Here is a 60,948-nt window from a genome sequence, read left to right on the forward strand (position 1 = left end):
AATAAAAATGGTGATCATGAATCACATTGTTATATCCCTTTAAAAGGATCGATATTATCAGTTGATGATGTAGTCATTATAGCCAGAAATTGGGTTAATTGAAACATCACTGAATCCACCCTTTCCATCTATAGAAAAAGCCACATATCCTCAAAATTACAAAGTGGGAGTGTTGATTTACATTGTTAGAAATCTTTTCCATATTTGCTTTAGTTACATAGTATTACTTAGATCATCTGCTTCAACCGACAATCGATGGATTCATTTTCCCCTAAAACGCCATCTGAAATTTGTTTATATAAATAAAATCTCCATTTGAACCTGAATATTAAAGATGGAATGACAAGCTTCAACATCCGACAAACCAAAATGCATCGAAGATTTATAGTTCTTTAAAAAAATAATCAAAATCCAACCTTTTCATGTAATTGCTTTCTCGGTGTTTTCAACTTTAAAAGTTGTAAAATTAATTATTCACGACTACTTATTGTTTTAATACGTAGGTGAAATAGAATGAAATTTTATTGTGGAAGAAACCATGTAAAGTGAAATGACATACAACACATTATAATCATAAGATTTAAAATTTAGCTTATAAATTTTTTATATCCTTATAGTTGTTTTGTTGGAGTATTGGAAACAACGAAAAGAATTCAAAAAATCTATTTTAATAGCATCCAACGTATATGCAATATCACAATTAGGCTTTTAAATATGACTATATACCCAAATTACTTTTATACCCCCATAACCATTTCAGCTCTTTTTTAATGGAAACATGAAAACAAAAGCAAAATCGGAAAAATATAAAGGCTAAACTAAATTACCTTTAGCTCCATAGTTATTTCTATACTGTTAGCTATTAGCCATAATATAAATTTACGAAAATATTTAAAAGGGCTATAAGAATATCACTAGAAGTAGTTCCTTTTTATAATGAAAATATCCAGCTTTATAAAAAGTAGTTCTCTTTGGTGACATGTTTCTTTAATAAAATGGATTAAAATATGCAATATATTAAATATAAATATTAAAAAATAAAGTGGTTTTGTCAGAGAGAAACCTCCAAATTAATTAGTTGTATCTCGTAACCAATACTAAATTGGAAAAACTAATTTTAATAGCATACAATGGTGAAAATATGAAGGGAGAGGTTAAATCGAAAAAATATTTTACGGCTAAACTAAATTACCTTTACATCCTATAACTATTTTTACACCCTTAGTTAATGGTCACGATATAAGAATATATGGAGAGTTAAAAATAAGAATAAAATATCCAGCTTCGTTAAAAGTAGTTCTCTTTGTATATTAGAATAAATGATATACATACTATTACAAAATTGTAAAAAACTCGAATATTAGAATAATGAACCTAGAGAAACAAAGATTAAGAGTGTGTTTGACACCGGTGGAGTGAAGTTAGTTGAGGTACGTATTTGGAGGAGGTGGTTCATATTACTCCTATTTGACATAAATTTTTAGTGTGGAATTGATTTTCTTGTCAACCTCATCCGAGCTAATTCCACCTTTGTTTTCCACCCACATATAAATAAAGTTTTCCACCTTTATTTTTTTCTCTTCTTCTCAAAGCTTTGCTATAGAAATGAAACTTTTGAATCTCATCCAGGTGCATCTCAGCATTCTTCTTATGTTTGCATCATGAATCATGATCAAATATTCTTTTTTCTTTCTCTAATGGGGTCGTATCCATTATCTTTTAATGGATTATCGAACCTAGATTTTTTAGAGCTAAACAATCGGTACCTTTTTGATTTCTAGAAACATGAATCTGATTTACTTGTTTTATGATATACAAACAATAGGGGTAACAAAGTTTTCATGATCAATTTGATGTTTCTTTTGTTGTTTTCTACAACATGAATCCGATTTACTTAATTTATGATTTATGTATGTTTAGTAGATCATAAAACATGAGTTTGTGATCAAAAATGCCCTTACCAATTTCACCACATCATTTATTTCTGGCTCTTCATCCAGATTATTTGAAGCACAGATTACTGCTATATGTATCGAGTTGTTTCGCTGCCTTTTACCGCTAACTTTCATGCTAAACACCGATATTGTGCAAGAGGTAGTCGAAACCACTTGAAATTCAAGTTTTAGGTACTTGGATCTACTTAAGAATTTAGTATCAGTGGTGCCAAAGGCGTCCGAAGAGAAAACCAAAATTATCTATTTCCTATTTCCTTTTTCTATGAAAAAGAAAAACCTTTTCAATCTTTGGCTCTCTCTTAATATAAGTGATTGAAATCTTTCCTGGGTTGTACATATTTTTTCGTTTTAGAACCTTTTTTTTCAAAAAAAAAAAAAATCTTTAGCTCGCTCTCTTCTTTCCTTTCTTCTTCTTTCTAGGAAAAAAAAATTCTAACCTCCATTACTATCTTGATTAGATTTGGTCCTTTTTGGACCAGATCTGAGCGAGAATTCCTTCTCTTTTTAAGTTTTAGCAGGCAATTTTTCAATAAAACTTATTTTTCTTTTGTTTTTTATGTTATTCGACATATTTCTTCGCTATTTGGGGCGATTTTCTCTTCGCTTTGAGAGCGATTTATTCAAACCTTGATCGCTGGTTTGTGGCTAGCTATTCTCGATTCAAGAACATCCTTGATTCAACACGATATTGCTTTGGATCCATATTCAAAGGGATTTAGGGCATCTGAGTACGTCTGGATCTACAAGATTATGGGAAAATTACTCTCTTCCTTTAGGAGCATCTTTTGTTGTAGAAGAAAAAAATCAGAGCAGATGGTCGGAACCGATTCAGGGTAATACCTGTTAGAGTATAGCTCGGTTGAACCCACCAAGAGTTGGTATGTCAAGTTTGGTTGTCATATTTTAGTGAATCGAAACTCATTTAAAGAGTCGCTTGATTATATAATAGAGTCAACTTCGTATAGGTTAGCTTGAAAGTGTTAGGATATGAGACTTACACGTATTACATAAAGACTTGAAGAATGAGAAGAAGTATGGAGCTACAACGACAACATCATCCTTCCTCTTGAGGTTAGTAATATTTGACTTGAACTGTTTCTTTCCCTAACGTATCTTTCAAGTCGTGCATATTGAAAACATAACTGCGAAGCTGTGTATGAAACTCTAGTTAGACATAGTATTAAGGAATACAATACGAGGTTTATTTCTTAACCATTAAACTTTGTATATAAGACATCGACATGATCATATGAATGCTATTGTGATTATGTATGGGTATGAGTGAAGATTTCATCCTAGGAAACAATGTTTTACATTCGTTTAAAGGAAGTAAGTTCATAAACTCGTTTTGTGAATCGAAAAGGAAATTGCTAGGCTTATTGATATTGCCATTCATTGCAAATCTATTTTGAATTACCAATATGTGTGTTTAGTATAACCACTCATAAACTTGTTTATGTATCTTGGTAAAACTATTCACAAGGCCTGACTTATGTATTGGTATGACTTTTATTAGTGAAACCGATCTTAAGTAATCACTCAAGATGGTATGATCGATGCCTTGTAAATAAATACTTTTATCTAGTCATTGGGGAACCTATCCTAGTAAGAGGTGCAAAAAATTTGCAAGAGGGAATCGATCCTTGTAAGAGGTGCAACACGTTTTTAGTAGATGGGGGAACCGATCCTATGAACATGTGCAACAAGTTTTTAGTTTTGGGGGAACTGATCCTATGGACATGTGCAACCGAATATAGGTAGTTACCATAAATTGTGGGGAACCGATCCTAGTACCTAGTCAACCGAATTTTACTAACTAGCGTGACTATGCACAGTACTCACATGGAGGTAGAACCGAACTTGTTTTGGTAGAACCGTGAAACCCATAATTGGTGATTTGATAGGATAATCAATCACATATTTCTTGGAATTCATACGAACCAATTCTAAACTTGTTTGGAAGTGTGGCAAATTGTTTCCAAGATTGTAAGCATGAAAAAGGACTTGCAAAGTAAAGATGTCGACATACTTTGAACATGTGCAGTAACTCTTATCATTAATTGTTCAAAGATATTCCTTAATAACTAAAGGAGAATCCCAGGATCGAAATAAAATTGAGAATCTTTTAATTAAGGTTTCTTAGTTTTTATATGCTATTTAATCTCCAGCAATTAAATGCATATCTTTAGATAATAATAATTAGTTATGTGCATTTACTGATTATAGATTTTTCTATTGAGATTTCGGTTAATTTTTGGACAGTGCATTTTCAGGAATTATGAAAACCGATTTTATGTTTATTGCATATCTTTGAGAATATTCGGTTTTTTGAAATTCCTTGGTGTCCAAACTTCCTTGTCAATAAATATTGAAGTTTGCATTTCTAGCAAACTAATCCTCAGAGCCATCAAAACTACCTAGTTGTGTTGTTACTAGTGGAACCGCCTATTCGGATAGGAAAGTAATCTAATTAGGCGAAATCTCTTACGGCCGCTCAGTTTAAAGACTTCTTTGGGATTGAGAAGCTCTATTAGTACCGTTGGTGGGAAACTAGATAATTGCAGTTTATTATTAGTTTTCGATTGATTTGATTGACTAACGGTTGTTGAACTTTGATTGCACCTAGTTTGTTTATGCTTGAGAATCTTCTCTTCTGATATAAGATTCACTCAAACTAGATCGAAGTTTCGATGGGTATCTTTAGACTGTTTGTAGTTCTAAAGATGTCTTGTGATAATCCAACGTTAACAGACTCCATTCTGTGTGTGATTGATCACGAGAGATTCAAGTTGATTGTGTGCAGATATTGATTGAATATTAAAGAAGATTTGAAGACAAGAAGACTTTTTGGATTCATAATCTTTGGTGTACACAATACTTGTTTCGTCTGGAAAGGGATCCAACTATAATCGATTTATCGTTGTGATAGATTGGATTGATTAGTTGAGTAGATCGGTATCAATACACTTCTTTGTGATTAATAGTATTGATTGCATAGTCTAACAATTACTTCGGTAGTTGTTGAGAGATTGATCTAAGGACCCAACAAAGGAGTTTATTGGTTAAACGGAAGAGTCTTTGTCAAACTCATATCACGTTGTTTGAAAAGAGTTGTTACCGAACATATTTGTTGTGCCTTTACTGTTTGGAATACGAACCAAAGGAATTGTTCCAAGTGCGTGACTTATTAACAAGTTGGAAGCGCATGGATACTGAGGAAACTAGGTGAACTATAGGTTCAGTTGCTTTGTCTCAACTATACGAAGTTGGTTTGATTTTGTATAGCGGCTTAATTCTGAGAGTATTCAATTCTGGACTAGGTCCCGGGGGTTTTATGCATTTGCGGTTTCCTCGTTAACAAAATCTTGCTGTGTCATTTACTTTTATTTTCCACAATTATGATTGTTGTTATTATAATTTAAAGTAAATTACACAAATGTTAATTCCTATTTTACTTGATAGACAATCCCTAGAGTTTAGTTGAGTCCGAACCTATTATCAAGTAAACATATTTCGTTGTTGTATTGTATCGATCTTGTATCCATAGTCAATCACACAAGTTATCTTGTTGTCGTATTGTCTCGATCTCGTATCCATAGACGATCACACGAAGTGTGAACCGATTAGTTGTATTGTCTCGACTCAGTCTATAGACAATCACTTTCGGAGAAAGGACTTATAGGTGGAAAAGTTTTAGATTGAGGTATATTTGGGTACCCTCGTCTTTTCAATACCATCATTCTTCTCTACTACATATACAGAAATTGGATATCGTTGTGGTTGATGGCTCAGTCTCTTCGCGATTTACTTGTAATTGATATCTATATTTGTAATAGGGTATTGATCATCTTGTATTTTGATGTTTTTGTTATTCTTGTAAGCGATCATATAATCACAATTTTGATATGAACATACCGAAATTATTGATTGACAAAAAAAACAAAAAAAAAAACAAAAACCTTTTCAATTTTTATTGTCGGGGATGAAATGTGCATTTTATTAAATAAACATTGCTAAGAATTAATTAGTCAATCAACTTAAATTAATATGAAAAAACATGTACGATTTGCCTTCTTTGTACTTGTCTTAGACTAAAGGCATCGATACTTACGAATAATGGAAATCTTAAAGGTACATGGGCATGGGCATATTGTTGGGTGCAATAATCAAAAACAAAGAAAAATCAAATAAGCAAAAGTTATTGATACTTAGCTTCTTTATAATGGAAGTGATTGCTTTGACGAAACGAACAAGCTCCCCGTATCTCCGCAACAGCAACAAGGCAAAACTTTGGAAAATAGAGTGAGTCACGTGTTCAACACGCTGTCCTTAAGACATTAGCGCCCGGCTACACTCAAGAGTGATGCTATAGCCCTCACAGGACGGATATCTCCAGGATAAAACACCCTAATACACCTACTACTAGCATATGTAGTAGATGCTCAACTTGAGCTTGGCAACTCCGAAAAAACCGTTAAGGAAAATCGCGAATGCTTAAAAACCGCTATAAAATATTTTCCCTTAGGGGTCCCTCTAAAATATAGAGCAACCCCTTTCCCATAGATTTTACAAAAGTAGTGAATTTCTTTATATAATTGACAAATACAACTTAAGAAGAAAAACTCCCCGATGTGGGACTAAAAGCTTTATATAGTTTCTTAAAACTACTAAAAATTGGAAACTCCACGATGTGGGACTAAAAAGTTTCATTCACAAAATAAAACAATAAATTATAATTTTTTATTAAAACTTTAAAAAATTATTTTTATTAATCGTTTTCCAACAATCCCCCACATGAATGAAAACTCAATAAAACATGAAAACACAGATAGATCTTGGTAAATAAACATCCCAACCTCACGATCCAAACAGACTGATCGTGCAAGTGTTGAAATCATACTAGTCATTTCTACGTCCTCTCCCTCACAAAAAGTGTGTTGACCCCAGGGTCATACTATGGATTGCATAAATCATAATAGTATTGAGAGCTTTCATCTTTAATTCTCACATGGTGAGACTATAGGTATCTTTCACCAAAGTGAAAAAGCATGAACTAGTGAACCCTTAGTGACCTTTAGGTCCTAAGTTCCAGTAATACCAAAACCATCAAAATGAAAATCACATAAAAAACGCAGGAAATACCATTTTAGGCAGAGGTGTCCATGAGGTCTTGAACCTTTGCTTAGTGAGATATTACCAGAATTACTTGCTAGAGACAGTGAACTATGTCTTGAACTGCTAGCATTTGATGTAATTCGTGATAACAACCACGGGTGATATCTCCAAGATTGCTGCCAAGCTCGTGCCGTTTTGTCCGTTTTGGCCCTGGACGTATCCTGTTTCTCAGAATGCTCTAGAGAATCAGCTCATATTCTCACAGGAAGCGACCCACTTCCTCATTCAGATAGGTGAGTTTCCATAAAGAGTGTTACTGCTACACCCCCTTCAATCTTAAATTGAAACTATAGAACTCATTAAGACTTATTAAAAAGTCATCCTCCACATGCAGTCACACTATCACGTCTACACCATAGGGAAGGGACAGAGAATGAAAATCTCTGATAGTGTTTACCTTTACCCACCACAAATTAGTTGTCTCATTCGAAACCTTGATCATGGGATCTCCAGTCAGCAAGGTTGAGTATCCTTCATGGCAAGTTTAATATATGAGCTTAAGCCCCAACCCCCTCGATGCATTTTTAACTATCTCTTTGTACAAACCTTTCGTCAAAGATTGCGCGATATTCTCCTTGGACTTTATCCAATCAATGGAAATAACGCCGATTGAGATTAGTTATTTCTTAGCTTTAACTATTATAGCTTGGCTAACACAATGTATAGATATAGCTGGCACAGGCCTATGCCAAAGAGGAATGTCTTCTAAAAATCATCTTAGGCACTCGGCCCCCTCTCATGCTTTATCTAACGCAATACTCTCAGATTCCATAATGAATTGAGCGATATGTTTGTTTGGAAATCTTCCAACAACAAACCCACATGTTAGAGTGAAACCATATCCACTCGTAGACTTAGACTCCTCTGAGTCAACTATCCAGTTTGCATCATAAAGTCCCAAGGACAACAAGATACCTTTCATAAATCAAAAGAGTATTTTAGGTACCATAATACTCTACTCAGTGCATCTGAATTCTCTTGCTCTGGACTACAATTATATCCACTTAACTTACTCATAATATAGGCAATGTCTGGACTCTTACAGTTCATTAAATTCATCAGACATCCTATAACTTTTGAGTATTCAAGTTAAGATACTCCACTACCCTTATTTTTCTTGAGACTACAAGAATACGTACGAAGTACAAGCAGGTTTACAATCAGACTGATTGTATCTCTTAAGCACAACTCAACATAATGAGAACGACTAAGACTTATAAATGTTTGATTATCTTCTAATCCTCATCCCTAAGATTACATCAAAAGGGCCCAAGTCTTTCAAGTCAATGTTCTCATTCAGTGCATGTTTTTAGTGGAATTGATCACATCTATGTTTGTATCAAGCATATCATCAACATACAAGCATACAATTACACAGACATCCTTAACAAGTTACTAGATATACTTGTCAGATTCATTAATTTAAATCCACTATCCATTATCACATGATTAAATTTTCCATGTCACTGTTTACGTGCTTATTTGAAAACCATACAAAGATTTTTCAAATTACAAACTTTGTATTCACAACCTTTCACTACAAAGTCTTCAGGTTGATCTATGTAAATTTCTTTACCTAATTCACGGTTTTAGAAAAAGCTGTCTTAACATCCATCTGATGTATCTCTACGTTCTTTATGGCAGCAATAACAATTAGTATCTCAACGGAAGTAATTTCCGTCACAATTGAATTAGAATCAAGGAAATCTACACCTTTTTTAGTTTATAGCCTTTAGCTACCAACTTAGCTTAATATTTTTCCACAGTTTCATCTACCTATCGTTTCCTCTTAAAGACTCATTTACATCCCATGGTCTTACAACCTGGAGGTAAACTAGAAGCTCCCAAGTCTGGTTCCAACGGACTGAGTCCATTTCACTAAATGAAGCTTCTTACCAGAATGGGGTTTCAGTAGATATTAAGGCTTCTTTACAAGTCTGTGGCTCAGACTAAGCTAGGCATGTTATGAAGTCGGTTTCATAAGAAGTCTCAAGTCTAATTATTTTACTTCTCTTAGGCTCAACATCAACTTCATCTTCCTTTAAAATAAGTTCTGACTATTTGAAGATAAATCTAGGGGATCAACAACACATCTCTAATGAGGTACAGGTTTAGAATAAACATGTTCAAAGAACTCAGCATCCCTAGATTCCGTAATAATATTCACACCAATGTCAGAAAAAATCAGAACACACAACCAAAAATCTATTTGTAGAAGTATACTCAATATACCCTATAGAAAACACAATCAACATTTTTGGTTTCAATCTAGTTCTTTTAGGAAGAGGAATTACAATCTTAGTCAAACGCCCCCACACTTTGACACATTCATAAGAAGGTCATCTACCGTTCCATAAACCATATGGAGTTTCATCTGATTCTTAAAAGGGTACTTTATTCAGGATATACTAGTTAAGAGGACTGCCTCCCCCCACAAGGCCGCAGGTAATCCTGAACTAATCAACATGGAAATTATCATCTCCTTAAGGATACGGTTGTTATGTTCAAGGCTTCTAATTGGTTTCCAACTTCAAGTTTATACATCTTAAGGCTTCTAAGGCGTCATCCTTATCCTAAGCAAGTATACAAGATAGTACCTCGTACAATCATCTACGGAAGTTATAACCATCTTTTACCACAGTGGTTTTGGGTTGAAATGTCAACTAGGCCTAACTGAATTAATTCTAAAGGCTTAGAATTACTCTGAACATTTGTGCTAAAAGATTTTATAGCATATTTTGATTCTTCACAGATTTCACTTTTGTGTTCAAAATCCAAACTAAATTTGGGTACGAAGCCTATGCTAGCCAGTTAAGCATTGACTTATAAGTTTACGGTTCCAAGTCTACCACGTAAAACAATCAATCACACAAAGATATCACAAGAATCAACTACGTTCACATCATCAGTTTTTCCGTTAAGCTTATATAGACCCAAAGTCCTATAACTCTTGCTTAAAAAATCACTGCCTAGTTACAACAAGTTTTCCAGATTCAATTAAGATCTTAAATATTTTTCCATCTACAACAGAACAAGATACAAGATTTTCGCATATGCTCGGAACATGAAAACTTCATTCAATGTGAGAATATTACAGATATGAGCTTCTGCTCGACCTTTTCCTTTTATGCAACCTCTATTGCATATGAGTTACTCAATAAGAGTTTCTCGACATCCCCTATCCTATGATAGGAGGTGAACAGGTCTCTGTTTCAACAAACATTCTTGGTGGCTCCAGAGTCCACCTACTGGTCTCTCACATTGGTTATTAAAATAACTTCCGACATCATGCCACCAAACTCGTTCTAGTTTGTTTCAACTAAATTAGCATTAACTTTCTACTTATTAAGGTTTTTATGTTGTCTACAATTTACTGCCGCGTGGCCAGAAATTTTACAAACATAACACTCACCCTTAACTAAAGTAATTCCGGATTCAGGTTTACGAAATATACCTTTATCATGAAGACCATGCTTAGAGTTGCGTTCGATGTTCTCACCTTTGCCATCTTTGGAAGATTTGTTTCCAACCACATGCGGCTATTAGCCATGTCCCTCGGAGATGACACCTTTATTCACAAATCACAATTCCAAATCAGAAAGTAAAATATGAGTTTTGAAGATAACATCTATATATACAAACTTCGTTTGAATCAGCGTTTCAAAAAACTCATGGTTACCCCACAAAAATTAATTTAGTTAACAACAATTTTCTGCTCGTCAGAATTTTTCAGAAACGTTTTTCTGTTTTGTAAAATATCAAAAAAATACTTTTACAACTCCAAAAATTCTGAAATTTTACGCGGGTAACTATCAGGATGTCTACTACGTTGTGTCAAAAGGGTTCATCGAAATTCCTTCTAGATTAAAAGATAAAATTGAAACTCTACAGCTGACCAGAAATTCGTTTTTGTTTTTCACTCCACAATTAACATCCATGATTCACAAACCAATCAATCGTTTTCGATTATTACAAATACTAATGTCTTAAGATTGTTGGGTGCAATAATCAAAAACAAAGAAAAATCAAATAAGCAAAAGTTATTGATACTTAGCTTCTTTATAATGGAAGTGATTGCTTTGACGAAACGAACAAGCTCCCCGTATCTCCGCAACAGCAACAAGGCAAAACTTTGGAAAATAGAGTGAGTCACGTGTTCAACACGCTGTCCTTAAGACATTAGCGCCCGGCTACACTCAAGAGTGATGCTATAGCCCTCACAGGACGGATATCTCCAGGATAAAACACCCTAATACACCTACTACTAGCATATGTAGTAGATGCTCAACTTGAGCTTGGCAACTCCGAAAAAACCGTTAAGGAAAATCGCGAATGCTTAAAAACCGCTATAAAATATTTTCCCTTAGGGATCCCTCTAAAATATAGAGCAACCCATTTCCCCTAGATTTTACAAAAGTAGTGAATTTCTTTATATAATTGACAAATACAACTTAAGAAGAAAAACTCCCCGATGTGGGACTAAAAGCTTTATATAGTTTCTTAAAACTACTAAAAATTGGAAACTCCACGATGTGGGACTAAAAAGTTTCATTCACAAATAAAACAATAAATTATAATTTTTTATTAAAACTTTAAAAAATTATTTTTTATTAATCGTTTTCCAACACATATTCCCTAAGCTATACTAGTTGTCGATGATAGCCATTTGTGAACCATAACAAAATATATTGTGGAATAACAATGCATAGTTTTGGCTAATAATAATCAAACAGCTCTGGATCCAATTGACAATTAATCAGCTTTATTATAGTCAAATCGTACGGACCTTTTCAAAGAGAACAATAAACCATGAACACCTTTTTAGGATTTCTAGGGTCGAGGAATTTGTTTCCTCTTGACAAAGGGACAGTTCATTAGTTGGTTCTTCCCCATGGCATATCGGGACATACATCTAAGACCAAGGTGAGACCTAAATGTAATTAAATCTCCCCAACTGCTTGTAATTGAAAGCACGGCTGCAAATTGAGGGTATCATTTTGATTGGAGTGTACCAATCCCTTACCCAAAATATGTTTTATCTTGTATGTAATTTGATACACTTCCAAACAAAGTGGTATCTCATTAGCAGCATTGAATAAAAGTAGAAGAATGGGCACATCCGAACACAAACATACTTCAGAGATAAACGATGGGGGCATCCGCTCCAAAATTAACCAACATCATATAACAGCAGACTCCAAATATTAAAAAAACCAAGCTACCACACACTACAACTCTACATATAATACTCCCTCCGTTACTTTTTAATATGCCATTTTTTATAAATAAATATTTTAAAAAAATAGGTCTGTTTCCTAATTGGGAAAGTCAAATGTTACTTTAATTTTCTGAGACCACTTTTCTTTTAACTTTTTTTGATGACAAGTGTTATGTGGACCATTTCACTTATTTCTTTGGCTGACAAGTATCATTGGGACCATTTCACTTCACTTCTTTTATTGACAAGTGTCTAGAGGACCACTTTCAATAATTAGTTCTCTTAATTTTTCTTAATTTTCTCAAAAAAAGAAAACTGACTTATTAAAAAATAACGGAGGAAATAACAAACAAGTGAAACAGACCCGGGATTTGGTCCGACTCAAAATTCGTAGTTGTTTGGTGAACTCAAACTACAGTGGGAGTTTGTGTAGCCATTTGCACGACCCATGGCCATGAAACTAGGCCAGGTTCATTGCAGGAATAGGAAGATCCAAGATGGTGAAAATACTCACGGTACTTAGAGCATTTTGTGAGAAAATGCACACATATCAGGTAGTATAGGGCAGGTAGAAAAGACAAAAAATCACAACCTCAACGTTAAATTGTGAAACCAACAAGTTATTACAAAATCATAATTAAAACCTTCCCAACTAAAAAATTATGCAAAACCACAATCCTTAATACAATGTAGGTGCAGCATAGATAAACAATGGGCTGAATATTTTTTCTTAAGAAAACGTGGACTGAGAAGGACTGCCGTATTTGTAACTGGCTTTGACGACATAATTACTTGCATGCGCTTCTGCAACCCATCAGATTTTGCGCCGAAGTTATCCGCATACACATCTCTACTGCAACCGGTTTTGTCTTTAAAAAACAGAAAATGATATGCTGATCGAGAAAAAATCCGATAGAGATAACACGTAGGGTCTTCTTCACCCCCTTTACAATCTATACGCTAAAAGGCCATCCCAAGCACCATCGGATTTCCCTTGGGAGAAATCTCAAAACATTTCTTGGCAAATGCAAAATTATTTCTAAATAATGTATGTTTAGTGTAAACTCGAGTACGTGACACTAGTCACTCAAGCAAAGGTACTATTGACACCAACCGGACTAAGTAAACCATGGGCTTGCATTAAGAAAAAGGTGGGACTCAAAACACCAATTACGTCACGTCTTTACGTTTTAAAACCAACAGCACAGTCGGTGCCTAGAAAAATCCAGTATGCGAAATATCAGTCGAAGCAATATGCGGCTGACCTGCGTAAGTTAGTCATAAAGTGACCCAAAATTACACCAACGCGCGCGTAACCGATCTCTAGATTTTATCGCAAGGTCAAAATCGTCATTTAGAAAGAAAACCTCCGTCTATAAAAACTAGCGTCTTCCCCTTCTTTATCACAGAAATTATAAGTCATTTTGCTTCTCAATTTTCAAGAATCCAAATCACAAAAACACCATCAACCCACACTTTCAAAACCCTTTGATTCACAGTAGAATCAGAGAAAAGGATTCATTGATTTGCACCGGAACAGAAAAGAAAGATGTGTTTTCTGTTTATATGCAGTGGAGAAGAGAAGATTTTAGGAAGACAACAAGCACCAGGTTTATGTCCGTATTGTGGTGGGAAAGTACAATCGATGGATGTTGAAGTCCAATGGAGGTTTTTCTGTTTACCCCTCTGTTTTAAAACTAAGAGAAGATTTTTCTGTACTAATTGTTCTAAACGATTAGAAATGTACCCATCTAGTTAAAAGAGAAAAAGATAATTTCAAGATTTATCCTCTGTCGTTTTAGTTTTCTTCTGAAGAGGTTTAGATTTGTTGTTGTAGCTTGATGATTTGAGGGAATGGTTGTTAATACAAGTGCCATTAATTTGTTTCTCAAATGGGTTTTTCTTCTTCTTCATCTTTTTCCTTTAATTGAAATTAGTACATTAATCTGGTCATTTCACATTCACAGAATGAGTGTCATAATGATCTCTGTTTCTCTCTATCATGTGTGTGTCTCTGTCTGAGGGTCTGATTTTTTTTGAGATGGTTCGGAGTGTGACGTGTGAAGTTGAGATCAGACCATGCGAGGTGAGCTGTAATCTAGTCTTTTGTGTGATAAATGCAAAAAATGGGAATTGAAACTGAAGCCATTATTGGTTGTGAGGCAGGCTCATCTTTAAACAGCAAGTGAAAACGGAAATGAGCTTTTTCATTAATTTTCTGTATTTTTTGACGATGCAGACCGCAGCGGATGTAAAACGCCAGACATAGATCTAAAATTGAATTTACCGTCAGTTCTATTTTCTAACGGACGAAAGTTGTTCGATCGTCTGACCGCTGATCTGATTGATAATCACGTTTTGATGGGGAATCTTTCAATCAGTGGTTCAGAAATTTGGGGAACGCATTTTTTTTTATTTTTGATCTATGCTAGTACGGACTACGGAACCCCATGGCCTTTGAAAAAGATTCGACTGATGATAAAATTTACTTTCAGACTCGCAGTAAAATTTCATCCTGATCTCCATTTTTTTGGATAGAGTGGCCGAACAGTGGTGAGCTACACCTGGCCACTACTACGGCACGTAGTGAATGTTGTATGGAAGGTGGTTTAATTTTACTGCTGTATCGTTAATTCCACGCGGTGATTAATTATATTTCCAAAAATGGTGAAACTTTTATGACCCTCTTTTATCTTTCTTTCTAAAATGTTTAATACGGACTACTAATTATGCAGCTCAACGGCTCAAAATCAACCAATAGAAAAGAACTCGAATTCGTCGAAGGGATTCTATAGAACTTTTTATATTGTGTTTTTGGACACTTCTTCTCTGATGCTAGAGATTCGAACTGTCATTATCATTACATTGATAATTGACTCTTGAGCATAATTAGCAATGATCCATTCTACTTAATTATCAACGAAATCAGCATCATACTATCATTACTCGCTAGGACAACCAGTACACATCTTCCTCGTGAATTTGTCCCCTTCTTGTTTTGGAACTTTGCTAGATTTGGAAAATTATTTTGTGCTTTAAACCACAGAAAGGGGAACGAAAGAAATCAAAGAATTACTATCATCCATCGTGTCTATTAATGGGGGTATTATATTGCTTGGGTGTATGCCAATCCAAAATGGTTGTTAATGGGGGTATTATATTGTTTGGGGTACACCAATCCAAAAAGAATTTATTTTATTTTTTATATGGATTTTGGTGTACCCTAAGCAAAATGGTATCCTCCATTAGCAGCTTTGGGAGCCGGAAAACGTTGATTTCTACTTCACCAGTGTTGTAGTATTAAATTTGCGGTAAATACGGATTCGTTGCTCGGACTTGAATAGATTTAAAAACAAAAATATGTACAAAATTGTCACAAGATCAAGAGGAACCAGGACTCAGGATTCCAATGTGTTTCATATTCAAGTGGCTCAGAAAATAATCCTAAGCGATTATAGCTCAAAATAAAACAAGTATTAACTCTATGTTTGCCAAATTAGATTCCATAAAATATTACTTGTATATTATAAGCATGGCACATCAAGAATCCCTAGGACTAAGCATGTTCCATCAAACAAAATCACAAGTAATTAATTGAAATCATAAATCAATTAAAATCGGTGCAAAAAGTGAATTAAGAATTATTTAAATAACCACATGGCTGAAAAACAACTTCCTCCATCATCCCAGTATTGGGGTTTAGCTACTCATGATAATCATGTTCTCAAAATACATACTTGATGCTCAAAATATGATTAAAAGAGTGAAAAATATAATACAGTGAAACTACGACCCTCTTTAAGCGTCCATAAAAGAACGATACCTTAGTGCTGCTGTTGATAAGCGACGCTGGTATTCTGCTGTTGAAGAACGACGCAGGTCTACTGCTGCTAGCTCTGTTGAAGAACGACGGTCCTGGGGGGTCCGTTCTTCGTCTTCTTCTTCCTCCTCGAGCAGCAGCAGGAAGCTTTCCTGCAGCTTCCTGTTCTTCGTCTTCCAGCCTCTCTGCTGCGTCTCTGTGGTCTCTAAACTTCCCCAAACTTCTTGATAACCCTTCCTAAGACTTTAAACAGCCTTTATATACACAATAAGTCGATTAAATCTTCCCCAGTATTTTCGTTTATCTCCTCAGCAAGTTCCGTGTTTATTTCTCTGCCAAACTCTCTTACGCAATATTCAGCAGTCCAAACCCTCCTAAAATATCTCCAATTGAGCGTATAGTAATTCCAGAGGATATATGTTCCTTTTCCACGCATAGAAGTCTTCCACAAATCTCTCAAAAATATTTGAACCCTAAACAGAGAGTTCGTGTCCTGTTGAACTTTGGTTGATTCTTCCGACTTGTCCAGCCCAATTGGCTGGGTATAATTTGTTGTACTGATCTTTTTATAGTCTAGGAAGTCAAGTCCAGTGAAAATCCGGGCATTAATCTCCTTAAAACTCGCTTGAAATCGAACACAAAAAGTGCCAGACGTGACACTTCTTTTTCCCGCCAAAATTCAATATTTGAATTTGAGAAGGATGTCCCCCTAACCAGTCCCGGTCTCCCTTTAACAGATGCCTGGAAATGGGTCACCCCTTAGTAATTAGGTTGCCCCCTTATCCAATGTGAGAGTCCGTATAGTAGTTTTCTCCCACGAGCGCAAAAACCACTTTTTAGCCAATTTCGCCGCAAAAGCTTATTTCTCCAAAAACACCTACAAAGACATAAAATAACCAAATAAGTACACAATCGAGCACTAACAATATAAACAATTGGGACAAATTAGACACATAAATGCGTCTATCAAATACCCCCAAACTTATTATTTGCTAGTCCCGAGCAAATCAAAACTACAAAATAAAATCCTAACTCACTGTCGCAGGCATCGTCGATTGCATTTAGCGTATGCAATAAGCCTTTAAACCCCTAGGTGGCCCTAGTGGACGAGTTATAGTCTCGGGAGGGCTTACCAGAGATATACCCACAAAACCTGTACTCCAGACCTTAGCTATCTACGCAGAACCTTGGAAGGCACTAAAGAATCTCATTGGTTGGCATACTTATTGACTACAGGAAGAAGTACCCTGATGCGAAATTCCAATTGTTGTACACGAGTTTGCACTCAAGCATACTAAAATTCATATAAAGTGACAGAGCTCTACTCAGATAGTTGCACTATGGACATCATATTCGGAGTCAAAACTAATCACATGGATAGATCAAGAAGATGGATATAGAAAACATAGATGGTTTTGATGTTTACTAAGTGAACGACGTTTCCCATATCTGTCTGAAGGCCTCCGCCAAAATGAACCTATCCTAATGGATTGAGATACTAGTCTGACTAATATCAACACACTGGCATATACAAGGGTACCAGTGGTCGATAACCTAACTCTAGGTCAACACATCTGGCATATACAAGGGTACCAGTGGTCGACTTTATTGAATTTATTCCTTTTGGTCAAATGGTCTGGTCTCAATTTTTTTTATTTTTTTTCATCTCTTTTTCTTTTTCAACTTTTTTTTTTCATGGTATCTCAATCACTCTAATTCACCCTAGCATTGGTAACAACTTGAATCGTGGGCCCCACCTATCACTTAGAGAAACATAGTTTAAAAACAAAATAAAATAAAAATAGAAGTGAAAAGGACTCAACGAGATATGGTGAAACTATCATGTTATTTCTAACACCTGAGCTCTGTGCTTTTATGAATAGACTCTTTTAGATGTTTCCATCTAATCAGATTGGTTCCTCAAACTCCTACAACCAAAATGCTTCCATCCACTTAGATTAGTTAGTGCAATCCTAAATAGGCATAAATTTCTAAGCTCTGGAGTTTATTTATTCATACTGCAACTAAAAAGTTTCTCCCATACCCCCAAACTTAAATCTAACATTGTCCTCAATGTTCTAAGATGAAATTAAAAGCATGAACAAGGAGAAACTGTTACCATTTGAAGCAAAAGAGATAAGGAAAGATATTACCGTGTTGCAAGAATATTGGGTTACCTCCCAAGAAGTGTTAAGTTTAAAGTCTTCAGCCAGACTTAGGAAAGGATTAGTCAACTCGAACCATAAAGTAACAGTCGAAATAATTGTGGGTCTTCAAAACGAAAAAGAGCTGACCAGAGGAAACTACAATAACCCAAGAAAGTGAACAAGAATAACATGCCCTTATCTAGTTTCCTGATTAAGATATTTATATCTAATTGCGGTTCAGGTTCAGGTTCTATGAAAGGGTCTAAATAAAATATTTTCCTCGGATGCATTTCCTCATAGGTTGGATCCAAATTATTAGGTCCTAGAGTCTGGAAAAACTCAAATAAGAACTTAGAATCACAAAATAATAATAACCTAAATAACTGAGGATCCTTTAAGTCAATCAGGTTTGACTTATATAATTGACCACAGTGAGAGTAGTGGTCATTCTTAAGCAAATGTGTCGATTCTAATTTCCTAAAGCATTTAGGTTTAGTCTCACAACTTAATATTCGACACATTTGAAATCTATATGTTCCCACATATGGAAGAAAACTATTTGGTGGGAAAACAAAATCAATCTTGGTATTATTGCCTGGGTTAACCACATCAACCAGAGGATGGGTTTCTAACAGTTGAGACTCTTGTTGGATATCATTAGGTTCTGGAAAACGATTATGAAGATAATCTTGTAAGATGGTTGAGGCATTGATGTCAAGTCCCAAGTGAGGGACCTTACTAAGAGTTAAAGCACATGGAGAATGATACTCACCCCCAAACTTAGAGTTTTCGATGTCTCTAGATAGACTGGTCATAACCACCCTAATTTCTAGGTCGGCAATTGATTTTTCTAAGTCAGGTTCATCCTCGCTAATCTCTACGAGTTCATCTAAGACTATTGTTTCTAAATCGTTTGACTCGATCTCAAGATAAACTGGTTCCTCTAAACCATCATCGGTTTCGTAAACAGGACATACTACATCGTCTGAAACGGGGGTATCTCTAGTCAAATCCTCGTCCTTTTGAATAGGTGAATAATTTTTAAAATTATTAGGATCTGAACCAGAAATAATATAATCATTATAAGGCTCAACTGGGGTAACAAATTCCTGATCACTATTCCCACATATTTCAGATTCTTCATCATCACTATCCTCATCATCATGATACAATTTTTGAAATTCAAGAATTCTCAATCTTTGTTCCAAACTACATGGTCTATGTTTATAATATTTCTCATAGATCGTTAGAGGTGATTCCTCAATAAAAGTTGGAGTATCCATATATCGCTGCCCACGCATATATTCACCAAGAGTCATTTCCGAAGACGTCTCTTGATAACGAGAATTTCTAGACATATATTCTCGCAACGTCATCGCAGGTGGCGTCTCCTCAAAAGGATTCATCACCGAAGAAATATAAACTACAGAGGTATTCTATACAATCACAAACAAGGCCGACTCGACTCCACCAAAGCAAACCTAAATATTTCTAGCAAACAAAAAGCATGATGGCTCCACTTAGATTGTTTCTAGACCAGCTTCTATCTTTCGAAAGGGAATTCGTTGCAATTTGAGCAAACCCCTCTGGAATCACTCCGAGTCAAAGTAAGTTGAATTGAGGCGAGGGAAGCTCAGTGGAGCTTTGATACCCAAGGCCTCACCGCTATCACAAGGCGGCGCAGTCACGCATTCAACTCACAGAAATCATCATGAACTTTGAAATGTGCTTAAAGAGCAACCAATATTTTTCGAACGAGTTTCCTATTAAGCTCGTTACCCTATTGGTCTCGTTCTTTTCAAAATTTTAGGCTTAGGTTCACGTTTGGTTTCGTTTTCCTAAGGCGGGCAAGAAGGAAACGGTGATGAAATCCGAGTCCTTATCTTGTTTAGGCCAGGCCTTGCCCTTTACTAGGAAAATAAAGACAGTCCGGTTCGTCCTCAAACAATTATCACCTTAAGGCAGACAGTAACCCGCTTGCAGGAGATTCGCGGGTGTTTCGATTGGACTTACCTCCCGTACCAGACGGGCGATGAACCGTTGTCGTCGACTCGGGCCACGACTCCTATGACGTGTGCGAACCCGAGGGGCCGAGACGATATAGTAATCGTCGTCCTTCCCTGCAAACAGTTTGTATTTAATTTTTTAATTTAATTTATAACCCTTCCGTAGGGTTTTAAAAATAATGTCCAAAGTCCAGAATAAAGTCCAAATAAAAAGTCCAAAATTACAAAAATTATGAAAAATAAAGCCTATTTACAAATTCTAAAAATAAATAAATAAAAGCTATATACAAAAAAAAAATAATAATAATAAAAATTAAATCCTAAAAAAAAAATTATGTCTTTTTCTTCTTCTCTTTTAGCTTTTAACTTTTAGCTTTAAGCTTTTTGTTCCCAAGTCCTTAGTATTCCACTTCGAACCTGTAAATCAAAGACACAAAAAGAAACGTAAAAAGGAACAAATAATAGTAAAAAAATAAAATAAAATAATAAACCTAAAAACAAATCTATATACAAGTCCGCGTCGGCGGCGCCATTTTGTTGTAGTATTAAATTTGCGGTAAATACGGATTCGTTGCTCGGACTTGAATAAATTTAAAAACAAAAATATGTACAAAATTGTCACAAGATCAAGAGGAACCAGGACTCAGGATTCCAATGTGTTTCATATTCAAGTGGCTCAGAAAATAATCCTAGGCGATTATAGCTCAAAATAAAACAAGTATTAACTCTATGTTTGCCAAATTAGATTCCATAAAATATTACTTGTATATTATAAGCATGGCACATCAAGAATCCCTAGGACTAAGCATGTTCCATCAAACAAAATCACAAGTAATTAATTGAAATCATAAATCAATTAAAATCGGTGCAAAAAGTGAATTAAGAATTATTTAAATAACCACATGGCTGAAAAACAACTTCCTCCATCATCCCAGTATTGGGGTTTAGCTACTCATGATAATCATGTTCTCAAAATACATACTTGATGCTCAAAATATGATTAAAAGAGTGAAAAATATAATACAGTGAAACTACGACCCTCTTTAAGCGTCCATAAAAGAACGATACCTTAGTGCTGCTGTTGATAAGCGACGCTGGTATTCTGCTGTTGAAGAACGACGCAGGTCTACTGCTGCTAGCTCTGTTGAAGAACGACGGTCCTGGGGGGTCCGTTCTTCGTCTTCTTCTTCCTCCTCGAGCAGCAGCAGGAAGCTTTCCTGCAGCTTCCTGTTCTTCGTCTTCCAGCCTCTCTGCTGCGTCTCTGTGGTCTCTAAACTTCCCCAAACTTCTTGATAACCCTTCCTAAGACTTTAAACAGCCTTTATATACACAATAAGTCGATTAAATCTTCCCCAGTATTTTCGTTTATCTCCTCAGCAAGTTCCGTGTTTATTTCTCTGCCAAACTCTCTTACGCAATATTCAGCAGTCCAAACCCTCCTAAAATATCTCCAATTGAGCGTATAGTAATTCCAGAGGATATATGTTCCTTTTCCACGCATAGAAGTCTTCCACAAATCTCTCAAAAATATTTGAACCCTAAACAGAGAGTTCGTGTCCTGTTGAACTTTGGTTGATTCTTCCGACTTGTCCAGCCCAATTGGCTGGGTATAATTTGTTGTACTGATCTTTTTATAGTCTAGGAAGTCAAGTCCAGTGAAAATCCGGGCATTAATCTCCTTAAAACTCGCTTGAAATCGAACACAAAAAGTGCCAGACGTGACACTTCTTTTTCCCGCCAAAATTCAATATTTGAATTTGAGAAGGATGTCCCCCTAACCAGTCCCGGTCTCCCTTTAACAGATGCCTGGAAATGGGTCACCCCTTAGTAATTAGGTTGCCCCCTTATCCAATGTGAGAGTCCGTATAGTAGTTTTCTCCCACGAGCGCAAAAACCACTTTTTAGCCAATTTCGCCGCAAAAGCTTATTTCTCCAAAAACACCTACAAAGACATAAAATAACCAAACAAGTACACAATCGAGCACTAACAATATAAACAATTGGGACAAATTAGACACATAAATGCGTCTATCAACCAGACTCTTAGTTTTTGATAATAGATGTTGTGTTTAAAGTCTTACTTGTTTATTACTGCCTGATACCCATACCAGAGCAAATTCTCCTTTACTTGTTCCTTTTGTGAAACCAATATTTCCTTCTTCAATCTGATTAGAGAGGAGATGAAATAGGATTGTCCCAATGTAAGAAGTACTGCTGTAGGGTAAGATTTTAGTGCACCACAAGTATATAAAACACTATAACAATGATATTTCATTTTCCCCTCGTCATCAGTCCAAGTGGGAAATACACATAACAAGGTCTATTTGCCTTGATAACCAACTCATAGAACCAAAGAATTTAACAGGATTCAAAAACTAAAGGAAAGCAAAAAAAGGAAAAAAATTTACAAAAAAATAGTAAATCCATAGTGTGCTCTATCTGGGCTAACAATTCTACTCAGGAAGATGGGCCTAGTAAGATATTCACATTGAATCCTGATTTTGGGCATACCAAAATCTTATTAGGCATACAAAGGACTAGTCCTAACTTGGGTGATCTTATAAGGGGTACCCTATGGATAGTTCAATTACCTATATGCCCTTAAATCTTTTAAACTATCCCTAACCCTAATACAAAAATCTTTAATCTTTAATCCTAAAATCAGTTTCATTCAACCCCTTCTTCTTCTTAGAAGTTTTTTTTCATCGTATCATCGCGGAAATTTAATCGTCGATTCATGAAAATTTAGTCGACGATTAAACTCATCTATATAATGGGTCGTCGTACGCCAATATCTCGTTCTAATCGATCGATTGAACAACCTATTGAAGAAGAAGAAGATTTAGAGAGTGAAGAACAAACTCAAAATCAACCAGAAGAAGAGATTGAAGAAGAACCAACTCCGGAAATGAGAATAAGAAAGTGAGTTCTACAAACCCATCTGGTATTTGATGTTTTTGATTGGTATGATAGATTTAATTCGTCAAAAACGTGTTTGTGCGGCGGTTACAGTGTATGGTTCGGCGTAAAAAAAAAATTAGATGTGCGCCGAGCTGTTCTTGAAACTGAACCCTGAAAGTGCATATGAACGGCTCGGCGTAAATCTGAAATCCGTTTTGAGCCGAACTTAATGACACAGAGCCTAATATTTAGGATCGGCTTATTCGATGGTGTTAGTTTTGTGCCGAATATTTTTTGTAAATTTTAGAAATTTTGCATGTGCTTAGGATCGGCTTATATGGTAGTATTAGTTTCGTGCCGAATAAATGTTCTTTGAATTTCAGAATATTTGCATGTGCTTAGGATCGGATTGTATGGTTGTATTAGTTTTGCGCCGATTAATGTTGTTTAAATTTCATGAATTCTGCATTGTAGGATCGGCTTATTTGTATGACACCATTTTGCGCCGAATAAATGTTTCAACTCATAAGTCTAGATTCGGCTTATTCGATAGTATTAGGGTTGCGCCGAATATCATTGATAAAATTCCATAAATTTTACAAGTGTATAGGATCGGATTATTTATATGATATCATTCTGCGCCGAATACATGTTTGAGTTCATAATCATAGGTTCGGCTTATTCGACAGCATAAGTTGTGTGCCGAATATAAAAGATCGGCTTATAATTATTTTGTAGTATGAGCCGATCCACCCTCTGTGTAAGCTAATGAAAATTTCAAGACATGGTTCGGCTCATATGTGTTATTTAGGGTAAGCCGAGCCTTCTTATTTGTTGACAAGTTTTTGGCATTTCAAATCCATATTTCATATAGTTTGTATCCCGTTGTTGTTCGAAGCATACTTATAACTTTCATAATTGTGTCAGGACCAATGCAGCTAAAAAGAAGAAGAGGATGGAGGTGACACCTTCTACTTCTAAAACTCTCGATCCTCGAGGAGGAGGTAAGAAAAAATTGGGAGCGAACAGTAGAGGAACTGACATAGTTGATAATGAAGAAGTTGGATTACAAGAAAAAGGAATTTATGATGATGAAGAAGTTGATGATATTCAAGAAACACAACCCCAAAGAAAACCGGAGAAAGGTAAGAAGGTTGCACAACCAGAGTAAATGGACAAAGTTACAGAACAACGGGCTACAGGTTTTCACATTCCTGATGAAGATGATGTAATTTCATCTAGATCGGATGGTGAGCCTCATGGTCTTCCGGAAGATGGAGGAATTGTGTTGATTGGTTACGCCGAATCTTGGGCAAAAAATATTTTTGAGACTCCTGATCACAACCGTGCAGTCTGAGTATTGAGACACCAGAGGGCAGCATAATGGAAACTTTCTGAAGAGGTTGATGAGGTGGTTGCTTACGTACAAACCTCTGCTTTATGGCATGCCATTCAATATGGACATCAAGATTATGATAGTGCGACAGCCTCCTGTTTTGCCGAGAGATTTTGTCCAGAGACTTACACATTTCAATTACCTTTTGGAGAGATGACAATCTCTCCTGATGAAGCGAGTAAGATTACATGCCTTAAAGCAAGGGGTAAGATTACAGGCCTTAAAGCGAGTAAGATACATCTCCGCCAATTTTTCCCATTTGTCGTGTCCCATATCTCTAGATCATCCTCGTCGTCTTCGGTTGGGAGAGGATTGAAGCTTAATTGTTTCCAAAAATGATCAATATCCTCAAATGGTATGATATCATCCTTGTACCGAAGTAGGTCGTGGCGGCATGGAATTCCCATAGATATCTTCATTGTACAAACACACTCTTCCTCCAAGGTGGCGCCTAATGTCTTAATCAAATCCACTTCTTTCATCAACAAGTCGATGCATAGATGGGAGACTCTATAAGTAAATTCTCGTAGCCAATTACTACCATAATTCTTGTGTCTAAACATAAGGTCATGCTCGAACGCGACTTTAATTCTCACAACATCACTTTTGAAATATTCATCAATTGCATCAAAAACCGGGACAAAAGTGTCAACACAACCAAAAAGGTTCTTCTTCAACCGATAATGAGCCGACTCTACCATACTTGTGGCTTGGTTGTCGAAGTGTTTGTGCCGATTTGTGAAACAACTCACGAACCTTTCTTTATTAGGTTCCAACACATCTTTGACCAAGTGAGTAATGACATCGGGGTAGGCGGTCTTCCAATGATTAATTAGCATTTTAAAATTTTCTTCATAGACATCCTCGGTGATTGACCATATCAAAGCTTCTCATTCTCATTGGAAAGAATCCCACAACATCTCATTATGTTCATATGCTTTCAAGAATTCCTTCTTTTTCTTTACTCGTGTCTCCAACGGTAGCTTAGCAATATTCTCTAATTCTTTCAACTTAAGTGGTTGAATTATCGGTTGGCATTTTTTCCTCACATTGCACCATATGTGAAACGTACAAAGAAAATTGAATGCATCCGGAAATACATTCTTAATAGCATACATCAACGATGAATCTTGATCGGAAACGAACACTTTATGAAGAGCACCCTCCCCGAAGATTAACTTCAATTGTTCTAACCCCCAAACATAACTCTATTTCTTCTTTTTTTTTCATGAAACAAAAAGCCATGGTGAACGGTGCCTTTGTCGAAGTATGCCCCCACAATGTTCATCAACGACATCTCATATTTATTAGTCTTGTACGTGCAATCCAATATAATAACTTGTGGGAAGCATAGAGCCAATTGGGCGCATTCCGGGTTGGCAAAGAAAAGGTGTGTGACTTGAACGAAGTCATCCAACTTCTTTTGGGAAGCGTAGTTATTCTTCACCCTAACCACATTACTTGTTGCATCACCATCCTACCTTGCAAATTGAGTCTTCTAATCTTTTGTCTTGCATTGTAGATAGTTTGCATAGTCGACTTGTTATTCTTGTTGTCCGCCTTCAATTTGCTAAGAATCCTAGAAGGTGGCAAACGTGCTCGTGTCATTTTATCCACTTCTAGCATATCGTCGGGTTTGAGTCGCGCTACTTTCGTATGTCCATGAAGGTCTTGGGACGTGGGTGGTTATGAAGACAATCCATATCTTTATTCATTATCCAATATTTATCTTCTTTCTTCATGGTCTTATTCTTGAGGTTGAAAACGATCTTGAAAGGGAAATTTCTTTTCTTCGTCTTCGTCCTATTATTTCTCCCGGCCTTCCCAACATATACGGTACCCTTTTTAACCTTGCTAGCGTCGGTTCCACTACGCTCACAAATCATTTCAAACCGGTCCCATCGGCTTTGTTGTCCTTTAACTAGTACACAATTTACCTTCATCGCATGTTCCTCAAGCCAATCAAGAACTTCGGGTTTAGTTTTCCATGTCTACGTTCATTCCAAAACAAATAATTTATAAGAAAAACTTTGGAATATTCCAACATTAAGGTAAACAAAAAGTTCTTACATACCAAATCATTTTGGAAGTGATCATTGGTATCCTCGTGAATCATGTCTACTGGATCAGGTTGATTTTCCATGGGTCCAACCACGATCGACAAAGAATATCACAAGGTTAAATACTAGAAAAGAATTATAATAGCAAGGTTCAGCTCATTCGATAATCATATTATGTGCCGAATCATGAACATTTACAGGTTTCGGCTTATACGATATTCTAAATATGTGCCGAACCACACTCAATATTTTAACCCAAAAATTAAAAAATTTATGCTCGGCTCATACGGTAATGAAATTATGTGCCGAACCTTAAACATTTAGAGGTTCGGCTTATACGCTATTATCAATATAAGCCGAACCATTAATTTTCTTATTCCGGGCTATGCAGGATGTTGTTCGGCTTACTATGAAACTTTCATATAAGCCGAACTAGTGTCTAGCAAAAGGGTGAGAATTGAAAATTATAAGTTCGGAGCATGCTGTAAACAGATTCAGTGAGCCGAACCATTCATCATTTGGTTGATTCGGCTCATAGATGTGAGCCGAACCTCAACCTGGTTCGCCGAACCATGAAGCAAAAATCCAAACTTTTGATAATTTGTAGCTATAGAAGTGAGATTGAGCATAAGATAGAAGTGTACCTTTGTATTAGAAGCATTGGGTTCCTCATATATGTGCTCATCATCTGGATTTGGCTCATAAAAATCATCATCTTGAGTTTGTATTTGAGTATGAGCTTGAGTTTGTGTAAAATCATTCTCATAATCTAAGAAGTCAGCCATTTAGGAATCATTGTTGTAGTTGATATGTATTTTCCTAGGTTTTTTATATGAATATGACCCTCCTCATCCTCCATTGAATCAAGAATAAAATTTTCTCACTTTCTCCTTCTCTTTCTCTCCTTCTTAACCAAAACTTTGATTTTTTTCCCACAATTTTTTCATCTAAACAACCTTTATAATTCTGAAAATATCTTAATCAGTAATCAAATATTTAATCACTAATCCAAATTACTAACACTAATACGTAAAGGGTAGATTTGCCATTTAAAAAAATTTGGGTTAAGGGGATATCTGATTTTGCTATTTCACAACCCTTTTTGTCTTTATTGAGTATGCCTTGAAATATTTTGGTATGCCCAAAATCAGCGTTCTTCACATTTTTGTCCACTTCCAAGTCCATCTCCTGCTTTCTCAAGTTTATCAGCTGCAAAGTTGATTTCTCTGAGACCATGTGATAAGAAATCCTCAATTACTTAGAATTCTTAATTAAAATTAGGGTTAGGGTTAGAAATCCCTAAATTCTCTTGTTTTAGGCATTAGTTTATTTTTGGAAATTGTTTCGTTTTAAGAATTTTATTTTAGATTCCTAGTTGTAGAAGTAGTTTCCTTTCTAGGTTACCTTTCCTTAATTTTATAGTTCAGTGGCCTATATAAGAAGGTCTAGTGTTATTAGTTTGATTATCTATGAGAATTATAAGTTTGTTCTAAGTTTTTGTGTTCTTTTAAAGTCTACTCTGCTGGTCGTGGGTAAGAACTATTAAGTTCTTATCAATTGGTATCAGAGCAGGCGTATCCTGTTTATGACCAAAACTGGAAAACAAAAACAAGTAATTATGGAGAAGCAATTAGGTGAGCTAACGGAGAAGATGGATGAGATGACATCAAATCAAGCTTTGTTAATTGAGAGGATCGGCCAGCTTGTGGAAAGCAAAGCAGTTGGGAATAATGAGGGACAAAACCAATCAAAAAAAGGAGGTGAGCGATTATATTTTTCTAAGTTTGATGGATCTGATGTAGAAGGTTGGCTCTTTAAGGCTGCACAATATTTTGAGTATTATGAAACACCTGCGAATCAGAAAATCAAGTTGGCAACATGTAATTTAGATGGTAAAGCTTTACAATGGTATAGGTGGTTGAAGAGAACTAAACCTGTAGTTACTTGGGGAGAATTTGAGAAAGCCATTATTAGCCGTTTCGGTATTACTTCATATGAAGATGCAGGAGCAAAACTCGCTAAAATTAAGCAGTCAGGTTCATATGTAGAATATTGTGAAGAATTTGAACGATTATCAAATTTGGTGGATAATTTACCTGAAGAATTTTTAGTGAGTTGTTTTCTAAGTGGATTAAAAGACGAGGTAAGACTAGAAACTCAATCCCACACTCCTATTAATTTACATGATGCAATGGCAATTGGAAGGTTACAAGATGAGAAGGTAACATTGCGAAAACAATCATATAGAATAGCACCAAAGACACCTAGTATTGTTAATATTAGTGGACCTTTTAATTCTAGAGCACCTATATCATCTTCAAAACCCATGAAGAAACTCCAGTTGTTAGAAGATTAACTCAGGTTGAAGCTGAAGAAAGAAGAAAGCAACAACTATGTTATAACTGTGATGAAAAGTGGCACCGAGGTCATCGCTGTAAAACTTAGACATTGTTCTTAATTGATAGATATGACAATCAGGATGAAGACGAAGGTACAGATGAAGTTGCTATAGAAGAAGAATCTGAAAAATAAACCGTCGAGATTTCTATGCATGCAATGGATGGATCATTAGCTCCACAAACCATGCGGGTACAAGGAGAAATTAAGAAGGCTAAAGTTACCATACTTATCGATTCTGGAAGTACCCATAATTTTGTTGATTCTGCGATACCTAAAAGAATGGGAATTAAGATAATTAAAGATGAGACTTTTGAGGTGTTGGTAGCTAATGGTGCTAGAATGACTTGTGAAGGAAGATGCTTGGATCTGGATTATAAGTTAAATAAATATGGGTTCAAAGGAACTTTTTATGTGTTGCCACTTGGGGGATGCGATGTGGTTCTGGGAGTCCAATGGTTAGAAACATTGGGTCCCATAACTTGGGATTTCAAACATTTAACCATGGATTTTAAGAGGGATGGTGAACGTATTCAACTAGAAGGAGATAAGAAAAATAAAGTAAAGTTAGCCAACATCAATACCATCCAGAAACTCTTAAATAAGGGATCAACTGGGTTCTTTTGCAAAATCAACCAATGTTCAGAAGCACAAATTAGTCAAGAAACACCAGGGGAGATACAAGAATTAATTGAAGAGTTTGGTGAGGTGTTCTCGGTACCCACAATGCTGCCACCTGTGAGAATCCATGATCACCGCATAACGTTATAACCTGGGAGTGCTCCAATCAATGTACGACCTTACAGGTACACACATTACCAGAAAGGTGATATCGAAAAGATTGTTAAAGAGTTGGTAGACTCAGGATTAGTTAGGCCAAGCACGAGTCCTTTCTCTTCTCCTGTTTTGTTAGTTAAGAAAAAAGATGGCATTTGGCGTATGTGTGTTGATTATAGAGCTTTAAACCAGGCTACTGTCAAGGATAAGTTTCCTATTCCAGTCATTGATGAGTTAGTAGATGAACTACATGGATCTTTATTCTTTTCGAAGCTAGATTTAAGATCGGGTTATCATCAATTAAGATGTATGAACAAGATATCTACAAAACAGCTTTTCGAACCCATGACGGACACTATGAATTCTTAGTGATGCCTTTTGGATTAACTAATTCTCCACCTACATTTCAACATCTTATGAATGATGTGTTCAGAAATCAATTAAGAAAATCTGTCTTGGTTTTCTTTGATGATATTCTGATCTATAGTCCTACCTAGGAAGCACATTTATTGCACCTTCGTGAAGTATTCCTGATATTAGAAAGCCATCAACTTAAGGTCAAATTAAGTAAATGTTCTTTTGGTACTGAGAGGGTTGAGTATTTGGGTCATATCATCTCAAGAGGAGGAGTGGAAGCTGATCCTAGCAAGATACAGGATATGTTGGACTGGCCGTTACCAAGAACTGTCAAGGCATTACGAGGATTCCTAGGTTTGACAGGATATTATAGGAAATTTGTACAAGGTTATGGTAATATTGCAGCACCACTTACAAAATTGCTAAAAAAAAAGACGGTTTTTTGTGGACAGATGAAGCAACAAACGCATTTGTTAAATTGAAAAGTGTAGTGACATCCACACCCGTGCTAGCATTACCTGACTTTACAAAGACCTTCATTATTGAAAGTTATGCTTGTGGAGTAGTAATAGGTGCGGTTTTGATGCAAGAAGGTAGGCCAATTGCTTTCACAAGTAAGCCACTTGGACCTCACCATATGGGTTTGTCAACTTATGAGAAAGAGTTGTTAGCAGTAGTTCATGCGGTTACTAAATGACGACCTTATCTAATTGGGAGAAGATTTCTTATTCGAGCAGACCAACAAAGTTTGAAGTATTTTTTGGATGCTATAGCTGTAACACCGGCACAACAAAAATGGTTAACAAAATTATTAGGCTATGTCTACGCGATTGAGTACCAGAAAGGATCTTCTAACAAGGTTGCTGATGCACTTTCTCGAAAATTTGAAAACGGTGAAATTTGTTCCGTAACTTATGTTAGTTGTGCTTGGATGGAAGACCTATTGCCTGAACTAAAAACAGATCCGTGGATCACAGATTTCATCTTTAAAGTGAGTTAGCCTTCTTTCGGCAAGAATAACTTTACCGTACGAGATGGTTTAGTTTACTATAAACAACATCAACTAGTGATAAGTCCTAATTCAAGGTGGAAGGCACTACTACTAGATGAGTTTCATGACTCTCCAATTGATGGTCATGCCGGATATTTGAAGACAGTAAAACGTTTATCTAAGTTGTTCTACTGGTCTAGAATGCATAAAGAGGTGAGAGACTACATTGCTTGCTGTGATGTTTGCCAAAGGAATAAATATAGTACTCTTTCTCCAACAGGATATCTTCAACCATTGCCGATTCCTACTACAGTATGGACAGATATATCCATGGATTTTGTTGAAGGGTTGCCAAAGTCTAAAGGGAAAACTGTGATTCTTGTAGCGGTGGATCGACTAACTAAATATGCCCATTTTCTTGCATTAAAACATCCATATACAGCCACATCGGTAGCCCAGAAGTTTTTAGAAACAGTCATCAAACTTCATGGATTTCCTCAATCTATAGTTTCTGATAGGGATGCTGTATTTACAAGTAATTTTTGGTAAGAGTTGTTTCGCCTACATGGAACTCAGTTAAGAATGAGTTCCTCCTATCATCCGCAATCCGACGGTCAAACTAAAGTGGTTAACAGATGTTTGGAAGGTTACTTACGGTGTTTCGCTGGAAATAAACCAAAAGGATGGTCATCTTGGTTACCATGGGCAGAGTATTGGTATAATACATTCTATCATACTTCAACTAATACTACACCGTTTGAGGCTTTGTATGGCATTCCTCCTCCGGTATTAGCAACTTATTTACCAGGAGAAGCGAAAACCACAACTTTGGATGAGGCAATAACCAAGAGGAATGAAGTTTTATCAATGCTTAAGGATCAACTTCAAGTGGTGCAGAATAAAATGAAGCTAAGGGCATATGAAGGACGTCGGGACGTTGTATATCAAGTTGGGAATTATGTGTATCTGAAGTTGCAGCCATATCGGAAAAATTCTAATGTGCAAAGGAAGAACCAAAAATTATCTCCACGATATTTTGGACCTTATAAGATTTTGGAGCGTATAGGACCTGTGGCTTATCGATTGGACTTGCCTAAGGAGTCAAAGATACATTCGGTATTTCATGTATCGTTTCTGAAGAAGGCTTTGTTTCCTAACACAACTGTTGGGGATAATCTACCAGAAGAAAAGATGAGGTTGATCCAGTAATCTCCATGGTTGAACTGATCCTTGAGGTCAAGGAAAATCTTAAGGGGGAGGGAATGATAAGAAATCTCCAATTACTTAGAATTCTTAATTAAACTTAGGGTTAGGGTTAGAAATCCCTAAATTCTCTTGTTTTAGGCATTAGTTTATTTTTGGAAATTGTTCTGTTTTAAGAATTTTATTTTAGATTCCTAGTTATAGACGTAGTTTCCTTTCTAGGTTACCCTTCCTTAATTTTATAGTTCAGTGGCCTATATAAGAAGGTCTAGTGTTATTAGTTTGATTATCTATGAGAATTATAAGTTTGTTCTAAGTTTCTGTGTTCTTTTAAAGTCTACTCTGCTGGCCGTGGGTAAGAACTATTAAGTTCTTATCACCATGCCTCAACTGAATGTGTATGTCACTTCTGCAGATAGCCTCCCCTCTTGTCCATAATATCCAAGGCAGCTTCCTCTTGTTAAAAGCCTGAATGACAGATGTCTTACTGAATGACAACTTTTCTCCAATGATTCTGAACAGCTCGTTCCAATGCTCTTATAACAACAATCATTTCAGCAATAAAATTGGAAGCTTTACCAATTTTCCACTCTGCAATAACAGATGCACCTGTGTGGCTTCTACCAATTAAATCCATGACCTGCAGAACCTGGGTTACCCCTGGAGGTTGATAGCATAGTAAAGTGGGAAATTCTTCAGGCAAGAGATGTCAAAATATCTTAAAATAGTCAAATATTTCACTCTTATGAGTCATTATATACTATACAAAAATTAAAAATATAAAAAAATTTAACACTATATGGTTTATCGTATAGATGACAATGGTTGAGGATTAAATCTAGCAGCTCTTTTTTGTCAGGGTTTTCTCAACTTACTCAGTGTTCCACCACCACCAAGTATTACCTCTGCCCAACTAGACATACATTACCAACACCATAATCTTTGAAACTAATAGGAGCTCAGGTGCCCTGTAGGAGATCTGCAAGCAGTAAAAAGAAGAGCAGGAACAAAAATAAATAGGAACATAGTTCCAATAAATGGAACCTAAGGACCATACTCTTCTCTAATGTGAGTTTTTCTCAAGTCTCGAATGAATTCAAGGACATACTCAAAGAAATTCTGACCATTGGTAAATTTCATTAAATAGTGCAAGTGTAAATAAAATTAATGCTGCTATAAAATATTTTAGAAGTACTAAAAAGCAGTGGAATTCCAAAATTAGAGAAGAAAATTGCATGAACAAAGAAAAGGTTAACTTTAATTAGTATGGCAAAAGAAGAGATTATCTCAGCTACATGTCATGTACTTCTAAATTGGGAGATGGAAGCAAATTCTTTAAGGAGGACTTGTATTTCTGCACATCAACCGTCTTTTCAATCCAACCTATCACATTTATATTCCCTTTAAGTAAAGAAAGATGCTTTTGCATAGCTCTATGGCGATAGGTGAGGCATTAGAGCTCCTGCAGTTCAAAGTGCACTTTGCAAGTAAGATAAAAAGCTGTGTAATTAAATGCGGGATCTCGTGTAACTATTGTAATTATGTACCCTCCATGCTAAAAGGGACCATCCTTTATACATAGCTGCATTACTACTCACCTTCCTTTGTGACCTCTACCTCGAAAAATGTAATAAGCAAAGGCGGGTGGGAAAGATGGTTTATGCTGAACGCCGCCATTATTATTCTCTGGTGCAGTAAAAGGAGATGAAAATATGATGTTGATCTGAGTTGTGAAATCAGATAATGCAGAGATATCCAAAGATAAGGAAAAGCATGCTACAGGGAAGAAAGTAATTAACCAGTTCGTCTCAGTTGCAATGCAGTTGCTGGTTCTGGTACATGATTTTTGTAGAAAGACTAATGGCTAAACTACAAAGACTCTAGAAATGGTTAGTAGTTTGTAGGTACTGAGAAGTTAACCCACACTTATGTTGATTTATTGGCAATAAGAGCATCAACAGTTTGAAGTCATGCTGCCCCCTCTCAGCATTGAAATGACGTTAGTCCAACACATCCAAAGAGAAACTTTCTTGAGGAAAAGTCAAATTATAATAACAACTAAACATAGAGTAAATAGAAAGATCACAATAGTATATGAAACCAAGAGAATCATATTAGACTAAATAGATATGAAAGCTTCTACGGTCAATCGAGAAAACCATCAAAGGATTATTAAGTAAGGCACATCGTCTGCAAGCAAGTACTGGAGACAAATCATATAAGGCTTGAAATAAATTACACCAAAGTAGAAATAAGGCTTGAAAGGAATCTAGACACATCGACTTTGCATCCCATGTCTTTCCAGATCTGTGGCCCAGTTGTGTTGTAGTAGATCTTTCAGGTTCCGATACTATTTTATCAATGATTCCGGTTATAAATAATTGACATGCTAAGGACTACCTATATATAGTATCAGATCCAATGGTGTACATGTAGTATTCTCTTCAAAGAGAATTTGTATGCTCATTATATGTGTCTACGACTTTATCGCTTCTGTGTGACGGGCATGATCTGAAAGTTGGAGACACTATAAAAGAGGACCACACTCACCATATCATACTTATGGTGGTAGAATCTACGTAAAACTCGGGTTTGGCCGTTACGAAAAAGAAGTGGTTACCATACCTTACTATTCGAGATTGTAAAAGAGAACCACATTCACCTTTAGAAAATAGAAGCTAAAGATTTTTACATCAGTATTTCTTACCCAATCATACCTACAATGGGTGATTGTTTGGAAAAAGCTAAAGATAATAGGGTCAGCTACCTATTGTAATGAGATAGAAGGACTTGCATCCTATCCAAAACAGGATAACATTGCAAAAAAAAAAAAAAAAATTCAGGACATTTAGCAAACAACTAACAAACTTGTCATATTTGATTAATGATCTTCCTCTTGTCACCAGCTGCAAGTCCATATTTCATCAATATATAATCATACTCACCTGCATAAACAGACCACCAATACCCACTGTTGAACATTTACCAATCAGAAACTTACAAATTGAGATGCAAACATGACATTCACGCAGAGAAAAATTGATGCAGTTTATAAGAAACCTAACAATCGCAGAGAATGAAATAAAATCCTAACTCATCATATAACGGAAACTGTAAAAATATCACCTCATTAAATAAGCTCTGATGACACTGAAATTCCCAAACCGCTTTGTTATAGAAATTTATCAAGTTTCTTTTAATTATCCATCTGTTTGCCGATTTAGTGGCGCTGATTTTTTGATTTGTTGATAAACCTTTCGATGAATATCTCACTGCCGACGAGATCATTTTTATATCCTTGTAACGGTGGGTTTTCGTATAACCGACCAGTATCACATAAGTTTAACTCTAGTTAATTCCCAAACCAGCACCGTACAAAGAATAATCTGCGGTTTATAAGTAATCCATCACTGTTTCAAGAAGGTAATATTGAGGATGTAAAGGTTATAAATACACAAGCACTTCCAATCTGATGATGGCTCAAGTATTAAACTTTTGAATCCCTAAGTTTTAGCTATTTACTCTGTCTTTATGCCTCTCTTTAGAGCGTCCACAATGTACGATCAAACCTATAACTATGGTCCACGAGACACAACGGGACGGAGTAAAGACTAAAAGTCGGACCAAAACCAAATTCCAGACTATATTTGGTTTGGGACCAAGACAAAAATTATGTATAGTTGAGCGAACGTATAATGTTCGTTTGTCACCGGACGGGTATATAATGTGATCCTGTTGATGAGGCGTACATATAATGTGATCCTGGTAATGAGGCGGGCATATAATGTGATCCTCATGAGGCGTACATATAAAGTTCGCCTGATGGCTGATGGGGCGTGCATATAATGTGATCCTGTGATGGGGCGGGCATATAATGTGATCCTGGTGTATACTTTTTCCTAAGCGACCCAATTTACTCTTCCACCCTGGTGTAACACCACGAACTAAACTTAAATTTGATCGTTTTTTTTTGGTCTTTGCTCTTTGGTTATGATCGCACCACTGCAGTTGCTCTTAGTTCACAACTTCTACAGCTGTTTTGTCTGCTTCAAATCAACTTTTTACCCTCCAACATGATGATCATGAAGCTTTACTCTTTCCTGATTTTTCTTTATTTTTGTCATTTACAACTCCACTTCCACTTCCTCCACCGTCCCGTTCAATTCAATTTCATCAAAAATTGAGTTTTTTCTCCTTTTAGTTCTTCACTTCTTCTCTTTGATTCCAACAAAAACTTTATTGTTTTGCTTTTCTTCTTCCATTCTACAATGGGATTTTTAATTTCTAGCTTTATTTGTACAATTAAAAGGAAAACCAGTTTCCTCTACTGGGTCAGCCTGTTTTCACAATTTAAAAGGAAAATGGTTTTTTATAAAATCACTGGGTCACAAAATGAATCGGATCAGAAATATGCCCAGCTCACCGGTCCGATACGGTTTCAGCGGCTACGATGTGGTCAGGCCACATACTTCAAGTATGTGGTCCTCTTTATATTTTGACACATATTATAAAGTAGAAAAAAAAGTTTAAAAACTATTTTATTACACAACTGTTTAACTAAAAAAGAAATTAACTTCCTATTTTTTCTCAAAAGTGAATGTTTTACGGAAATTTAGAGGGGCAGGTTTTTAGGTTGTACAGGTGTCAAGAAATAAAAATGGCGTATGTGGCCCGACCACATCATAGACGGAGCGATCTTCTTTCCAAAATATCTTGTCGTGTACGTGTTTTCTGTATGCTCGTAACAGAAAATTGGTGGGCCATCAGCTCTCAAATTCTCGTTACATGTTTTAATTACGAGAATACCATTTTAAATGTTTCAGACGATATTATCCTTAAGATTACAGGACGGCAGAGTTAAATACAATACCCTTAATGGAAATTCGAAATATATGGTTTGAAAAGCTACTACTCCCGCGCTTATAAAATGCCAGTTCCTCAACCATTATTTCATTTCGAAACAAACACAAGTAAGAAAGACAGAGAGAGAGAGATAAAGGAATGGGAAAAATACAGAGTAAGGATGATTGGATTTGTTCACAAGTTTTTAAAACAAATTATTCAGAGATCATGAAAAGTTTAACAAGTTATGAATCAATTTGTTCATCTTCTTCTCCTCGATCTAGTTCACTTCATCGACGTCCAGACCTTCTCAGGTATTTCTCTTTCTTCTCTTCATGTAATATCTGTATCAGTAAGATGTATTTCAAGTTTGAATCGTCTCTGATCTGTAATTTGTATTGATTGATTTCAGTTTTTTGAAATTCAAAATGACAGAGAAGTATTTACACTTCGATTTTCAATTTGTTGAATCTTGATCGATTTATGAAGCTCTGCTCCAATTATAGATTTTCAATTTGTAGTAAATTCTGATAGATTTCTTTCATAAATGAGTAGATCGACTGGTTTGAAGCTCTTCTCGAATTATTTGAAATTTGAATTTTCAAGTGTTACCGCGAAATTTTCTCAACTATACTTCTGATTTTTGCTAAGCATAAAACATCTTCGCATGACTTCAGTTTCTCTGAATCTGGATCAACTGATGAATTAACTTAACTTCTTATAGATTTATCTGGATGATTACTTTAATTCAATGACTACTAGTTCAAAATATGTTAATCCTTTGGATAACTATCGCAATTCGTTTCTGTAATTCTTTTACGAGATTTTAATTTGAAAGTAATACGACGATATTAGAAGAATCCAGATTATGAAACTTATGAAAGTAAGTAAAATTGCATTGAAACGACGGATTATGTGATAATCTTTCTAAAACGAGTAGATTTGAATTTGGAAGTTTTTTTAGGGTTTTGAATCTTTGTTTTGAATATATGTAGCTGAGATCTGAATTTTGGATTGTTACTACGAGATTTTCTCAACTATACTTCTAGAACTAATTGGAACTTAACTAGGTCAATTTTTGGAGCTTTGGAATTTCTAATCAGATACTTCATATAAGAATAACAGTTTTGCTTCGTCGTATTACACTGATTTGGTGAATTTCAAAGATTGTTGTTAAGTATGAAACATCTTCATACGTATGACTTCCATCTCAATGTGTTTCACTTATATCGGATCTGTATATATGTTTTGGTCATCACACTAACTCTATTCGATTTTCGTAACAGGTTTGAAGAGGATATTTGGAAGGACATACCTAAGCATATTTGGACCCAGATAGCAAAGCATCTCGTGTTCTGAATTTGAACAAAAAGAGTGTATTAGCTTGTTCACGTGGTCTTCAAATTCCTCCGTTTCGCCAACATTTATCCTGTAAATCTATCCAATTTTATGCTTCAGCATATGGTAATTAAGTTTATTTCAACTTCGCGTAGTATTGAAATTCCTTATATGTGTATAATTCCATCTCCAAGCTGTAATTTAATTGAAAAATCCAAGAGATAGAGATAGAAAGATATGTTACTGATCTTTGTTGTGGTGGCTTTGTCTATCTCAGATGGAAGTCACTCGTATCAGCAACAGGCACACATTGGTAACCAGAAATTCCTCACTTCCAGTTTCTGCTTACTTGAATTACTAGTAAATTTTAGCAACTAGGATTGAGATATTGTTGGTAAACTTTAAAGGATAAAGTTATCCAGTTATTTTACTGTTTTCATTTTTGGTAGTTAGTGTGTGACCTGGGGAATTTAATATATACAGAATTTGGGTTATTTATTTTGCCACTGCTTACTTAAAATCATTGAATCGGTTAGATTGGATGAGATTTGGTGCTTTCTTCTCCGACACATCAGCTGGAATAATGATTGAGAAATCAAGATTTTCAAGAGGAGAGTCTATTGAGAAAATGTTGCTGACAACTGGTTCTTGCAGTTTAAATCAAAGTAAAACTGCTACATGGGTAGCAGGTAACCTCTCTTCTTCTTTGTTTTGCATATTTACTCTTGTTTGAATGGAAGCATATTGGCAGATTCATTTCAGGTAATTCATCACCTTAAGTATCTGCATCTCAACCTTGTTTACCTTTTTTGTTTTCAGCTCTTCAGCTGGTTCGCTGTCCTGGTTCCAAGCTACACACATCAGGTGTGAAAAACATAAAGAACAATGAACTTCTGAAAGCCTCTTATACTGTTTTCATATTTGGGAGATTCACATATAGAGAGTTTGGGATTTACAGTTGTTCATTTTGCCATTGCTGAGTTAAAATTGTTGAATGGGTTAGATTGGACGAGAGTTGGTGTTTTCTTCTTCGACTCATCGGCTGGAATTCTGACGGAGAAACTACCCTTGCTCCCAAGACTTGCAAGAGGAGAGTCTGTAGAGAAAATGTTGCTGACAACTGGTTCTTGCAGGTTGAATCATCTAAAAACTGGAGGTAACCTTGCTTTTTGTTTTACATATTCACTCTTGTTTGAATGAAGAACATTTGCAGATTCATTTCAGGTATTAATCATTGTAAATATCTGCATCTCACCCTTGTTTACTTTTTTGTTTTCAGCTCTTCAGCTGGTCCGCTATCCTGGTTCCAAGCTAGATACATGTGAAGGGGTGAAAAACATAAAGAACAATGAACTTCTGAAAGCCAAACATTTGCCGCTATTCATTTCAGCTAATTAATCTAGATACTTTTGTTTTCTTATACTGTTTTCATGTTTGAGAGTTTCACATATAGTGAGTTTGGGTATACACTTGTTCATTTTTTCATTGCTGAGTTAAAATTGTTGAATGGTTAGATTGGATGAGAATCAGTGCTTCCTTCTTCGACTCATCGACTGGACTTCTGACTGACAAGTTAGATACGTATGAAGGTGTGGAAAAATGATCAATGAACTTCAGAAGCCTCTTTTTAAGTTGACACTTTTGGTTTTGTCACTTTGAACTGTCAACTATATTGTTCAATAACCATAAGAGGGATATTTCATCCATTTGGGTCTTCAATCATCAATTTTGTAATGGGTCTTTAATCAACATTTATTGGATGTGTTACAGGGACAATACAGACACAGGATGCAAGGCAGGCAGAGCTGTTTTTCACTCAGATATGCAAAAATGGGAGCTGGGACTACAAAGTGATTGACCGGATGCACCCAAAGGACCGTACAAACTCAGGTAACATAAAACATGTTATTTTCAGCTCACTGAAACCATATATTAGCCTTCTTCAGCCATGCATGTAAACTGACCAAAGCTTGTCCACCATTCCCAGTTTGATAGAATGCGAATTAGAACTATTAACAATATAACCAATTCCAGTTTGCAGACACTAATACCTAAGAAAACCAATACTGGAGCATAGTCAGAAAGGACTGGCTTAGAAATACCTGTTCTTTTTATATATACGCAGACATTTTACGTTTACATGCATATAGTATAATAGTAATCCATCTGAAGACATCATAATCCCATAAAAGATGAACAAAAATGAGGACCAGGCTCTTCTAAGTTTACTTGTCTCGACTTTTTGAATTGATGGATATGGAATAGATATCATCCAGATTTGGGCGTTGGTAGCACCACCAGCAGGAGTACCCAGATATCTACCTGCCGAACCAGCTCCAGCTTGTCCAAAGCCACAGGTCTGTAGGAGACAGCGCGATGAAGATGAAGACAATAGGCCTAGTAAGAAGATTAAGGGGTCAGACTACCTTCCACATCCTTATTATAGGTGTGTTGGGTGTAAATTTGACATTGTACCCATAAATTGGGTAGAGTAGTAGAAAACTTCCAAAATCATGATACAGGAACCCTACTCCGTTGGAACTTCCCTATGGGTGAGAGCATTGAAACTGGAAGAGATTGTACTATAGTTGCAAGGGGAACTGAGTCATATATAGTGTATGACGTCAAGTGTCAGAGATGCAAGTTGACTGTAGGATTTCTTCAAGTATCATATGTTTTACTTAGAACGATTTTTTTAGGGACCATGGTTTTTGTTGAGGGGATCATGATTTTATTAGGTCACCTTTCCTATAGTTATAAGGGGTGTCCTAAAGCATTGAAATGACTAACCTACCCTTAACCTAATGTAACCAACCCAATAACCACCTATAAATATATATATATATATATATGTAACCACCACCTCCTCCCACCACCATCTCCTACCATCGCCGATTACCACCACCATCTCCGATTATCACCACCACCCACCACCGATTACCACCACCACCACCGCCCACCACCGCCGATTACCACCACCACCTCCGATTATCACCACCACCAACCACCGATTACCACCACCACCTCCGATTACCACCACAACCAACCACCACCACCACTATATATATAGCTTAATTTAAAACATTAACAAAGATATTCTCACAAACACATTACTTGTCATTCGTTTTTGGTTGAATAAATGAGAAATAACCATTAAAATGAGTTGAAAATGGAAGTTGCAGAGAGGTTTAATGGAGGGTTTTTTTTTCAGAGAAAAGTTCGGTTATCACGAATTAATTTTTTCTTAACCGAACTCAGAGTTCGGTTGATTCGCAAAAAAATACTTTTAACCGAACTCCTTGTATTAGAACAACACAAGTCCATAAGTTCGGTTCCTTCGCAAAATAAGGATATCACCGAACTTTAGTTTACGAAAATAATGAGAAGTCCACAAGTTCGGTTCGTTCGCAAAAATGTTAAGTTTTCTTTGTAACCGAACTCTACCTAATTCGCCAAGAAATAAATTTCGTAGTAATCGAACGTTTGCCTAATTGCATATATGCATATATAAGCCCAGTTCGGTTGATTCGCAAAATATGTTGAAGTTTGCGAACCAACCGAACTTCTAACACTAGGTTAATTTTAACCTGCAGTTCGGTTGGGAACTTGGTTGCGTTGAAGTTTACGAACTAACCGAACACACAAGATGTACCCAAATAAATTGTTAAGTTCAAAGTTCGGTTACCTACCATTTTATCCTAGGTAACCGAACATTACACTGTACGACCAAAACCTCCATTAACGAGCGAGTTCGGTAACCTGCGTGTTTGGAAAACGTAACCGAACTACACTTTCAGGTGTGTTCGGTTACATGTTCTTGACATATGGTAACCGAACTGGCCCAAATCTACATAAAAAATTTCATTTTTTTTGAAAGTTTGGAGCAATTCAACCAACATTATCTAAGTTTGAAGCATACATGGGTACCCAAATACCCTTCCTCCGGTTGTGGTTGGTAAAATCCATCGTTTTTCATGTTTTCCTTCTTCATCTTCTCTAACTTTACTCTCTCAATAATTCTATTTATTTTAAAAAAAAAAATCTGATTTTTTAATCTCACTAATTATCTTTAACTTAATCATCTCACTAATCAATTACACTAACTATTTTTAACACTAACTAATCATCACCCAAAATTAATCAAGAGGGTAATTTAGGTATTAATATAAATATCTAGATAAGGGGTGACCTATATTTACTTCTAATGTCTTTACCCAAAATAAAACCATGGTCCCAAAAAACCATGGTCCCAAAAAATCGTTCTTTACTTAGCAGTGAGAGTGCCAGAAAGAGGATTGGGCTCTGTCACTTCTGCAAAGCCCAGTTAAACTAGTAGAGGGTGCAAGAGTGAATGTGTGCTGAGAGCACTTGTTTGAGATCCCTGTATGAGGAAATGTTTTTCTCCTGTAGTACAAGTCCTACTACCATTACTCTTTCTTTTCCATTTGACATTCATCAATCTGTAATGAAGTGTACAAGAGTGTCTAATGACTAAAGTACTTTGTCACTTTTGTTTTCTCCTGACTCATCTGTGTCTGATTGATCTGAATCTGACTCGGTGTACCTGATTCATCTGAATCGGACTGGCTAAGGTCTGAGTTAGAAGAGATCTGACTCATCTGTATAAATTTATTTGAACATTAAGCATATTCGATTATACATTAAATAGCTAGCTCAAAATAATACCTTTATATTGTCTGATGACTTTGAGAAAATATACATCAGACAATTAGCACATTCAAAATACAAGAAATTTACACAACCAATTACAGTTTGGCGAACATAAAATGCACATGAACAGTCTAAACTTATAGCACGACACTGCAAAAAGGATCCTAATTTGTCACTTTATAATTTGTCATTCTCAAGAAATCATACATCTTCTTTAATCAAAAAGTCTTGCCCGTTGAAATCAACTCGATCCTCTAGTATGCATATATCTCATAGTTTTCCTTCTTTGCTGGAAACAAAATAAACAGACATTCCACAACTATATCAGCATGATCACTATAAATAATGAGAAACAAAGATACCAGAAAACAAAACTGGGAAGAGAACTAATGATGATACCACTGAAATGAAAGAGATCAATAATCAATTTATAAAGTGAGAAAGTGGACTCACAGTGAAGAGTTGAGTATCTGCAGCGAGACAATTCATCCATCAACACTCACCAATTCCTGGACAAGTTGCATATCAAAGGGTGCTTAGACTCTGTACTTGTGCATGTTTATCACAAACAAATGAAGCAAAGACCTAAACAACAATGGATTAAATTTTTAATGTTGTCATGGAAAAATACCATAGTGCTCGGTGATTCAAAAAACAGAAGGAAAAAGAAACCAGTACATTATGGTGCACATTAATCACGAACACCATATTTAGCAGCCATACAATAATAATCTCCAAGTTCTCCCTTGTAAGCTATAAGGGTACCAATGACCTCTATGACCTTGAAAGTCATTATCTGAATTTATTAAACAAAAAGAACAAATGCGACACCTTCGCAGGACCCAAATGTAATTGCATTAAGATACACAAAAACTACTGATACAATTGCAACAAAGCACCAATATCATCTCTAACCATGTCATCCTATAATGTATTTGAGAGAATGCAACAACCAGAACTACTTACGCCTAAGGAAAAGATCATATAAAGTAATCAGACAGTCACTATAGATGTTTGATGTTGTACTTTGTATATTGGACAACTTCAAAATGGTGCATATGTTCAGCGGAAGGGGGTTAAACTATCTTATAGTATATTGGTTTATGCATCAAGATATGCAATGGAAACACAATAACATTCACCCGAATCACATTCCTTAGTTGTATTTAAATCACATTCTATATGCTATGTTAGGCAGCACACAAGAACTCAGTCCTAACTATTAGAACTTCAAATAAATGTCAGAACTATCTACCACAGTACTAAAGGACGAACTATTCAGGCAGAAACCAAAGAAAACAGTCAATGGACAAATAAATTGTCACACAAATATAAGTCATCGACTCTCAACGCAAACCCATGGTCCGGAGTTTAACACAGAGATTATGAAAATCAACTCAAACTATCTAATCTTACTTGAAAGATGAGAACTTTGTGAAGGCAGGAAAAACATGCAATACCTGTGAGTAGGAGAATCATTTGACAGACAACAGGATGGAGGATGTCTTCCAGGTAATGTATATGCAGTGACTTGAGACCAGACATCTGAAGACGGTGACCAAACCAATTCATCCTTAACGATAATGTAACTGCCGCAGTTAGGTATATCATAATCTCTATAAAATGTCATTGTTGTGAATTTTACCAGATGTACAAAGACCTTTCTCCCCTGCACACAGGAGAAAGGACATTGTTGCTGTCTACAATGTTGAATTTAACAAACAAATCACCATAAATTGAGAATTAACAAATAGAAATCATGTCATAGATTACTCAATAACAACAAAAAACAAACAATTAACCAGAGAAGGATCAGAGATATAACTGATAGAAAACACCCCTACAAAACCAAAACATCAAATCAAACCCTAGAAACTCCAAAAAAGAAACAAGATTCAGAGAGAGGGTTTTTCTGTTTGGTTACCAACTGTTCTCCTAAACATAACCCTCTATAAATATCTAAACCATAACCACCACCGACCGAATTGCATACAACAAAAAATTAAACCTAAACAAAACATTCCATTAATAGTGAACAAAGTACAAAATTACACTCTGCAAAACCCTAGTAAAAAAATTCCATGGTAATATGTAAAGAACACTAGAACCAGAAAATTAAAAGAGAGAATTAGGAGAATACGTTAAGCACTAAATACCTCACTTTTAATCTTCAAATCTATAGCTTTTCCATGTTTTCGATTGTCCATCATCACTGTGTTGATCATCTTCAAAAACTTTTCGAGGGTTCTGGGTTAGTTTCTGAAGAAGAGAAGAGAGAAAACGAGAAGATGAAGAAATTCTTCTCTTAAATGATCCCCATGATCGCGACTTAGAGACCACGAATCTTCTCTTAAATGATTCCCATCAGGGCCGGCCCTGACAGTTTGCTACCCAAAGCATAACCAAATTTTTTTGCCCTCTTCCTAGAAACAATAATACTAAATAATTTTTACTGCATTCACTTATATCATTCTCGTCATTATTACCATCATTCCTATTTCCATTCATATCATCATTACCATAAGATAATTCATTTCGGAACATTTGGCAACATGAATTTGATTGAATAGGGGATTTAGAGTTTTTTTCCTTAAAAATACAAATTAGGAGTATTAATGAATATCAAAAATTCCAAAGACCAGATAGCATATAAATGAGAAATTAGAGGATAATTGTTTGTACTCATAATTACTTTTAAGCACAAAACACGATTGATTGACGATGATGATGATGATGAAATTAGGGTTATGAAACAAATTGAGGAAGCATAAAAGAGACAAAGAATTTAACGTGGTTCGGCAAGTTGTGTCTAAATCCACGGATGGAACCCCGTAGGGAGATATTTTATTGACATGATGATTACAATAGTTGTTTGTGGTTTTCAAACATAGAATTCCCCTTTCTTGAGTTGGATTTTGGCCTCTATTTATAGGCAAAAAACCCTAATCTGGTTCCATAATAATCCTAGATTTGTAGTTATCCAAAATAACCACCTGAATTTGTATTTATCCTTTCACATTTGTGTCTATCCTTGAAGATCCATGTCTATCTTGAAAGATTCTTGTATATCTTCACATGATTTGAGTTTATCTTGAAAGATCCTTGTATATCTTCATAAGATTTGTATCTATCTCCAGAACATTTGTATCTATCTTGAAAGATCCATGTCTATCTGTCAAGATTTGTATTTATCTTGGAAGATCCATATATATCTTCCAAGATTTGTGTTTATCTCAAGATGACTTCCATAATAAGTCTTTTGGGCTTCTAATAAGTTGGATCGAACTTCCATAATAAGCCATGGTTTTCTTAAATAAATCGACGGGTTTCTATGATAAACCATACGGGCTTCTCCAATAAACTGTATTTCACCGTTATGCAATAGCTTGTGTCGTACATACGTGCACCATTTTAATGGGTACAAACATCGCCCCCTCTTAATTCTCAACTTGTTGAAGAATTAAGAAGTTAGTTTTTCCTCCGTGTCGACCGTTGATGATGTAACTTTCCCCCAAGCGTGAGTAGAGACATTACAAAGACGCCCCCAACTGTAATAACCTGCAATAAAATTTTCTCACATGCAAGGCGAGACTTTTTGCCACGTGGTGGACTTTATGCTCGAGGGATAGTCTAGTCTTGAGAGGAATCTAGTGTGCTTGCGACTGGGGCAAGGATTTTTGCTCGCGATGTAACAAGGTTGAGGCGCTCGCTGCTCCGGCAGGCTGGTTGTTGCTTGTGTTGAGTATGAGTCTTTGAACCAATATCGGGCATTGGGCTCATTGTCGAGACTTTGTGCGGACCAACATCGGGTGTTGGGCTCGTGGTCGAGACTTTGTGCTTGCCAAGGTGCAAGTCTTTATACTCGTGTGCAAGGCGAGGATTTATGCTTGCGATAAGAGCAAGACTTATGTTCTCACGTGCAAGGTGAGGCTTTAGATGTTTGGAAAGTGATTCAAGTATAAACATTGAAGGGTCTATGCAATCCTCATCTCGAACTTGATCATTTTGCGATCCACGGTCATGTTTCTTTGATAAACCGAATTGGGCTTCCATTATAAGTCATGTGGGTTTCCACAATAAACCAATTGGTTAGTTTCCACAATAAACCATCAGACTTCCTTAATAAGTCCGGTTGGGCTTACTCAATAAGCCATGTGGGTTTCCTCAGTAAACCCACGGGTTGGTTTCCTCAATAAGTCCGGTCTGGGCTTCCTCAATAAGCCATGTGGGTTTCCTCAATAAACCCACGGGTTGGTTTCCTCAATAAACCTTCGGACTTCCTCAATAAGTCCGGTATGGGCTTCCTCAATAAGCCCTGTAGGTTTCATCAATAAACCCACGGTTTGGTTTCCTCAATAAACCTCCAGAATTCCTCAATAAGTCTGGTCTGGGCTTCCTCAATAAGCCATGTGGGTTTCCTCAATAAACCCACGGGTTGATTTTCTCAATAAGTCCGGTCTGGGCTTCCTTAATAAGCCCTGTGGGTTTCCTCAATAAACCCACGGGTTGGTTTCCTCAATAAACCACCAGACTTCCCGACTGTTCGTCGCAGCGTGCCTATCATGACCCCGTTCTTTTATGATCATCTTGCCGCGAATTTAGCATAGCTAACTTTTCGGAGTGCGCCCGGGTTTATGTCAACATTTCTAAGTATAGCAATTATACTTCAAATTTCCATGCACCCTCATACTGCAGGTGCCTAGCACACTGGAAACACGTTCAAAGTACCAATAATGTACTAAAAAATTTCTTATATAAATTTACGCACGTACCGGCATGTGAGGCTTGACGTGTTTTTTACTTGGGCGAATGCAGGCACCACCAGTAGCTAACCATGCACGTTAATTTCCCAGCTACTTCGGTCTTGCTTTGGCTTATTTTGCTCCATCTCTTTGGTAAGATGTTTCCAGAACTCACTCGAATGCATGCTACTACCGTAACTTGTTAGGCACAGTGATTGCCTACATGCTCTCGCACTGGTGTTGAATTTGCTGACTCAAACCCCTTGTGCCTTCGAATAACGAATGTATGACAATCTCCGGTGTACAGGTCGACCGGCTATAGATTTTTGTCATATATTTCCTTTTGCTTCATCTTTTATTGAAACATTTTACTCCTACTCTTGAAGTACTTCTGTCAAAACACTTTGTCTTTGTTTTTCTCTTTTCTAGAAAAACATTGCAACTATTTTCTTGACAAGCAAAACACTTCGTTTTTGTTTTTCTCTTTAATAGAAAAACAATGCAAGAATTTCTTTAATAAATACATGCGAAAGTTCCCTAAATTGTGACTATAAACTCGATTTATAATGTAACGATCGGTGAGGACTTACCTCCCCAGGCTTTCGCTCTTTCAACCTTAGTCGCCCCCATTACTTGCCATGATACTGAAAAAGATGTCTTCTATTGCTCGACTTCTTTAAAAAAAATTGCTTTTGATTGCATGCTCGGGGTCACGTTAGCCGCCCCCAATATCTGTAGAGATATTCCCAAATAGAAAAAAAAAACGCCCCCATGTGAACCAGGAACTAGATCTATCATATTCGTTCCTCACTTGGTAGATGGTTATGGGCTTATGATCAGGTATCTTTTCCGTTGCCATCTTATTTCTGGTTCCATCGTGATTTTTCCTTTTGGAATTGCCCTCAAAATGTTATCTTGGTGTGGCGTGTCCCTCGGTTCGGACCCTTTCGTAGTACATGAAAACTTTTATTTCTTTGCTTATCTTCAACTGATTAAACCTCGAGCAATAAATCAAAAGAATTTTGAATTTGATCATGTTGTTATCCACGAACCTCGAACTCGATCGTATTGCTGCCCCAAGTGCATTCAAAAGTTTCTCCAATACAGAAAATTTTTCTTCCATGTTGTAGGGCGTCGAAAAACGATTCAAACGAGCCAAAAATCACTCAATTCAGACTTAAAACGAAGAAGTTATTGATGGAACAATATTTGCACGAAGCACGCATGAACAACAAGACTAATATTATTGAGTCATGTCTTATAGCACAAATGATGGTTCGCACAGTTGGTCAAGAATGTAGACCACGACCTGCTGATCACGCGTACGAATCCCAACTCGCGCACATTTTTCATTTTTTCTTCAAAAGTAGCGTAGCACACTATGCTGACATGGATTACTGACTAGATCTGAATGTTGACAAGGCAATCAATGACTGGACCGACGATGATGACGTGGCCGACAATACTGACGTGTCACCAAGCTGACGTGGATCTTGGTTGGTGTGTTTTCTGGTGACGTGGCGAAGGTTGCTGACATGGCATCGGAAGACGGGGTAACCACTGCTGACGTGGTGGACAGTGGGGATGTGGCAGACAGCGACGACGTGGCAGACAGTGTTGACATGGCGTCTTTTGCTGACGTGGCATCCATTGCTGACATGGTGGACACGTGGGGATGTGGCAGACAGTGACGACGTGTCAGTCAGTGATGACGTGGCGTCTTCTGCTGACGTGGTAGTCAACATAGTTGACGTGGAGGACCACTGGTCGGAGCCGAAAGGTCTGGACTGAGTTGGACCAGATGAAGTGGTTGGGTCAGTTCGGTTAGGGTTGGACCAGAAGATGGTTCGGTTTGGTTTAGACCGTTTGGGCCAGACTGGTTTGGCTCACGTGTCTCTTTCTGATTCGCGGGATACATTGAACCGGTTCTGGTGAAACCTGCAGCTGGATGTGCGGCTGAACGGATCGAGATCATTCGACTCTGACGGACATGAATCGCTGATCTGAAGTTGTACGAGATTGGATGCAGATTAGATTTTCGCAACTCTTTCTGCAACACCTATATATGTTACAGTATCTTTGATTTCGCAACTCTTCTGCTACAGCTTTCGCAACAGTTTATTCAACTGTTTCGCAACGGTTTTTATCATTTGCAACAGTTACGTAAGAACCCTGATTTTTTTGATTTTTTTGTGCTGCTGATTTTTGCGTGGAATCTCGTGCATGATTTTTCCGTGGAATCTCGTGCATGATTTTTCCGGCACTTCTCTCAAAGTAAAACACGGTTGTTTTCACGAATCCCCTTAGTCGACGCCAATGTTTGTACCCATAATTACTTTTAGGCACAAAACACGACTGATTGATGAATGATGATGATGATGATGAAATTAGGTTATGAAACAAATTGAGGAAGCATAAAAGAGACAAAGAATTTAACGTGGTTCGGCAAGTTGTGCCTACGTCCACGGATGGAACCCCGTAGGGAGATATTTTATTGACATGATGATTACAATAGTTATGTGTGGTTTTCAAACATAGAATTCCCCTTTCTTGAGTTGGATTTTGGCCTCCATTTATAGGCAAAAAACCATAATCTGGTTCCATAATAACCCTATATTTGAAGTTATCCAAAATAAACACCTAGATTTGTATTTATCCTTTCACATTTGTATCTATCCTTGAAGATTCTTGTATATCTTCACATGATTTGAATTTATCTTGAATGATCCTTGTATATCTTCATAAGATTTGTATCTATTTCCATAATATTTGTATCTATCTTGAAACATCCATGTCTATCTGTCAAGATTTGTATCTATCTTTGAAGATCCATATATATCTTCCAAGATTTGTGTATATCTCAAGATGACTTCCATAATAAGTCTTTTGGGCTTCTAATAAGCTGGATCGGGCTTCCATAATAAGCCATGGTTTTCTTAAATAAACCGACGGGTTTCTATGATAAACCATACGGGTTCTCCAATAAACTGTATTTCACCGTTATGCAATAGCTTGTGTCGTACAAACGTGCATCATTTTAATGGGGTACAAACAATAATTACTGATGATTCATAAAACTAATTTCACTTACTGATTTTTTTTTGAAGCATACATTAAATGAAAGACTTAAATTGTTATTAAACGAGGATATTGGACCCCCCCTATAGTCACTTAAAATAATTTGATCGATGCAAGGTGGGATTGCACGGTTCCATATCGTAGTCGTTAAGTTTCATTCTTGGCTTCCGTCCGCCGCGAAGTTTGCTAGACCGTCTGCCGCTTGGTTTTCTTCCCGATACGAGTGTTGAATATCGCAACAGGGGATTTTGCGCATATGTTGTTTTATTTCGGCAATCATTTCTGCAATATACCAAGGTGCTTCTGTTGGGGTCTTTATGAATCTCATGAGATTTTCCGAGTCCGTTTCAAACAGGACATTGTTCCACTGTCTTTCCATCGTCGTTTTAGTTGCCAGTACAGTCGCCCACGTTTCTGCTGTGATTGCATCCGTTATACCTAAAGACTGTGTAACAGCTATCAAAGTGTTCGCGTCTGAGTTCCTGCAAATGATCCCTTCTCCTGCCATCCCTGGGTATCCTCGTGCATCTCCATCAGTGTTTATTTTGATCCAATCTGGTTCTGGTCTGATCCATCCCACGAAAATTGTTTTTGTTATTCTGAGGTTGTTTGGTGTAATCCTGGTTGGTGGGTCCCCTGGGAGAATTGGTGGGGTTATCTTTTTTGCACATTCAAATTCTTGTTGTTGTTGTAGGGCTCGCCTTAAAATGTCCTCTGAAGTGGAGTTGGTTTGTTTGAAGACGAGTTCATTTCTGGTTGTCCAAAGTGACCAAAGGAGATAACAAACAGATGTGATGGTAGACGAATGGGTAGGACTTTGGATGATTTGGGTTATTGTTGTTTGAGCTGTGATAGTAATTTTTTGGTGATTGTTGGTGGGTTGATGTGTTGTTAGATGATTGGACAGCATGTCTCATGTGTTTAATGCAACTTGGCAGTGAATAAGCATGTGTACAACAGATTATGGAGCGCTTCTGCATCTTGGGAAAATATTGGAGTTGGTGATGTTGATACGATGTAAGAGAGAAGGTTGGTAGTCCTTCATTGATAACTTTCCACAAGAAAAGCTGAATTTTTGGTGGACATGGTAAGGTCCAAAGAAATTTGGTATTTGGAAGGGGGTTTAGTTGAGAGATCTTATCTTGTTGGATTAGACTATTGTAGCCAGATGCAGTTGTGTATTTTCCTGATTTTGAGAGCGGCCAAATGATTCTATCTGAGGGTTAGTCACTTGGTAGGTGGATATTTATTATATGTTGAATCGCTGAAGGTGGAAGGGTAGCTAATTGGTCATGTCTCCAGTTATGAGTAACGGGGTCAACGATGTATGCTCCTGTTTGGATCGGATAGCATTGGGAAGGATCAAGGGTTTGATGGTAAGGTATCCAATTAGCTTGGATTGGGGTGTCTAAACCGTTTCCTATGCGATGAAATATGCGTTGTTTGAAGAGAGGTATTAGAGATGCCATTTGTTTCCATTGGGGGCTGGCGTGATTAGAAACGGAGATTGTACCTTGGAAAATAGGTTGTTGGTTGAGGTATTTCTTGGTAAAGAGTTCGGTGCAGATTGAGTGAGGTTTTTCATGGATGTTCCATAAGCGTTTCATGAATAAGGCTTTGTTATGATGGCTACTCTTCCTAATTCCTAGCCGTCCTTGGGAAACCGGTTTGTTTAGTTTAATCCATCCTAAAGGGTGAAGTTTTTTAACAGAAGAATCATGGCCCCAGAAATTTTTTTTTGCTATCCTATCAATCTGGTTGTGTACATGTATGGGGAATATTTGCGATTGCATAAGATGATTAGTTGTAGGAGTTAAAGATGTTTTAATAAGAACTAACCTTCTTGCATGATTAAGACATTTTTTCATCCAACCTTGAGCCTTTCGAGCCAACCTTTGAAGTAATGGTGCAGATATGTGTCGAGATGTTCTTCTATGTTTAAATTGAACTCCAAGTATGTAGGGGTGTTGTTGTGTTTGACATGTTGAAGCATTGGTGGAGCGACTCTATATGATGAGGTGGAAGTCTCAGGTGGTAAATGATTGTGGATTTTGCGGTATTGATGTATTGTCTTGCTGATGAGCTGTATGACTGAAGTATTTTTTGGAGATTGTGTTACTTTCTTGAGATGCCTTGAAAGAGATGAGAAGATCGTCTGCATATATAAGATGTAGTATTGGTGGAGCTTTTTGTGATATACGGAGTCCCCCTATCTTCTTGTTGGCTTCCATATTGCCCAAATTTGTAGATAATATTTCTGCACATATAATGAAGATATAGGACGAGATGGGATCTCCTTGTCTGATCCCTCTTGATGGGGTGATGAAACCATGAGAGGTTCCATTGATGTTGATTGAGTAGGTGACTGAGGAGATACATGACATAATATAATCCACAAATATGGTTGGAAAACCTAGTTTGGAAAAGTTTTTTTTTTAATGAAACCCCAATCTAGACTGTCGTAGGCTTTCTCAATATCTAGTTTCATAGCGATTTTGGGATCTTTGGTGATCGGTGAAGTTCTGATGTAGTGAAATAGTTCTTCTGCAATTGCTATGTTATCTTGTATAGACCGTTGTGGCACGAAGGCACTTTGGTAAGGACTTATTAGGAATGGGAGTATGGGTCTTATACGATTGACTAGAATTTTTGATATCACTTTGTAGGTGACATTGTAGAGACTGATATATCTAAAGTGAGAAGGTTTTGTTGGTGTGTACACTTTTGGGATGAGAGTAATGTTTGTATGATTCATGAGAGGATGAATATTCAGTGATTCAAAAAAACTCTGTACCATGGATATTAATTGAAATTGTGTGGTTTCCCAAAAAACTTTAAAGAACTTACTGGTGTATCCATCTGGTCCAGGAGCACTTTCAGAATTTATTGAGAACAAAGCTTGTTTGATTTCTGCTATGGTGACTTCTGCTGAGAGTTTGTCACATTGAGTCGGCGTTAATCTTGGCGTGATTTCCGCAAATAGCATCTCATCTATTGTCGTGGGAGGATCTGTGTATTGGTTGGTGAAATAATTGAGGATGATCTGAATCACTTGATCTTTTTCGATTACCCAGTTATTCTGAGGGTCCTGGAGTTGCTGAATATTATTGCGACGTCGGTGGATAGTTGCTTTCGTGTGGAAGAACGTCGTATTATTGTCTCCGGATTGAAGCCATTGTATCCTGGATCTTTGCTTCCAATATGTTGCATGCCATTCAAGCAAGTTTAGGTGTTAACTTCGAAGTTTTTTTTTTTTTTTCTCCCGTGATATCTAGTACTCCAAATCGTCCTCGTATGTAATTGTGCACTGATGCTAGGACCGTTGGATTTGAGCTGTTGATTTTTTAATCAAGTTTGGGAGATGACCGAAGGTTCCCTTGTTCCATTCCATAAGAATTTGTCCAGTTGTGATTAGCTTTAGCTGGAGATTTAAAGCTGGTTCTGAATCGTTCTGTTGAGACCAAGCTGATTCAACAACTTGATTGAGATGCGGGTGGGTTAGCCACATATGTTCAAACTTGTAATTTTTTTGTCCTTGCCAATCCATTATTTTTGTGTGCAAAAGGATGAGGGCGTGATCAGATGTGATTCGCGGAAGATGCGTGACTGCTGCGTGAGGATAGGTGGTACTCCAATACGGTGTTGGCATTGCTCTATCTAGTCTTTCCAAAATGTTGTCTTGGTCTTGCTGATTGTTTGTCCAAGTGAAAAGGTCTCCACGGAATCATAGGTTGATGAGTCCCATTTGATCAACCATTGTGAGGAATGGTTGAGTTTGATTATATGTGACCGGTCTGCCACCTTTTTTTTCTGATTGATCCATTATCTCATTGAAGTCACCTAATAACATCCAAGAAGTGGAATTGGTGATGTTGGAGAAGATGGATGGAAAATCTTGCCACAAGTCAATCCTAGCGTCTGTATGAGGAGGGACGTAAAGCCCAGTGCAAAGCCATGGCTGCCCCAGAGAAGGAGGAGTGACAAGAGCATGGATGTAACTTTGGGATTGGAATAATACTCTGATGTTGATGTGGTTTCTCCACATAAGGCAGAGGCCTCCTCATCTTCCAACTTTAGGAACAATTGATAGGTTTTGGTATTGAAATGATTGAGCAAGGCCCAACATATGCCTTTCAGTTGCTAAGGTTTTTGAAAGGAAAAGAATGTCAGGTTTGTGTAAAGAAACTAGTCCCTTCAGATGTTGAGTTGTAGTTGGGTTATTAATTCCTTTACAATTCCATGCCAAGATATTCATTTTTGGCTTCTAAAGAAGGAATTGAACTGGATGTGAGATGGGTGATGAAATAAAAAGAACTTAACCCAGAACAAGCTTGGTTTCCTAAAGAGAATGAATAAGAGTATTAAGATGAGATTCTAATAAGTTACTTTGGTTTTATTGTCTTTAATGAGATTGTTTGATGAACTGAGTCTGAGTACGAGGAAAGGAGGAGAAGGTTGAATTGTTGATTAATGATAAATTGGTTGGACTCACCTGGGGGTTCCATATATCATAGAGGCATGAGATTGGAACAAGGGATATCATTTATTCATATTCGGCACAAGCGAGAGAGGCGCAAAGGGGTTAAAATAAAACAACTTCTAATAAGAAAACTAAGATAATGAAATGTTTGAAAACAACAAAAATAAAGTTAATCTCACAAGAAGGTTAAACTCAAGGAAGAGATATCCTAGATTACAGAACATGAAACAAAAACGAAAACACATAAGAGAATAAAGAAACACATAAGAGATTTCTACACAAAGTTAATTAAATCCAAATCAAATCATTAAACACTAAATCTATATAATAAAATCCACTAAAAAAACAAACAAAAACACTAGCACATAACTAGATTAAAGAAATTATGGGAAATAACAGGGATTCAAAGCAGGATAGAGACAGAGATTGGGTAGTAACTCCAAACGAACATTTCAATTACCATTTCATTTAGCAGGGACTGAACAGGGACTCCAAATAACATTTCAATTAATATTTCATTTTTCATTTTTTCAAACAGATAGCAAAACACTAAAAATTATCAATTCATTTTTATTTTTTTAGACAGTTAGCAAAACACTAAACTGTAGATTTAAACACAATTTCGAAAGAAATTACACGATCCTAGAAAGAAATAGAAAACTCACATAGTTCATTTCTAATCCTAGAACATATCTATATTAGTTTTGAAAACAATTGTACAACACTAAACTGAAGATAGAAAACACAATTGCAAAAGATATTTCCCACACCTAGAACATATATAAGGCTCACATTTTGATTACTTTCACAAATTCAGAAGAATTTACACAGTACTAACCTAGTTATTCAGGATAGCTTCATAACATTAAGCTAATGAACATTATCACAATTTCAAAGGAAATTACATAGACATTGATTAATATTAAAATTGGCAAAAGTCAATGATGATTACTACCAAATTTTGAGAAGAAATCACATAATCCATTCACTGTACTTCACCAACAATTTAATTAAAGGAGATAGGAAAGGAATCGTAAGGAAAAAGAGCACATCCAACCAATTTATTAACTATTCAAGAGACCCTCGTTATAGGATTGAACCTAAACAACCTAATTCAATATTAAACAATCAAAAATCCTATTTCAAACATCTATAACCAATCAGATGCTTAAAGAGAATAGAGAAGAAGAAAAATCCAAGAGGATTAAAAAAGAATACCTAAATGAAGACCTCTGATTCAAAATCAAATACCAACCCCTGTTTCAAAATCTATTACCGATTAAAAAGCTAAGCCCATCTTGCTAACCCTAGTTATAAACCCCAGAAGAACTACTCAATTAAATAAAGGAATCTTATGAATCAAAACATGATCAATATTTAACACTATAAGAATAAGTAAATCAGGCCTAGGTATTAAATTCCAGAAGATTATCCTATTGCATAGAGATAAGAACATTTCTAAATAACGAAACTTTAAATAAAACCTCTCCCCCGAGAACTACCTCTTGCGCCGAAATTGGGTCCCTCATTTACATCCCATGCTCGTGATTTATGTTGTCCCCCAGGTGATCCCTAGGTTTACTCGGAGTCGGAGATGAGAATTTTCGCCATGAAATCTCTTTTGGGGTTTTTTTCTTAGTGGGAAAGCGAGAAAAGGAAAAACAGCGGACTATTACACCTATTTCACTTACTGATGATGCTTGTTGTCTGCTATTTTTTTTTTTGAAGGAAAGATGGGTTTTAACAACCCAAAATTTATTAAATTACCTCATTTTTGAAGGATAGATAATGGTAGAGAATAACCGTTCCACCAATTGGAATCAGTAACATCAATATCAATTACATCATTAGAAAACATAAAGAATAACCTAGTACTAAATTTAAAGATTTCGAAACATAAAGAAACGAAAAACCGAAATTGTACTGATTAACATAACGTTGACGAAATTGGCATCCTTTTAATGGTCATTAATTCAAACCATTTTGATTCCTGATCTTTTGATTCTTGATCATTAATATCGTATATGTTAAATGCTTCCATGGAAAGGAAGTAATATGCCCAAAATAATATCATCACTGCCAATCTTGGCCTTGTTTGCTGAAGAAGATCATCGTCCATCATGTAATTGATAACAATGAAGCAACAACACCACAACAAAACACCAACTTGGCTAATAGATAACAAATCTAGATGACATGGAGAGGTTATTAGATCGATCAAAGCAAATATTAAAAGAAAAACCTAAATAGAAAAATTGTTGGATCAACAATTTGTTTTATTGAATAATATTATAAAAACTAACAATACGAACCTTGATTTTCCCGACAGATTTGAAAAATCAAATCTAATCCGGACAGATCAAGGATTTTACACGAAGAAATAAGTATTTTTACTGTTTTTCTGTGTGTTTTGGAGATAAGAGAGGAAAAGAGGGGAATTAGAAAAAAAAACTCTAATTTATATTAGACCCTTCTTTTATATCCTAATACATCTATTTAATCATGATTTACAGATTTCCTTATTTTCTATCACATAAGGCATCTCTTAAGATTTTACTTGTTGGTTGCTCCCCAGGCCATGATGCCCCAAAGTCAAACTTTGCTGACTTTGCCTCATGGCCGACCCTGATTCCATGATCGCGACTCAAAGACCACGAACGTTGACTCAGGGGAATTTCAACCTGAGGGAAACCGCTCCGAGTCAGGGATAATTTCTAAGTCAGATGGTGGTAACTTTTTTTTTTTGATAATAAATAGTCTACTGATTCTCTAAAGTGACGGAAGGGAAATTCTTCTACTGACTCGGGGATTTGAAAAGGGAAAAATATCGGTTGGTCCTTTTTTAGGTAGTCCCAAGTCAGTTTGGTCCTTTGGGAAAACGCCTTTACTGTTTGGTCCATAATCATTTAAAAATATTAAATGGACAAAAGTACCCTTTCTGTGTTAATTTCTACTTTTTTTTGTAGTAGTTCATTCTTCAAAATGAACTCTTGTTAATTTCTACTTATTTTTTCAGAAATCACCTATATAAACCAGAGTTCATTCCATAAATGAACTCCATATAAAAACCTAAAAAAATATAAAAACCTAAAAAAACCAGAGTTCATTCCAGAAATGAACTTCATATAAAAACCTAAAAAAACCAGAGTTCATTCCAGAAATGAACTCCATATAAAAATCTAAAAAAGCCAGAGTTCATTCCAGAAATGAACTCCATATAAAAACCTAAAAAAACCAGAGTTCATTCCAGAAATGAACTCCATATAAAAACCTAAAAAAAAGCCAGAGTTCATTCCAGAAATGAACTCCATATAAAAACCTAAAAAAACAGAGTTCATTCCAGAAATGAACTCCATTAAAAACCTAAAAAAACAGAGTTCATTTATGGAATGAACTGCATCATCATCATCTTCTTCGTCTTTAACAGCAGCAGAAATAAAAACGACGAAAAAACACACAAATCTTCATCTTCTTCATCATCTTCATCGATTTCAACAGCAGCAGTAACATCGATCGTCATCAAACAACAACAACAACAACAACATCAAATCGTCTTCATCATCTTCGTCTCAATCTTCATCTTCCTTGACAGCAGCAGAAAAAGTTAAAATCAAATCTTGAAATCAATCTTTGTAAATCTTTGTAATCAAATCAGTTTTTCGAATTCATCTTTGTAATCTCTGTAAATTAACCGACCACATCATTATAAATTAGTCTTCGAATCTCTGTAAAACAACTGAAACAACAAAAGAAAAAAAAAACCTAAAAAATTGCAGTAGCAGGGAGAAAAAGAGAGAGACCAAGAGGAGAGAGAAAGTGGATCTGAGAAATGATTTCTTCTCTCTTACCTTTTGACCACATATATGGTCCTAATCTAAAAGGGTATTTCTGCCACTGCAAGATGACAGTTACATCATCCATGACGTCACCCTAGGACCAAACCATAATTTCTAGGACCAAACTATAATATATTTTCCCAAAAAAGGACTAAACAAACACATGACTGAGTCAACTGGACTAGACTATCTATAATATATTATTCCTAGGACTATATGGTATTTCCTACATTTGAAAATTACATAGTATAAAAAAAGATGGTGGTGGCTCGATTAGAAAATTACAGGATCAAATAGTCTACTGACATGACGTGAGTCAGGGGGAGTCAGATCCCGGCGATGAGTCGGGAATTACACTTTGTTTGGTATGATCTGACTTGTGATGTTAATCTGACTCGGTATCTGATTCAGTCCGAGTTAGATACCGATCATTTGTTTTTCACTTTTCGGATTCGATGTTGATTCAGAGATGATTCGTAGGACTAGTTAGGTTCAAAAGTTTGTTATAACTCTGCCATTTGCTAATTATATAGCCAGATTTAACGAGTCAGATTCAGACAAGTCAGTTGAGCTCGAGGAAAAAAACAACATATTACTCTCAAGATCATTGTTTGATTTGTTTGAAGCTCGGACAACAAATGTTTTGAGAGGTAGAGGAAAATCAGTATAGGGGATTATCCACTATGCAATTTGTTGTAGACTGTGGAAGGAAAGGAATGGGAGAGTTTTGGAGTTAGAAAGAAAGAGGCGACTGGGATTATTGATCTTGTTCAAAAACTTGTAGTTGTATGATCTTGTGATTCCGTTACATTTAAAAAAAAATTCTCCTAATCTCATTTGGAGCAATCGGAATACTCTTATGACTGTGTAATTCCCTTTACTTTTCGTAAAGGTTTTTTTCTCTTTAATATAACCTTTTCTTCGAAAAAAAATAAAAAAAATTATGTTCTACCTTTTGCTATAATACCTCACAAGAGAAGTCTTTGAGTGGACATAATAGCTATAATAACTCCCAATCAGCTTGTTACAACCATGTTTTATTTACTTATAAGTATCACTAGACAATGCTACTTCAATACATTTTGGATTTCAATAAATGGATTTCAATAAAATAATAATCTTGTTAAATTGTTAACCTCCACTAATTTCGGTTTGAGCAAAGGAGCTAAAAAATTTAATGCCACCATTTGGATGAGAAATTATCAGACGTAGTTTGTACATTAAGAGCAATATATGTTTTCCTTATACTTCAAAGGGTGGCTGCTAACATCATTTCTGAACGATCCATGTCTCCTTTGATCATATCCATTCGCGCAGTAACCAAATAGAAATCAAAATCAAAACCAAAATAACAAATAATTTGTGTTTAAGATCAAACTGAAAAAACAGATGTGAGCATTTTCTTTGCAAAATAAAAGAGTGAACAAACTTTTAGTTGTCCTATAGAGTTGCTTGGATGGAGCTTTTTCACTCAGATGGACTGTTTTGATAATCGTTATCTTGGTTCGACCTTCGATAAAAGGAGTTTATATTACTAGATGGAAGGTCCAATACTCAA

The 60,948-nt window shown here is 36.2% G+C and overlaps 1 protein-coding gene and 1 long non-coding RNA gene across 2 annotated transcripts; one reads left to right on the top strand and one right to left on the bottom strand.

Moving 5' to 3' along the window:
- The first annotated feature begins 13,770 nt into the window (after nucleotides 1-13,770).
- Nucleotides 13,771-14,252, top strand: LOC113293277. Its single transcript, XM_026541969.1, has one exon. It carries the CDS (start codon nucleotides 13,898-13,900, stop codon nucleotides 14,105-14,107), a length of 210 nt encoding a protein of 69 aa, XP_026397754.1. The 5' UTR covers nucleotides 13,771-13,897; the 3' UTR covers nucleotides 14,108-14,252.
- A 28,949-nt stretch (nucleotides 14,253-43,201) lies between these two features.
- Nucleotides 43,202-45,658, bottom strand: LOC113293278. The gene is made up of 4 exons (XR_003332175.1): nucleotides 45,411-45,658; nucleotides 44,715-44,923; nucleotides 43,708-43,763; nucleotides 43,202-43,543 (listed from the first exon to the last, which is right to left on the bottom strand). It is a non-coding gene; the product is annotated as an uncharacterized LOC113293278 (long non-coding RNA).
- Nucleotides 45,659-60,948: the final 15,290 nt, after the last annotated feature.

This window comes from Papaver somniferum, chromosome 7, assembly GCF_003573695.1.
Source record: "Papaver somniferum cultivar HN1 chromosome 7, ASM357369v1, whole genome shotgun sequence".
NCBI classification, from domain to species: Eukaryota; Viridiplantae; Streptophyta; class Magnoliopsida; order Ranunculales; family Papaveraceae; genus Papaver; species Papaver somniferum.

Bases quoted from the DNA above. Each gene is read 5' to 3' on its own strand.
- LOC113293277 (XM_026541969.1), top strand. From the start codon at position 13,898: ATGTGTTTTCTGTTTATATGCAGTGGAGAAGAGAAGATTTTAGGAAGA.